The following is a 70,475-nucleotide window of genomic DNA, read 5'->3' on the forward strand; positions in this document are numbered from 1 at the left end:
AAGCATGAAGGGTCGGAATTAGGCGCTCATTTAGCGAGCGTTACTAATCCGAAGTTACAGCGCTAATTCCCTGATCCCGCCGCTCCCACACGCAGCGCGGGGATTAGAGGCGCGGCCGCCGCCCGCCCCGCCCTCACACCCCAAACGCGCCGCCCCGCGCCCTCGGGTCCGCGGGCTCAGGGCTAATCCACCGCGCTTGCCGGGCCCGAACGTGCGGCGCGCGGGGCGGGTCCAGCCGGCTGGGGTGTGCTGGCCTGTAGGCCAGGTCCGAGAGAGGCAGGGAGGGGACAGCCCCTGAGGGGCTGACGCGCCCTCCAGAAGCCAGGCGACGCGGCGCGGGCAAGCCCACCACCCGGATTTTTCCAACCCGGCTTTGCGCACCCACAGCAGCGGCCCCATGGAGGCAGCGGCGCCATTTTAATAGTCCTCATTTCCCCCTTGGCAAGTCTCTTTCTGTCGTGTGTGTTGGGGTGTCTCTTACCCCTATCCCGCCTAGACTTCAGCCCCCCTCCATCAGCCTGGATAGAGTGACCAATCAGCTCTGGCCCAGGGTGGGATGCGCGTCACCATGGCGACAGCCAGGGCGCCCTGGCAGTGCCGCCCATCACAGAGGGCGAGTCTTCACTCCTCCTGGACAGGGAGGTGATGACTGGCGGGGGCTGGAGGAAGGCAGAGGCACCTCGTCCCCTATCCGACCCCCTTCTCCCTAGGGTCAGTTCATCTTGGGTCAGACAGAGGGAAAACGGACGATGTTGGCAGGGCCTTGGTGGAGACCGGAGCTGTCTTGGGAGTGGCTCTTTCAGGAGTTTTCCCAACCCCCAGGGGGTGCTCCCCTCTGCCTTTCTCATCTGGGTCCATAGGACTGCTCTGGCCAACCTCTCACGCTCTTCTCTCTCATTAAGAGAGTGGTGTTCAGGGGCTCTCAGAGGTTCCTCCAAATTGCCTTACTCTTAAGTGCTGTGATTGGGGGCAAGTCACTTCCCCTCTCTGAGTCTGGGTTTTCTCATCCATCAGATGGACTGCTGTGCAGGCTCAAGGTAGACACTGAGGGCACAGTAGGTGTTCTATCGATGTTAGTGCCCCTTCTCCCCTTAAAAGGAAGGGCAAGATGTTTGGGGATGGAACTCAGAACTTGGGGATGTCCTTTCTGTCTGAGGCAGCCAAGTTTGGGTGTCTCGTGGCTTCATAGAGAAAGCTTTTTATCTCTCCTCCAGACAGCTGGGAATTGGACAGGAGGGGAGGGTTTTTCAAAATAGAGTCAGGGTGGGGGATGTGGCTGGAACAAAACCTTGGTCAGTGGCTCTGAGAATGGGCTGCTGCAGCTCCCATAGTGCTGGCTCCTTCCTTCCAGGCCAGTCCGGCTTAAGCACCACTTTAAGTGGTCCGGGCATTCACTGGCCAAGCCCCTCACCGCAATTGAGCTGCAGGGGTTTGAAAAGAGGGCCAGGGCCTCAATGACAGGACCTTGGGCCAGGCTAATTGGTTTTGGTTCAAGGGGATACTGGATTTGTGAAAAGCTCCAAACTGCCTTTCCCACGCCAGAGCCAGGCCACGGCTTTAAGGAGATGGGTTCGAGGAGCTTGGGGCCAGGCAAGAAAGCTGAGAGCCAGGTGCCTCCAGCTGATGATCCTGCTCTAATGGGCAAGAACTCCTCTGCTTGGAGGGTTGAAGGGTTGTAAGAAGGCATTTCATGGGTGCAGGCAGATCCTGCTAACCCTTTCTCACATACACAGCTATGCCACAAAAGGGACCCTCTTCTCTGAACCCTTGGTGTGCCTTAGTTGAGGAGCAGCCTCACTTTCCCCCACTGGAATCCTCCGTAAGAGAAACCAGCAATTGCTGAGTTTTAGTTCTTGTCCCCAGGGCTGAACCAAATCTAGCCAATAAACTCTGCAAGAATCCTGGACTCTATCCTGAGGCAGGCAGTGTCCACTTCTGTCTCTTGAAATGTCCCTAAACCTCCCTGGGTCTGAGCAGAGTAGAGATGGGAAACAGGGAACCTCAAGGTACTTTTTTACTTTTATTTTAAAATAAAGGGTCAACTATTTCTTTACAGTCAAAATTAAGCATTAATTGTATTATGGCAAGTCTATCATTATTGTAGATAATAATACTGTAAATGCTTTGGAACATAGGTCTTGATGTGTACCAAGATATCTATGTGTTTGGACCAAATGATTGCATATCTGTATATGTAATATACCCATCCTTATATATGTGTGATCTATATACTGAGTCATATACTTGTATAACAATCAGTTATGTTAAGGATGGCAGTCCGGTTGAGGAGGAGCTATAGAAAGATCACTCTTATTTAAAATGGTGCATTGATGGAGACCAGTTTTTCATGGTTCATTGTGTGTTGGAGGGAGCATTCCTAAGTAATCACCAGCTAAAGAAACTCCCTACCCCTTTCATTATCGTCCACATTTTGCACCATGCTTGCCCACTTGAGGCACATGATAAGTAGGAGAGGGAGACTTTGAAGAGATATAGAACTCTGTATATCACATTTCCCACTTTTATTTCAATTTTTAATTGCCCAGAGCCTAATTTCTTTGGGTCTCTGCTGATTTGCACATTCGAGATTCATGTGTAAATATGCATGTGGCATGTGTGCACGCCTGGGCTTCTTTACCACAAAGTGTGTTCTCTCAGTGTTTAAATACACACAATCCACACAGACACACCATTATGGGCTTGCGTATTTGCCTCTTCTCTCGAATTGGGTTCATTTTCCCTTCGATAATCCTCAAACCCATTAAGCTCCCCCCCCCGCCCCCACAAAAAATTGCCAACCCTACCACAGACCACTGGTCTCACCCCACTTCTCCAGCAGGCAGCTCTCCAGGCGGGAGCTGGAGTGAAGGTTCCTATTAGGCAGACTTCATTAATGTTACCAAATATACCCCAGCACATTTACTCATCTACTATGAAGTATTATCATAAATAATTAAAATTAAACTGCACTTGTCAAAATAAATGAACAAAGTACAGTTAGTGATGTCTTTGCCTTGATTTGCTTGCCTTGGGTTGGCTTATTCACTAATTTAAGAAAAGAAGGAAGAGCGAGGGAGAGGGGAGTTACGAAAGAACAGACTTGCGGGGGAAGGGGAGAAGGGGCGAGAAAGAGACGGGGAAACCCCTCAGTCACCTGCCCTTGGGTTTCCAGTCATTAGGGCACACTCTGCCCGGCTGGAATGCAGTCTCTACCGTCAGCTCATAACACATATCGAGGTGTGCAGGTGGAAGGAGGGATTTCTTTGTTTACCGAGGAATGGCCTGGGAATGGGCGAGAGGATTGCCTTTGGGGATTAAGGAGTGGGCTTTGTTTTTATGAAGGGTCTTACTTCTTTTCTGAAGTTTTCTGCAGCTAATTGATTCAGTTCAGACATGCCTCCTCCCTACCCGGCCAGCCGAGGCTGCGTGTTTGTGAGAAGAGCACAGGCCCCACATCCCCATCGGCTCCCGCCCCTTTCCCCACCATGACCCTTGCAAACAGTGTGAACCTTCACGTGAAGGAGATCACAGGCTATGGGAGAAACCCCGTCAGGGGCTGAGACTTCTGTATGTATGTGTGTGTGATACACTGCCACATACTTAGACACCGCCATGTCTATTATTAGAAGTATAATTCACATATAGGAACAGATCACAGGTGTACAGTGGTTCTGGGCATTCTGACAAATGCATTTACCCCATGATAACACTTCCCTCACCCCATAAACTTCCTGGCTGCCTCTTCCGATCAATCCCTGTCCACCTGCCTCCTGATAGCTCTGACCATGGATTCCTTTGACCCATCTAGAGTTGTATCTACATAGAATGTCTGCCAGGACTCTTTAGGAGATTTCATGTTTGCAGTGGCCTTGGGCAAGGGGTAAACACCCCCCCCCTCGGATGGACCCAGAAGCCAGATCTGTAATTCAATTTTTTTTTTTTTTTTTTGGTGGGGTGGCTGGTTTGAGGTGGTCTTCATGCAGGATAGCCCTGCTCCGACCAGAGGTCTGTTAAGGATGGGGGACTGGTGAAGCTCACACGCTGCAGCTTGCTTCCCATCCGAGGCATCCAGGAGTGGAGGGAGAGCTGTTATGGAAGGCGCTGGCTTTGTGCTAATTAGAACTTCCTCGCACACAGGCACTGGAGCCCCTCACTGGTCAGCCTCACCTCCCCCTATCAGCTGGCAACCTAGTTTTTGTTCCCCTCATGAATTAGGGGGTGCTGTGAGTGGAGCTGCTCTCTTGTCTCTGGCCAAATGCAGGTTCTTTGTGTGTTGTAGGAATGTGTGGGGTGGCCTTTTCTGAGCCTCCTCTGTCTTGTTAGGGTGGAGACGGACTGCACGTTGGAAAAGGGGTTGGCCGGTCCCCTGGGCTAGGCTGGTCCCACACTCCTGCAACTCGGGTTTGTTTTGAAAAGGACCTTTTGCTTCTGCCCTCTGGAGAGTGTGGCTTCAGACCCTTGGCCCCTCCGTTACCGTTACCCCCATTCTGAGTGTCTCCCAAGTCTGTACCCACCCATCTTAACCTTCAGCTGCCATCTTTGCAGTGTCAGGAAGCCTGGGGGTGGGGGCTGTCTCCCTGGCCCTCTTCTGAAAAAGCCCAAACTTTTTTTTTTTTTTTCGTTTTGCCTTTTCCTTCTTTCACCTCCAGCCCAATGGACATAATTTTCAAAATGGAGATTGTCTCTTATAGAGGTTTCATTAAAAAAAAAAAGGAAGGAAAGAAACATTAACGTCACAGTATCGTCATTTAAAGAAAAAGCATCTCTCAGCTTGGAGGCTGGGGGAGTTACAGCTTCCTGTCTGATTATCAGTTGGGATGAAATTTCTTGTGGGGAACCAGAGACAGGGGCATTTCCTTACCATGCTCCTCTTTTTAGCTCCTGAATCCCCTCAGGTCTCCACTGGGGTTGTGTGTAAAAATATCTGCTCTCCTTGCCCCTTCGTCTCATTTTCTCCTGCTTGAATTATCCTGATCAGAATACAGGTCACCCACTTCTTTGACTGTGTACACTGGGATTTTAAAAATCAGGAGTGGACTATTGGCCAGCATAAGGCTTTGCCAGGTTCCCTCAAGGTGGTGGACCCAGGCTAAAGAGGGTAGAAACAGGAAATACCTCTGGAGCGCCCAAAAGGGCTTGAGGAATTCCCACATCATGGCTCTTGGGGACGGCAGGAAGATTGGCTCTTCCTGGCTTTCCTTGGTGGCCTTTTCTGCCCCTAGGGGTGACAATCCTGAACCGAGACACTAGCGTGGACTTCAGAACAGTCCTGGACTGTGGTAATAATCCAGCAATCCAAATTCCAGAAGGGTGGCAGCTATGGGGTGGGAAGGATGCCCACACCTGGGAAGCAGGGTTTTAGGGCATGTATCCTTGACAAGTCACCTCCTCTCTCTGGGCTTCTGTATCACCATCTGTGAAATGGGGATAGTAGGACCTGCACCTCCAGGGGTCATGTGAGGAAGAAATACACAAAGTGCCTGGCATGCAGTAGGTGCTGAGTAAATGACAGCTCTTTCTGCAGGGTTGGACAGAGGGTACACATAAATGTCTGGATCTGAAATTTAAACCTCCACCTGCTGCAGACTCAGTGAAAGCACTAACAGAAGTCCAGAATCCCTTGGAAGAAATGACCAGTGCCTGCCATGCATAATGGGCCCCTGAATTGGGAGGCAAGACACAGAACTCCAAGGAGCAACCCCTTTTGGAAGGCTGGAATGAGTATAAAGTGTAAAGTTCCAAGCCTCTCTCACTGGGGAGGAGGACATATAAATGTCTATAGGTTTGAAGGGAGCAGGATAGGGGTTGACTTCCATGGCCAGAGGTTGATTGTCACCAGGAGGTCCCTGTCAGTTCGGGGGTTCAGGATTTCTAACAGCTGGTGCCTGGAGTCCCAGCTCCAGCAGGTTCTGAGTTTCAGCACTCATGAACATTGCTGTCTGGGGGGACACCGAGGTCATTCTGGGAACTCGATGGCAGGCTCAGAATGACACGCTGGGCCCTAGGTGCACCCAGGTGCCCCACCTCAGGGCTGTCCATATCCGGAGCCTCAGCTCCAAGTGAGCAGGGCTTTGGTCCGGAGGGCTGACTGCCAGTTGCGCCCTATCAGGTGGCTGGATGCCTGGCCCACTGGCCCATAACGAGCTCCGGGCTGGGCCCGCAATTCCCTCTTGTCACCCCACCATGCTTCTATCTTGCTTCCCGGGAGGGCAAGGCAGAGGCGTGCAGAGCGCCCCGCGACCTCCCTCCTTGACGTGGAGGATGCACGTGTCCCCACTGCCACCTTCCAGTCGACCGGGGCGCTCTCTGGGGGGGCCTGGGGGCACCTGATGTCTCCTCTCTGTTTTACAGCTACTTCCCTGCAAGAGCTTCGGCTCCTCAGCGCCCTTCTCGCGGGCACGAACTAACCGTGGGCACAGCTCTCTCGCAGGAGGGCGCGCCGGAGGCAAGGTGAGTGGCCAAAGCCGAGGTATGGGAAGAGGAGCTGACTGCCTGCATCCCTGCTCCGCCCTGAGTGCCTTCAAAAGCGGGCTGTCCAGACGGTAGCCCTGACATCGGGCGAGTCCAAAAGCAGGGCGGTGGAGCCGCTGTGTGTTAACTTGGGTCGCCGGCAAGGCGCCCCTCCTCCCCGAGCCCAGGTCACACACAACGCCCTCTGAAACGACGTAACAATAAATACACTTACTGGCTAGTCGCGCTTTGCGATACACTTCGGCAGAGCTGGCGCAGAGCATGGCGTGTAGCACACAGTAGGCGCCAAGCAAATAGTGGCTGGAGGGGTTCTGGCCTCCGACGCGGCTTCTCGGACACACCGGCTCCTGGCGTCGGCTCTCGGCGACAGCCTGAGGCGCGCAGTGGCCAACGCCTTCCCCGCTGACCGGGGATGCGCGGCTGCCTTCCGCCCGCCCTGCACCGGGCAGGCCCCGAAGGCCTGGGGCCTGTGCCCGCGCCCCATCTGCAGGCTGCAGGAAATGGAGCAACCGGCCCAGACTCGGGGGCCGAGTCTCCGCAAAGCACGAGTCCTTTTTACGTGCTCGTACCTCGTGTCCACCCGGGAGCCCGGGCCTACGGCCTTCGGAACCAGAGGCGCCCGCAGGCCCCAGAGCGCGGGGAGCACCAACGGGACGCGCGGGGCCCGCCGAGGGAGGCAGGGGGACGCGGCAACCCCGCGGCCGTGACCCCGTGGCCGAAGGGAGGCGGGGAGGCCACTTTGAGAGCGCGGGGTGAGGCGGCAGGATGACTGCGTGGCCACGAGGTGGGTGGCGGCGCCGCCGCCCCGCGGAGCTCCTACTCGCGCTGCCCCGCCGCGGCAGCACAGAAGCCGGAGGCGCGTCGAGCGCGTCCGGCCCCGCGGTACCTCGGCCAATGCTCGCCGAGGGCAGGCAGGCCCTCCGGGTAGTAATTACCCCGACGGGCCTTGCGAGACGGCCGCTGGCCGCCGTTCTCCTTCCCGCACCCCTCAGGCCCCTCCGTGCGGTTGCCCGCGCCCCACAGGCCGCTCCGTGCGCTACTGGCCGAAGCCGCAGAGCCTGGCGGTGCGCGTTGGGGCCGCGGCGGAAACTGAGGCGTTCGGCCCGATCCCGCCTCGCTTACGTGCATCAGGCAAGGGCGGAGACGGCCTTCGGGCTCGACCTGGCTTGAGCGGGCGGGACGGAACCACGATGGTACTTTGGAGCCCAGAACCGCGGGGCTTCACACCCTCGCCTTATTTCCGGGGAATGTCGGGCGCGTGGATACCGCCCGCTTTTGCTTGAAACCACGAGGCCCGAGTGGCGAGCAAGCCGAGACCACCTTGTCCAGACCTGGGTGTGGTCCCGAGTGCATTAATGGCTGGACCGAGTTGCAGAGAGCCCCGCCGACAGGGAGGGCGGTCCGGCGACGGCCTCGCGTGGGGCTGGTGTTGGGCGCTGAGGACGCACCATTCCGGGTTGCTTTGGGTCCGTTGCCGAGGAGGCAGGAGGAGGGCGGGAGTGACCCCGAGGAACAGCAACTTTGAGCTCTTACTCCTCCAGGGCTTGGCTCAAAGGTCAGAGCTGTGGTTTTTCTTCTGTGCACCCTACCCCCCACCCCAAACCTGGTTGAATAATTTGAGCTCAGTCGCTGTTGTTCTAACTGCCCCGATTGAGCCACCGCGTCTTTAAGGCAGGCTCCACGCATATGCATTTGTACAGACTGACTAAGAAACTCCAGTAATGTCCGTTGTGTTTTGAGTCCTGCTTTGTGCCAGGCCCGGTTCTAAGTACTTAACAGGCATTGGAGCTTGCTAAGTAGGGAGATGATTGCCTCTTCGTGATTTTGGCTGTAGCTTGGGTGTGGTAGAGCCAGGATGTGGATTCAGGGCTGTCTGCCCCAAAGCCTGAGTTCTTAACCACAGGCTGGAGCGCTTGCATACAACACAACACATACCTGGATTCATCACCATTGCTGTCTCTTCTGTCAAACCCGCACCCACCTGTCCTGAATCCAAGCTCCCATCCCCACATCGCAAAGGAGGGCTCTCCTGTCACCCCACCCCCAATCTCCTGGCCTAAAGCTCTGGCCTAAAATAAATGTTATGATTTAATGTTGTGGTTGTTCTGAGCCTCCTAGCAGCCAAGACAAAGAAGAAAACATGATGATTTCTAACCTTGTTCAAAATAGGAAACCCATCAGGATTTTTGGAGATAGACATTTTTCCCCCTCTGTTAAGATTTATTTATGGAAGATTTAAAGCTTGGCGATTATGTAGGTCAACCTCTTATGTCACAGATGAGGAGCCAGCCTAGAGAGGTTAAGTAATTTTCCCTAAGGTCATGAAGTTAGCTAGCAGAGCAAGGAATGGGAACCAGGGGTCCCGATTGATTTCCAGTCCAGATTCCGTCCTTTCATGAGGGGGGCTTTCGTGGGCTTCTCAACAATGGTTTTGTTGTGTTTAATGACACCTCCACCCCCCCAACCCCACCCCCGCTATAAGCTCCTCAGACCTGCATCCTTTCTTGTTCCTTCTCTTCCCTCAGATCCTAGTGCTGGGCTGGGCTTATCATTGTAGGTGTCTGTAAATATTTGATAAATGCGTGAGCAGTTCTCAGAGTGGCTCTCTGGTGCTGAGGAGGTGGGGTGGAGGGAGGTTCTGGTTTCAGTTCTCTGGGGGGACTTTGTTTTGTTTTGTTTTAATGTTGACTCCTGAGCCCATGATATCCCTAGACCTCTCTCTTTTGGCAAATGATATGAACTGGGTAGTGTATTTTCCCTTTTGGCAGTTGTCAGTTCCTGATTGTCCTGGTGGATCCATTCTTTTGTCCTTTTTGGATGGAGAACACCCTTTCTGTGCCTGCCCAGGTTTGGTTCCTCTGGCTTAAGTATGAATCAGAATGGCTCATCAGATGCCCCAGAATTTATACAGATTAGCAGATTTCCATGGCTCACAAAAGGTAGCCTTTGAACCCCTAGCATGATAACTGTCAGTGCTGAATACATTTAGTGAACCTGTCACTGGCCAGATTCTCTGCAAATTTGTCCTGGGAGGTTGTCACCCCTTTGTGGGGGAGGAGGGTCTGCTTCTTGGTGAGGAGCCCCTTCTTAGCCAAAAGGCTCCAACAGATCTGGCCAAATCCTGACCACCGTCTTTGGCCAGGCTCTGCCCAGGCATTGTAGGGTGGAGAGTTGAGGCCAGTTTATAGCTAAAGCCCCAGCTGTGGAAGAAAAACAGGGTTCAGTTCCCCAGATTAGTTACTGTCTACAAGGATTAAAGGCCCCAAATAGTGGCTGGCCTCTCCCCTCCTCCGTGCCAAGGGAAGACATGTAAATACAGCCGCACGCCAGCTTAGGCAGTAGATGTGTATAAATCGAATTTAGCAAATCAGATCATGGTTTAAACGCACTATTTAAAGCAGTCCTGCAGTGAAGCCTTTTACAAAGGGAATAATCATTTTGTGATGCTAATCATCAGCCTCCAATTTATCTCCTTTGTAAGTTCAGATGTTGGTGCACTGGGTGTTCTGAAATTGGGGCGCTCTTGTGTAGGGCCCGGGTGATGGCTGTCTGCCTTCTTTTTCTGACCTCTCATTTGAAATGGGTGCATGTCCTTGTTCTCACTGGGGGCCTCAGGATGCTTGTCACTTAGCCTGGTAGTTCTCATCCATCCCACTTGTCTTTTTATAATCGGATAGAGCCCACCATTCAGCTGCTCCTGGCTCCTTTTCTGAGCTTTTTGCCCTCCCTGGGGGTGCGGGGGGGGGGGGAGTTATAAGCCCTGCTGTTCTCAGGGTATTAGAACCAACTCCCTCTCTGATCTGAACATTCTTTTTGTCTCCCTGAAGCTTCTGGTGCCTCTGGTGCTGATCATAAAGAAGATCTTAGAGCTGGCTGGACACACACCAGCCTCTGCATTTAGTAGTTGAATTAAATGCGAGCACTTGCTGGCTGAATAGGCACGGTCCGAAATATTCTCCCCATTCACAGGGAAATAACTGAGGTCTGGATGTTAAAGTGACTTTTCCCACAAGTTAAAATAGAGACTCAAAGGAGAACCTGTCTCCTAATTGCTATAAAAGTGTTTTATACACTGAGCCATAGTGCCTTTCTGTGCAGAGAAAATATAATCAGGGACCATCTGGGCGGGAGAGAAAGAGAATGAAGAGAAAGCGATGGATCAGAGTGGAATAAAGGAAGTGGGCAGGAAGCCGGGGGCCGCGAGGAGCCTGACCTTGCTTAGCTCACAGGCCCTGATGTAGTGTCTTTGTCAATGCTGCCACTATTGGCTCGTTCCTCAGTAATTATGACTGTGTGTTGGCATGGCGACTCGGAGTAAGAAAACTAGAAGCACTGGGTAAAAGCACGACTTGTTCTTGCCTTCCAAAGCAGAGAGGATCTTTTGTGGGGAGTTCCTCCAGGGCGACGTGGTAGAAAAAATACCCAGACCCAGGGCTGGAGTGTGGGTCTTTACACCCCATAGGAGCCAGGTGGCCCGGCTCAGCACTGGCACACACAGGGGTCCTCTTTGGGCCTTGCCTCCCAGGCAGAGGTTTCCCAGAGCCCCCTCCTGTTCTTTCTGTTGGTCTTTGTTCTGAAGCTTGTGATCTTAAGTATATCTAGCCTCCCTGGGTGGTCTGTTTCAAGGAGTTAAGTTGCAGTCCCCTTGAACTTGATTTATCATAAAATGATCATTTCGTAGGCCAGGGGTATTTATCAGGAGGCTGAAAGGAAAGGCTGATGGACCCAGCTGTAGGGATGGAATCTGGGGCTTTCCTTTCTGCCCTTTCCTTAGAGACTTGGGCTGCATCTTCATCGGAAAATGCGGGAGGTTACTGGAGTCATGAGTTGTGCTTTCTGTTAGCCTCACCACTATTGATCTCCTGCAATGTGGTCTGTGGGACATGCTGAAACGATAAGATTGGGTTAAATAAAAGGTATTAAAATTAGCTTTATCTGTTTCTGCTTACTTTTTGATGTGGCTCCTGGAAAACTTTTAATGATACAGGTCACTCGTATTTTCATTGGGCTGGACTAGAGAATCAAGACCTCTTCCAACCTCCAGGGCTCAGTAACTAATCCTTACCTACCCCTGGAAGGCCTGTGGCCACAGAGCTCTGTGCATGGAAGAGCCAGGCTGGAGCCCGATGCAGAAGCTCAGGCCTTACGGGGCTTCTAGGGAGTACCTGGTACAGCCTCTTAAACAGGAGTTAGCCCTCAGTCCTTTGAGGCAGAAGGTCTGAATCCACAGGCAGCATCATGCTTTTCAGCTTTTTGGGTCCGGGGCCACAGATGTAGCGGATGATGGGAGGGCATTTTCCCAGGTGTGGAATACCACCACCACCACCCCCCGCCCCAATCCTGGTCCTCTCAGTGATTTCATTGTCCCCCAGATGTGTGGACACCACGAGCAGGGGAAGGCAGCCACGTATCCCAGGTTTGTGCCAAACACACTTTAAGCTGATTTTTTTTTTTTTTTGGCCTAAGGCCTCCTTGTGGCCCCTCCTCTGGCTACCCCTCCTCCCCTCCACCTCTGCTGCCTCTGTGAGCTGAAGCTTCTGGGATGCGCCTTGGCTCAGAGCCAGCATCTTCTTGGAGAAGCCTCCTGCCCTGGCTCCTTGCCAAGCCTCGGGTCTTCAGAAGGATTTTGCTGGGGAGGCACTAGGCTCACCCTGCTGTCCGAGGGCACGGGGACCTTCTTACCTTGGAGGACTCCTGGCTGTGGGTCCTCTCTTCCTCCCGGTCCCCTTTCCTGCTCAGAAACTTCAGTTTCCTACCCTGGAAACTCTGAGCTGGGTTAAGAGTCTCCGAGCCCTAGTAAGCCTTGAGTTTATGGAAAAAAAATAAAAAAAGTCTCCTCGCATGTCAGGGAGGTGAGGCGTGGGCAGCCAGGAGATCATACTGAGTCATGATAATGGTGACAGGAACCATTTATTGAGCACTGATGCTGTGCCAAGTTCTGTGCTAGCACTTTGCATCCTTTATCTCCTTGAAGGCCCATCTCTTGGGGAGGAAAAAGAGCGATATATGTAATTTAAGGACATTCCTTTTATAAGCCGGATGTCATTGGGGTGATCACATGGAGTACATCTCAGAAGCTACAGCTCTTAAGTAGGTGGCAGTCTGGGTCTCCTGTGAGTCCTCGTCTCCTAGGGAGTCAGCCTGGGCTTTGGGAAGCAGCCGGAGCTCATTTGGGTTGCTAGAGCAGGTTGTGTAACATCTCCTGCTTTGGGCTGGTAATATCCATGGATGACCCTGGTGGGAAGGTGTAGTTGGAACCCTGGGAGCCTTGGCGAGGTGGTCGGAGGAGTGAGAAGCATCCCACCCAGTCTGGGCTTCCTCGTAATTGTCTGTGTGGTCTGTAGCCTGGCTGTGCTTTGATCTGTAAAGTCAGGAATTGACTCAAGCCCACTGGTCTCCCCATGGTGCAAAGGTTGAACCTCTGGCTTTTCTGCAATGTTACAGCCCCCGAGGTAGTATTCTGTCTTCTGGAGATGGCAAAGGGATCCACACCCTTGTGTGGTCCTAAAGCAAGATCGTTAGACCATCTTCCCGTCTGCCCAGTTTAGGGGCACAGTCCAGGAGAAGTGGTGCATATGCCCCTGCAGGTGTGTCATTTGCTTAGGGAGTGCTCGGAGGTTGGGAATACAGAGGGAGGCCTCATTAGAGCCCCCCTTCTCCTTGAACCCTTCCTTTACGCCATCTTTTGTTGTTTCTAATCCACTCCTCTCTCTTGTGCTGTTGGATTGCAGGCTCAAGATCATGGCGGGGTGAGGCGGTGTGCGTGGCTCAGTGGGCGTCCGGGTCTGTGACCTAGTTCAGACCCCTCAGCCGCACTGTTCCACTTCTCTCGCTGAGCCAGTTTTCCCATCTGTAAAATTAGAGATAGTAATTAATACCTTGCGGCACTCAAGAAATGTCAGTTTGGGAGTTCCCATTGTGGCTCAGAGTTAATGAGCCCAACTAGAATCCATGAGGATGAGAGTTCGACGCCTGGCCTCGATCAGTGGGTTAAAGATCCAGCATTGCCCTGATCTGCAGTGTAGGTCATAGTCAAGGCTCAGATCCCGCATTGCTGTGGCTGTGGTGTAGACTGGCAGCTGTAGCTCCAATTTGATCCTAACCTGGGAATGTCTGTATACCATGGGTGCAGCCCTCAAAGAAAAACAAAAGTCAGTTTGCATCCCTATCTGCTGCCCTAGAGTATGTGCATGGGGCAAGGGTGGCACCAAGCACAGGTGATGCTCTCGCTGGTGGGCCCCACATCTGTAATGGGTTAAGGTGCAGGGAAAGTGGCAGCGAGCAAGGGACTGAGCTCAGCTCTCTCAGTCACTCGGTTCTGGTGTTTATTGACTATCAGTTCCAAGCTCTGAGGTGCAGAGAGAACCAACCCCAGGAGAACCAACCCTGACCCCTCAAGAGCAGAAACCAGCTGAAGGAAGCACACATTCAGGGTGTATGTAGCTTGACTGAGTCTGTGGGAGTTAAAAGAGGAGGAATTAGAGTCATTGGAGCAGGCTCATTGTACCCAAACAGGCCTTCTAGGCTGGGGAGGGGGAGGGTCCCCTTAACAGAGGTTCAGAGGTGGGGATGGAATGGCAGGCGGAATCCCACAGGACTGGGCCAGAGACCTGGGTACGAAGAGCAGGTCCGATGGTGGAGGCCAAGATCAGCAGGGCTGGAGGGCAGGTGAAGGAATGGCCTCATTGCTGTGAGAAGGATGGGTGTGGGGTGCTGCCAGGCCAGTCTGAGTCACGTAGACCCATCCACCCTGGGTGTCTCACCTCTGATGGCTCTTGGCCTGGATTTCCACCAGGGCTGTGCCATGGAGCCGAGAAATTGGAGGTCTTCTCATAGCAGGTGGTATTTTTCTCACTGCCTTCATTTATTCATTTGGCTTTTATTGACCCTGTACTATATGTTGGGCACTGGGCAAGGCCTTGGGGATACACAGAAAAGAACTACAGTCCCTTTAAAGCCCAACACTTTAGGCCCAGCACTTTCAAGCTTGTGTAATATGGAATTTCATCTACCCATTCGGGACAAGAAGGTCAGGCTGCGGGTAGTGGGTGTTGGATTAGCCGGCATTGGGGGTATGACCGTTCTTGCCCATTTGTGGCTTCCTGGCTTCCCTGTCCATACCCCAAAGAGCCTGGTAGAGCTGGGTCAGAGGCCATTTCATGCTTTTCCCTTGGTGACCTTAAGCTGCCCTTTACCCTGAGCTATAACTTTAATTTTCCAGATTCCTTTGGTTCTCTATAGAACTGTGACATCGCAATCATCTTTTCTTCATTCAAAAAACAACTTTGAGGAGTTCCTGCCACTGCGCAGCAGAAACAAATCTGACTAGGAACCACGAGGTTGCAGGTTCGATCCCTGGCCTAGCTTAGGATCCGGAGTTGGTGTGCTGTGGTGTAGGTCGCAGATGCAGCTCAGATCTCATGTTGCTACAGCTATGGCGTAGGCCAGCGGCTGTAGCTCTGATTGGATCCCTAGCCTGGGAACTTCCATATGCCACGGGTGTGGCCCTAAAAAGCAAAAAGCAAAACAAAACAAAACAAAAACCCCCAAACCAAAAAAAAACTACAACTTTGAGGAGTTCCCACTGTGGCTCAGTGGGTTACGAACCTGACTAGTATCCATGAAGATGAGGGTTCAATCCCTGGCCTTGCTCAGTGGGTTAAGGATCCAGTGTTGCCACGAGATGTGGTACAGGTTGCAGATGTGGCTTAGATCCAGCGTTGCTGTGACTGCGGTGTAGGCTGTCAGCTACAGCTCCAATTCGACCCCTAGCCCAGGAACTTCCAAATGCCATGCGTTCAGCCCTAAACACAAAACAAAAGAAACTTTGATCCTTGGAATCAACATAGCAGTAACGTATCAGGATTTGCATTTGAGACTGATAAGGAGCATCTTAAATGCGATCAAATGATAAGTTACGTCTGGATGAATTCACATACAGAAGGGTTCTCCTCCTTGGAAGAAATTCAACATTGTTTGGGGGCTCAAGGCTAGAATTCTATCCTGGTTCTGCTCAGACCGGATCCTGAGTGCAATGGCTGACAGGTGAGCCTGACTCTAAATTAGCAACAGTGGGCATCCAGCTGCCTTCTTTCAACACATCTGGCGTTTGGAAGAGTATTGGAAGAATATTCCATGTAGCTGCTAGTTTGGAGCCCACCCTGTAAGTACATCTACCAGCCACCAGCCCAAAAGCCCAGACTTAAGGCTCTCTTTCCCTCACTTGCCTCCCAGGAGCAGAAAGGCCAAGCAGATTTCATCTTGTTATTCCTGCTTTGGTGGTTTTCTTGTTGAGGTTAGTGTGTATGTATGTATTTAGAAAGATGAAAGTCTAGGAGTTACATGGCATTTGTGGTCAAAGTACTTGCCATAGATGTAGGAGCGACCATGCCACTTCCCAATGTGTGGATGGCGGTTTCAAATCTTTGATTGGAGTCCTTGGTCATTTGGAGACTCTCAGCAAAGTATCCTCCCCTCAGCTTTGGTACAGACCCGCCAACTTGCCGGTGGGCAAGATGAGTGTGTGTGAAACAGGCCTTCCTCTGTGGACAAGAAGCAGGTAGTAGAGTTCCCATTGTGTCTCTGTGGTAATGAACCTGACTAGTATCCGTGAGGATGTGGATTTGATCTCTGGCCTTGCTCATTGGGTTAAGGATCCGGCGTTGCCGTGAGTTGTGATGTAGGTTGAAGACGAGGCTTGGATCTGGCGTTGCTGTGGCTGTGGTGTAGGCTGACAGCTGCAGCTCCAACTGGACCCCTAGCCTGGGAACCACCATATGCCGTAGGTGCGGCCCTAAAATGACAAAACAAACCAACCCAACCAAAAAAAAAAAAAAAAAAAAAAAAAAAAAAAAAAAAAAAGACAAAGCAGGAAGTGGTTGCAAAGCAGTGCTGGACTCTGTTTCTGAAATCTCTATTCCCTTCCCTGAGAACCTCCAGAGAGGTTTGTGAGGGTGGTTTCTAAAGAAGATGCTGTGTTCTGTGTTCCCTGAGTGACAGGCCCACGGATACCCAGCTGCTGGTAAAAAGCAGCCCCCGCCCCTGGCCGAGTGGCCTCAAGCCCTGGTAGCTTCCTGTGCGTGGCTCTCTAAGAGGTAGTTTGGAGTGCCGTCTTTGTACAGAGATTACCCTTGGGTTTAAATGCGGTAGCCAGTTGACAGCACAGGCTTTTTGTCTCAGAGCCTCCCAGTTGCTGGTGCCTCCAGGACAGAGTACCTGCAGGGACCCCCACGCTAGCCCCTGATGCTCCTCCCTGGGGACAAGCCAGGAGCGGGGCTGTCACATTTCCCATTGTGTTCTCGTCTCATGTTCCTTCTGTCCTCTTCAGGACACGTTCCAGAGTCAGAAGACAGGGACAGGAGAAGCTACAGCCCTGGTGGAGGTGTCTGAAGATGGGTCCTGGCCCGATACAGGCTGTGGGCTATGTGTTTGTCTCTCTGTGTGTCTGTGTTCACAGGTCATTCCAGCGGCTGCTCTGACCTTTCTGCACAATGTAGTTTATGTGGCTGTAGACAAATGCTCCAAGGTAGACCTGGGTCTTGGATTACTGTTTTTTTCCTTCTTTGGGAAGAAAATAACCCAATTTGGAGAAGAAACCTAAAAAGGGAAAAATATTCTGGTATCCTGGTAGTTCTTGGAGCCAATTGCCTATTAGGTTGGCCCATAAGAAGTTTCTTTTTTATAGATCGAAACCAGTCAAACATTGGTGAGTTCATATGCTTCAACCTAAGACATTTCCTCTGCTCTGGGCCAGTAGCGAGGAAGCATTCCTTCGCCTTCCATCCCAGGAAGCACATTTTAAAGAATCTCTGAGATTTTTACAATTTGTGTTCCTCTTCATCCTGTATGCCCTTCTCAAAATTACTTTAACTGCAGGAGGAAATCACCCAGACCTGGGAATTCTACTGCATGCGAAAAAGATCCCGGCGAGTCTCCACTTTGCCCCAATGTTAAGACATGTCTCAAAATGCAGGACAATTAAGATGGCTTTTAGAAGTTCCTGCCATGGCGCAGCGGAAACAAATCTGGCTATTATCCATGAGGACGTGGATTCGATCCCTGGCCTCGCTCAGTGGGTTAAGGATTTGGCGTTGCCGTGAGCTGTGCTGTAGGTTGCAGACATGGCTCGGATCCTGCGTTGCTGTGGCTCTGGCGTAGGCCGGTGGCTACAGCTCTGATTCAACCCCTAGCCTGGGAACCTCCATATGCCGCAGGACGTGGTAAAAGGCAAAAAGACAAAAAAAAAAAAAAAAAAAAAAAAAAAAAAGACTTTTAAACACTTTTTTTTGGTATTAAACATAAGATTAAAATAAAATAAAATAAAATCCTTTCAGGACAGTTCCGACAGCCTTGACTCAGGGCTGAGACCAGTTCTGAACTTTTCTGGCTCAGGAGGTGTTTGCTTCCATGTGGCTGCCTGGAATGTGGTGTTTTACTCCCCTATCTGGGAGAGCGGGGAGGAGGCTGCGGGGAGCTGGCTTGCAGCCTCTCCATAACCTTTCAGCCACCCTGGTGCTGGGCAGCCAGCGGTGTGGGCTTTTGACTGAATGCACTCGCCAGCCAGCATTCATTACACCATTGTCAGTGTGTGTGTCTGGGGCTGCCTCTGGGTGTGTGTGTTTCTTTTTGTGTCTGCGTGTCAGTGTCAGGCTGTGCATGTCTGTTTACGTCGGCCTGTCTAGGCGGGCTCCCGTGCGACAAGGAGCTGGGGGGTGGGGTGGGCGGTGTTTATAGGAGGGAGGGTATTTCAAAGCCCTGGATCTCCCCCTCGGGAATTGCAGGGGATTTGTATATTGTATATATATACTTATATGTGTGTGATATATATATATATATATATATATATATAGGGTTTTTTTGTTTCATTTTGTTTGTTTAATGCTGCTCATTGTGTCGGGCTACGGGCGAGTGTCTAACCAGGTGTGGTGGGAGCAGCCTCAGGCCGCGTGAGCCCCATCTGCCATGAGCTTGCAGCCTGCCTTCCCACCTGCCTTCCCCGCCGTCCGTGGGGAGCCTGTCCCTTCGAAGCTCACGGTCCCCTCTCTAATTTATTAGCTGGGAAGGAGGAGAAAATGCCATGTTGCCTGAAGACAATGACCGAGACAGCAGGTCCCACCCTGCCCTGCTGCCAGCACCTCTCCCCCCAGCCCTGTCTCCTCCTCCCTGTCCAGGATCTGTCCCTGACACTGCTCAGTCTGTGGTAAGAGAGAAAAGAATCCCCCAAACCAAGCTCTAAGACACACGTCTGGCCATGGACATGCAGGGGTAGCTGTAGGCTGTAGAGGGTGGGAGAGGGCCCCAAGGCGAAGGTTTGAGCCAGACTTTGTATCTGCCAGCCCAGGAGCTAGAAGGCCCCTCATCCACTCTGGGGGCCTCACCTCTGAATCCCGGGACTTGTCCCGGGCCATGGGGGAGGGGAGAGGGCCCGAGGCAGCTGCAGGGGCTGTGTTGGTAAACACTTTCCTGGGTTCCTACTTTTGCCACCCCCCCACCACACACCCTTCTCCACTCCCGATTCCCCGTTACACACACACACCACCGCCCCAGCATCCCTTTTTCTGTGGCCTGCACAATGAGCTCATTGTCCTGGGTGTGATTTGAATAAGGGATCGGCAGGCCTGTTCCCAGCATTGTCCAAGGGGCTGGGAACAACCCCAGCGCAGGCAGGAGGACCAGACCAGACAGAGACAGATGCCTAAATTAGCAACAAAGCTTTGTGCACGGCTCCCGGACAAGGGCTTGCCTTGTTTGCGTGGACTCAGGGTGTGGAGCTGGCCGGCTGCTTGCATGTCTCCCCATGTTAATTAGTTTTGCATGCATGTCTGAGAAGGTGCCAGGGGAGATGTGTTTGCCTTTCCCTGGGAGGGGGACCTGTTTGTGGCTGTGGAGCTGAGCCTACCTGGGGAGCCAGGCTCTGAGCGCCCCCCCCTCCCCCTGGTGGGAATCTCTACTCCCCCATCCTGCTTTTCTGCCTCTCTGCCTTTTGTGGGGGGCCCTGGCTTTGCTCCCTATGACCTCCCTACTCCTACCTCACCACATCTGAAAGTTGGTTAGCTCTCACTACAGGGAACTCACTGGCTTCCACCCAGACCCAGGGCAGTGCCTGTCCATCTGGCAGTCTGTCTCTCGCGACACAGGGCCCCCCGGGACCAGGCAGCAGAAGCGGCCAGTCTGGGCTCTCCTCCGTCCCCAAGCCAGATGGCCAGTCTGCTTATCGCATTATGGCCTCCCCTGGCCCCAGACCCCTGCCGCCCATGGTTGGGCTAGGATCTTGTTGGGGATATGATGGAGAAACCCTCTTTTAGGCCCTTACCTAGCCCTGGCCCCAAGCAGGAAAGAGAGTCTGACAGACATGGCACGAGCATGTCCTTGTCACTGGCTTGCTGCCTGACCCGGAGGAGGCCAGCCCATCCTCCACCCTGAATCTCAACATTCTCACCGGCAAAATGAGTGAGTGGAACTTGAGGAATCCTCGTTTCCTTCTGGCTCGGAAAGTCCGTGATGCTCATGACCACTGCAAACCTGGGTTGATTTTATACCCATGGAAGGAACACAGTGATGGGAATGGGAGCAGTGAATTCTGGCCACTGGGGCAGGGAGGGTGATAAAGGGGGGTTAGAGGAAAGATTTTTGTCCCTGTTAACACTGGAGTGCGGGCCTCTGTTTTTGGAATGGGTAAAGGATCAGGAACTGGCAGAGCCTCTTTTCCCAGGTCCTCACGGAACCCCCGGCCCAGCAGCCCACACCTACCCTGCAGAGGTGGGAAGCAGGCCCAGCCCAGCCTGCAGAAGGGAGCTTGACAGGGACAGGAAGGGAGAGCCTGCCGGGAGAGCAGCTGCTGGCTGAGGCCCTGGAGTGTGTCAATCGTCCCCTGCAGGCCCTGGCTTAGGGGACAAGGCCTGGAAGGGGCTGGAGGCCTGCCGAACTGGGCCTCTGGACAGCTTTCTGGGCTGCGCCTTCAGATTTTCCAGCTCTGCACAATAATCCTGAAAGTTCAAAGAGGGGGCACAGAGCATGGCCCCTCTTGCTCAGGTACAGGAGTCTTAGGATCCAGTGACCAGCGGCTCTGGCTCCATGGCCTTTCCCGCTCTTCCCCGACTCAGCCCCGTGCGCCGTGCCCTCTCAATCAGAGCTTCTCAGTAATTGAAAGTCCAGGGAGCTCCCGCCGTGGCTGAGCAGTAATGAACCCGACTAGCGTCCATGAGGACATGGCTTTGACCCCTGGTCTCACTCAGTGGGTTAAGGATCTGGCGTTGCCGAGAGCTGTGGTGTAGGCCGCAGAGGTTGCTCGGATCCTGCGTTGCTGTGGCTGTGGCGTAACCCAGCGGCTACAGTGCCAATTCAACACCTAGCCTGGGAACCTCCATATGCAGCGGGCATGGCCCTAAAAAGACAAAAATAAATAAATAAATAATAAATAGGGCAACAGTCTAAGCCTGGGACACTCACAGTCTGAAAAGCCGTGTGCTCAAAGCTCCAGTTCCTTCCTGCTGGTCTTCATGGGCCCCTCCATCTCTTAGAGATCCGGTGACTCTGTAGACAGAGGGAACTTCTCCTACGTCCGTGTTTTTTTTTTTTTTTTTTTTTGTCTTTTGTCTTTTTGTTGTTGTTGTTGTTATTGTTGCTATTTCTTGGGCCACTCCCGCGGCAGATGGAGGTTCCCAGGCTAGGGGTTGAATCGGAGCTGTAGCCACCGGCCTACGCCAGAGCCACAGCAACGCAGGATCCGAGCCGTGTCTGCAACCTACACCACAGCTCACAGCAACGCCGGATCGTTAACCCACTGAGCAAAGGCAGGGACCGAACCTGCAACCTCATGGTTCCTAGTCGGATTCGTTAACCACTGCGCCACGATGGGAACTCCCCTACGTCCGTGTTTTAAATGATCTGGGATGACTGTGGCCCAGGATGGCTGGGGTCTCAGAAAGATCTTTGCATGCCCTTCTCTTGTCTCTTCTTTGCCAGCCTCCCTGGTCCCTGGTGCTCCCTCCTGCTGTGGCTTCTTGTGCGTGGGATGCCCCTTGTTCAGGTGTCAGCGGCTGGCTAGAGGGACACACAGGGACCCCCCGGGATCACCCTCAGGGGGGCACTCGGTCCTGCAGGGGAGGCCCCGGCTCCAGCCCTTCTCTACCCCCAGGGCACCCACTCCTTCCTCCCGGGCTGCCTCTCCCCACTCTGCCTCTCCTTCCCCACCCCTCCCCTGTCTCCTAGGCTGCTCCCTTGGGGTGTGAAGAGGAAGTCAGAGGCTAAAGAGGAAGAGCCTAGAGGTTAGAATTCAGGGCAGGAACAGAGAGTAGGGCCCCCACTGGTGGGGGGAAGCGGGGCAGGCAGAGCCTTGGGAGAGCTGCGCTGCTGCCTGCCCTGCCCCTCCCCGCTCCTCGCTCCTCCCCTCGGGGTTTTAGCTGCCTCAGCTGTAGCCCTGAGCTCCTTAATCTGGTGATCAGTGTGGTGCTGGGAGGGTGGGCTGGGAGAGGCTTTAGGAGGTGACAGGGGATCTTGGGAGTCGCACTCTGCTAACTGAGCATCACACAAAGCCAGGGAATCACATTCCAAGCGTGGCTCCCCATCCCGAGCCTGGGCCAGCATGGGTGGTACCCGGTGGAGGACTGGGGCACGAGCCCTGCATGCAGCCAGAGTGACCTTGTTCTTTGTTCCTCAGGAGGAAAGCTCCCAAGATGAAGGCTCTCCAGCCCTTTCTGCATGGCTGAGGTTTTGTTTGGTAGCGGTCCCCAACCCTTACCCCTGCCCCAGGTTCCCAGGCTCCCTATCCCACTTAGAAGCCATCTGTAAATTGCAGGCATTCCTTGCCCTGGTTAGCCAGGAAAATGCTGGTCAGGGGGTGGAGAATTTGTTCCCTAAGTAAACAGGTGTGCTGGGCGGTATGCCTCCTCTGCGTACACTGAGCCTGAGAGGACCCTGAGGAAGTTAAAAAATGCGGTAAAGATGTAGAGCTCACACCCAGGTGCTTCAGAGCCTTCCAGCCCCCAGGATGGGGACGGCCCAGGCCTGCGACCTTGGCTGGAGAGGGGAGACAGGCAGAAGCCCAGATCAGACTTCCACTTCTGGCCTCACTATGCAGCAGAACCGTCATGTCTTGGAGCCTCTAAGCCCTCATCTGTAAAATGGGAATACTAATCTCTACCCACCTATAGATTTGCTAAACACTAAATGGGGTTGATTTTCCTCTTCCCTTTCTCTTAGGTCTGGGGCAGGTAGGAAGGAGTTGAGCTTTCCAAGGTTTGTTGGTGATTTGGGGAATGAGGACAGCAGTGAGAGGCAGAATATTTAACCACGGGCACTGGCCAGTCAAATGGCAGCTGGCCCGAATCCTCAGCCCAGAGAGGAGGGCACAGCTGGGCTGAAAGAAGTTCATTTGTCTCTGTGTCTTTCTGTTCCGTCATGTGTCTGTGCATCAGCAAGCAGCGCAGACTCCCCTTGAGGGCAGTTCCTGATGAGGTCACAGGATGCAGGATCCTGGATCTCCTTTGCATTTTGAACAGGTCAGGTCTGCCTGGCATGGGGCACCCTGCCTCACCTGGCAGAGGACCCAGCAGCAGCAAAGGGCCGGGAGCTAAGCCTTTCCCAGCTCCGCCCTGGCTACAGCTCTGCCATCAGGCCCTGGGGAGACCAGCTTCACCTGGGAGCTCGCGCCCTCTTTGTGTCCCCCACAGCCGCTCCTCCTTCCTGACCCTTTTTCTCAAAAAGCCCTGCGGGTCAGAATTAGGGGGTCTGTCCATGTTCTGCGCTTCCTCCTCCTGCCTCTGTTTCATCATCAGCCAGGGGAGATTGGCAGCATGGTGCTGGCGGTGATATGGAGCCACATTCTGTCAGCTAGGAAGTGTCTGGCCTCACAGTGGCATCTGCCCCAGCCCCAGGGGCAGACTTCCTGAAGTCACTCCTTGACACCTGCTGTGCTTTGCCAATAGTAGTTTCTTTTACCTGGCCCATCTCTATGCTCGATTGGGTGAAATCCTTGCCTTTGAGGGCTCAGGATGGCCTAGTAGAGTGACAAGTTGCCTAAGCAGACACCCAGCTGGAAGTCAAGAGATTTGAACTTCTTTCTGGTCTTAAGTAAACCTCCGTCGTTTCTGGACCTGGAAAAGGAGCACTGGCTAGGAGGGCGTTCTAAGGTCCCTTTTAGCTGTGACATTTTATCACCTGGAAGTTCTTCCTGTTTTTTTTTCCCCTCTGCTCCCCACCAGTAACCGTCCCCCCCACCCAGCCCCCTGGCTCACGGGAAAACCAACCACCTCGATCTCCTTCAAGCTGCCCTGGGATGCACGGAGGCATCTTCACTCTGAGGCTATAGAAATGAAAACCCAGCTCACTGCTGGCTGGTGACCGAAGGCTGGGGAGTGACTTACTCTAGGGTAAGAATTCCACCGGAGAGCATGAGTCTTAGCTGAGTTTGTTCCCAGCGCCTGATCTGGAGCTGATCTCTTCTGTTTCCATTTGCTTGGGCTAGCCTGTGTCCTGAGGCTCTGCCTGCCACCAGGTGGGCCTCACGTTGACTTTGCATTGTATTCCTTGGGACTTGCCTGGTCCTACTTCCCTTGGCCAGGGTCTTCCCACTCAGAAGCTCCAAGCCCCGCAAAGAAATCCAGAGGGGAAAGGCTGCTTCGCAGCGCCTGGCTGGCTCTTCTCTCCAGGACCCCCCAGCCAGATCACTCTGCCACTGGTACAGCTGACACAAGTGCAGGCCACGGAATCAGGTGGTCATGGGCTCAGGTAGAGCTAGGACCTCAGAACGCCATCCTAGCCAATGCTCCTTTTCCAGGTCCGGAAAGAGAGGGGGTTTACTTAAGACCGAAAGTTCAAGTCTCTGACTTTCAGCTTGCTGGGTAACCAGTATGACCTGGAGCTGGCCCTTAACCTTCCTCAGAGCCTGTTTCCCAATTTCTAAAATGAGGATCGCCGCACGGTTCTCCTAAATCTGCAGCATGGCATAGCCATGATACAGGTAAAGTTCCTTGAAAAACATGCTTTTGTTCTACCTCGTCTTCTCATCCCAGTGGAATCTCCAAAGGCCGTAGATATAAACCGGGGTCTTGCCTGACCTCTTGCCTTTGCGTTGCAGCCTGCTCTGCTGAGGATGTTCCGAGACAACCTCGAGTGAGCACCTCCCCCACAGCCCCAGGGAGCAGAAATACCTACTTTCGGCCCTAATAATACCTGAATGAGATTTGTAGGACACCTTGCTCCCCAGAGTGCAAAGCTCCTGCTCACGTATTATTTCTCTTCTCTTTAGATTGTCCTGTGAAGTGGAATGGGACAGCCTCTGTTCAGCTCCTCTGAAAATGGAGACAGAGAGGGGACCTGTGCATCTTGCCAAGGTCAAGGGATTGGAATAGAGAGCCATGCCCCTCTAGGACACTCGAGATCGCCCGAAGGGGAGGAGCCCAGCAGAGAGGGAGAACGCCGTAGTCACTGTCCTGAGGCCAGGATGAAGGAGGAGGACCAGGCAGAGGGCATGGTGCCGGCTCCGCTCCCATCGCTGCCCCTCCGAGACGTGGCCGGGGACCTGGGGAAACAGGCCCCAACCCCTCCTGTAGGGGCCTTTGCCTGTGATCCTGCTGGTCGCCGCTTCTGCCTTTGTCATAGCATGTACCTGTCCTGGCTCAAGGCGCTCTGACCAGTCCTCCAGCAAATAGAAGCTCTGCGCCATCACACGTTCCACCCTGGAGGACGAAGGGCTGCACACTAGGAGGTGGCCCAGGCGCGGGGCTCCAGGCTTCTGGGGGTTAATGACTCCCTCTCCCCAGCTGTCCTCCCCTTGGTGCTCCTCTTCCTCCCTCCTCTTGTTCACAGCAGGCAGGGCCTGGACCTAGGAGCCAGGCCGCTGTGCTGTTGCCAGGGGAGCCGGGAGCAGGATCTGAGCTATGCAGGGAAAAGGCCCAGCCTGTCAAAGTGTCTGAGATGAACCGCCGCCGTCCCCATGCAGCTGGGCTCAGACGTGTCTCGGCTCTTGTTCTGTGCCTGAGAATGGCGACACCCAGTGAGGTTCAAGGGCAAACTCACTATTCATTAGTCAGAGGTTCTTGACGTCCCTGTCTCTCCCAGGGATGGGTTCCTCCCCCCCCCCCCGCCCTTTTCTCTCCCTCCTGTGACACATTCCTGGGTGCCTTTGGTGAGGACTACACACCCTCCTCCTCCTGCCCAACTCGTCTCCAGAGGCCCCTGAATAAACTCCCCCCAAGGAGACCAGGCAGGGCAGAGACAATGGCCACAGGAAAGCATTCAGGCGGGACTCCAGCCATGCTGGCCTGCCCTCCATTCCCAGCGCCTCTGTGGGCCCCACCTCCCTCTGACTAAGGTACCCCTGAGCAACCAGCCCACACAAGACGAAGCCACTGGACACTGATCTCTGGACAACAGGCCAGTCCAGTGCCATTCGCAGTGGACCCCTTGGATGCCCCCATGGCTCATATGTCACATAGCTGTCTACCTTGGTGCCTTTCCCTACCATCATGTGTCTATTGTGTGACACTCTCTCTGTGAGTTGGAGCATGTACATTGTATAATATTTTCTGAAATGTGGCAGTATCAAAATATAAAGGGCACATATACTTGGTTGCAAACAAATTGCACTACTAGGAATTTACTATATGGTTAAGATGTAAGAGTTCCCAAAGAAATATGTACAAGAATGTTCATCAGAGTGTTTCTTTTTAAGAATGTAAAGAAGTGGGACTGAGCCTATGGTCAATTCATACTGTGAAATACTATGCAGCTACAAAAATTGATGTGGTAGGTCTCTATGTATTAGCTGCTGTGGGAGGCTGGCCAGTATCTATTCTTGGGTGGCTAGAATAAATCACACAACAGGTAATAGAGTATGATCTTCTTTGTGTGGATTTAAAATGTGTGGAGTTCCTGTCATGGCTCAGTGGTAACAAACCTGACTAGTATCCTTGAGAACGTGGGTTCGATCCCTGGCCTCGCTCAATGGGTAAAGGATCCAGCATTGCCGTGAGCTGTGATGTAGGTTGCAGACACGGCTCAGATCTGGTGTTGCTGTGGCTATGGTGTAGGTCCGTAGCTACAGCTCCGATTGGACCGCCTAGCCTGGGAACTTCCATATACTACAGGTGCTTTTTTTGCCTAAAAAGACAAAAAAAAAAAAAAAAAAAAAAAAAAAAAAGGTAAATATGCTTGTATATGAAGAGATTCTGGAGGAATTAGAAGTCAACCTCTGGGGCAGGGAGAGAGATGAAGGCACCCTCCCATTGTCTTTTGATGGAGCACCTTCCTGGAGAAATTTAACGAGGCTGTTTAATATAGTCGGCTTAACTTCCATTGACCAACTTGGAGTAGATGCTCCAAGAGAAGGGTGTTGATGTTGCCAGAAAAACATCCCAGACACTCTGCCATTGGCCATTTTCAAGCCTAACAATCACATGTCATCATCATGGATGTTGTTGTTAAAAGCCTACCGAGTTCCAGGCTTAGTACCTTTGGGTCTGATTTAATTGGGTATCATTATTCTGGTTTCCTCACGCTGAAGAGTGGTTGATTGTCTCATCTGAGCTCCTGAGCAGGGAGTGGGTTGCGGGGGGTTGGGGGGTTCCCAGTTTCACTGAGAGTTACCCCTTCACCTTCAGGAACTTCCTGTTTGGGGGAGGGTCCTTGGAATCCCTAGCCATGCCTCCCCTCCCACTCCCCCAACACACATACCTGGTCATATTGGGTAGGGGCATTGCCCCCATCCACTACTACCCAATAGAAATCTCAAGGAGCTGGGGGACACCAGATTTGGGCCAGGAGGAGGAGTGGAAGTGCTGTGAAAGGCCGTGTTTGCATAAGCAGCGTGAGTCCTGAGAGATATACCATCACAAGGAACATGGAGCATTTTGCCTTTCCTGCTTGCTTCACCCCAGAAAGAGTAGATGGTCCAGCAAGTGCCTCTGAGGCCCTAGGAGTGGGAGGCATGGGTCCAGCTACACATGGGCAGGCCAGGACCTGGCCACAGTCACTTGTGGGCTCTCTATTAGGCCCTCAGTGGCCTGGGTGGGGTAAAGGGGGAAAGGGACCATGAATCTGGGTCAAGCAGCCATCCCAAGGTGTCTAGGCAGCACTCATAGTCTCCCCAAATCAGCTGTGGGGCCTGCAAGAGAGTGCAGGAAATGATAAAAAATGGACCACATGCAGAGGGCTGAAGTGACTCCTTATAACTTTATGGGTTGTTGGTACAATTGGTACACCCATCTTACACATGAGACACTGAGATCCAGAAAAGTTAAGTTATACAGGTCACACAGCTAGTCAGTGCCAGAGCTTAGATTTAAAACCAAGTCTCTTTGGAGTTCCTGTTGTGGCGCAGTGGTTAACAAATCCAACTAGGAAACATGAGGTTGCAGGTTCAATCCCTGGCCTTGCTCAGTGGGTTAAGGATCCGGCATTCCCATGAGCTGTGGTGTAGGTTGCAGATGTGGCTCGGATCCTGCGTTGCTGTGGCTGTGGTGTAGGCCGGCGACTACAGCTCCAATCAGACCCCTAGCCTGGGAACCTCCATATGCCGCGGGAAGCGGCCCTAGAAAAGGCAAAAAGAAAAAACAAACAAACAAACAAACAAACCAAAAAAAACCCTGCAAAAAACACAAGTCTCCTGGACTCTCAAGTCTGACACTCCAAACCCCAAAGAGTCCTGTTTGACTTGGCCACTTAAGGGAAGTCCTCAAAGCGGCCACCCCTATCTGCCAACCCCCATACATAGAGACATTAACTCCTCTTCTGCAAGGTCACCTCCTCCAATGGTCCCTTAGCCTGGGGTCCTCCTGCCATTTTACCTAAGGCCATCTCTCTCCAGCAGCGTGACTGGCCCCAGGTGTGGGCAATGGAGTCTTGGGAGGAGGATTATAGAGCCTTTGTCTTGTGAGTATAGCCTATTGTCCAGAGTTGTCTAGGGCAGTAGGGTTGTCCAGATGGACTTCCTGGGGGTGGCGGCCTGGAGGCAAAGATGGAGCCCAGCTGGTCAAGACAAGCCCGAGTGAGCCTTGGAGAGTGGGAAAGGCCCAGGGTCTCCACCTGGTGGGAAATGGGAAATGGGAGTGAGTGGGGGCGGGGGCGGGGGGGCGGGGGCTAAATGCTCCAGGCTCTCAGTGCCCTGGTTGCGGGTCACCTACACTTCTGCAGACTTTCCCCTGATCCGAAGGGGCCTGACAGAAAGAGGCAGGCACTGCTGGGCCTGCCCCTGTGCTTCTCAGAGGCTGGCCTGACGGGGGCCTCAGGGAAGGCTGAAGCTGCAGCAGCAGAGTGGGAGGGCAGAGCTCTCCCTCAGGCATCTGGAATCATGAGGACTCTCATGCCTATGAGGACTCATGCCTATGCCAAGGCAGGAGGGTCTCCCTGGATGGTTCTGAGGGAGGACGAGGGCAAGTTCTGAGAGAGAACCTCTTCTTATCCTGTGAACCCCACCTCCCTCTTCCCAGTCCCACAACAAATAAAGTTTCTTGTGAAGTCTTCTAAGTCTCTTGTCAGTTTTGGGGGTAGGGGTGGGGGACATGGGTAAGGAAAGTAAGACATAGCCACTAGCAAAGACAATTCGTGGTGTGTCAGGTGTGGCGGGTCCCTAGTAGGAACAGGAAGAGTGGATGGAGCCAGAAGCCTCCCAAAGCTTTGGAAAGTCTATCCCCCTGACCCGGACTAGGGTCCTTTGAGTAAAAGGCGCCTCTAGGCTTGAGGGTGGCAATCTTAGGGGTACCCCTCAGGATGGGGGCTCTGGAGGGTCCAGATTTTAAGAGAGCTCCCAAGCTCCTCCCAAGCCTCCATCAGTGTCTTCTCATTTAATCCTCACCATGACCCCCATAAAACTCAATCCCACTTTACAGACTAGGAAACGGAGGCTTCAGAGAAGCTAAGAAATATGCAAAGCCACGCAGCAGGGAAGGAGTGGAGTCAGGCTCCAGATCACATTTCTGTGACCAAAATGGGATGCAGGGGTCGGAAAATCTGAAAGCCCCTGACGAGGTTCTCCATATACATGCAAAATTACAGCTTTTTTTCCACAAGGCTCTTGCGACCCCAGATAATAATCAACACTTTCTTATGCCAAGCACTGTTCTAAGCGCTCGTTCATGTCCAAATCTTGTTTTAATCCTCAGACATCTCTATGCATAACTGGATACTATCTTAATTCCTATTTAAGGGATCAGAAGAATGAAGCAGAGTTAGCTAGTGGGTGTGGGTGTGGGTGCAGCCAGGATGCCTGCACAGTCACACCTGTCCGGATGCCAGGCACTCACCCGCTGCCCACTGCCTTCCTAAGGGCCTGGCGCCCCACCAGACTCGCCCTTCCCCACAACCCCAGTGAAACTTCTCCCCGCACCGCAGCGGCTGGAGCCGCGATCGGCTAGAGCCGCGATCGGCTACTGCCGGAGCCGCTCGGCGGGGGTCTGCACCGCTTGCCTGCAGGCGGCGCTGCCCGGGGCGCCCGGCTCCCCGCGGGGGCCGCGCTCCGCCGGGCAGCAGGCCCGGGCCCCAGGGCCCGGGGAGGAGCCAGGACCCCGGGCGGGAGAAAAGAGACTGAGGGGCGTGCGGCACAAAGAGCTTTTTATTTAAATTTGTTTAGAGTTTGGCGAATTTGCATGAAAAATGTGTGAGAAAAGCCAGCTCCGGTGACCTCATCCGCACCTGCCATTAACGTTCAATTAGCGGTTGAATAGAGGCGCCGACGCGACGTGCAGAGAATCCGGCGGGCCCCGCGGAGCCACGGCTGCGGGCCGGGCCCAGGGTGGGGTGGGAGTGGGGGGGCGGGGGCCGACTCCTGCGAGCCGGAGACGCTCGCCTCGTCCGCACCCCAACTCTCTGAGGGGACGTAGGAACCACAGAGCCCTCGAGTCCAAGGCGGCATGGGGCGCAGCAGGGCCCGGGGCACCTGGGGATGCCAGGCTCCCTCCTGGCGCCGAGGAGGGCAGGCTTGCCCCCTCCCCAGGATAGGAGGTGGATGGATGAGCCCCCGTCCTAGCTCAGATGGGTTCCCTCGCCACCTTCCGGACAAAGTGTCAAGTACAAGTTCAAGTTCAGGGCCAGGCCCGGGGGGGGGGGGGGGGGCGCCAAGCCTTCTCCCGCCGCCTTTGTTCTTGGAGAGAATCACTCCTAAGTCTCCTCCGGGCGGGGCCCGGCCAACGCCCCCGCCCCGCCCCGTGGTGCCCAACTGGGGCCGCCTCCTCCCGCCCTCGCGGCGCCTGTCCCCTGGTCCCGGCGCCCCCGCTCAGGGCCACCGAAGGGTCTGGGTACTCGGGGAGGGGGGAGGCGCGATCCGGGTCCGTGGGAGCCTCCCCAGCCCCGCAGTCCCAGCAGCAAACCGAGCGTTGTCGGACGGATGCTCGCGCGGAGGTAAGAACTCTTGGCGGGGTTCGCCCGCACCCCTGGTGCCCCGCCCCCCGCCCCGGACTCAGAGACCCAGAGAACCGGGCAGAGGGCGGTGTGCTGCAAGCGGTTGGGAGGCTGAGCAGCCCCGCAGGCCTCCGGGGGTGGGGGACCTGACGCTCTGGGCTCAGAGGGCTATCAGGTCTGGGGCGGAGGGGCACAGAGGGCAAGGGCGCCCTGTGTCTGCCCGGTGAGGTCGCTGGCCTTTCCCAAAGGCATTTAGTTCATCCTTTGGTCTCCAGCTCTGGCTCTTCCTCCCCTCCTCTCATTCTTTCGGCGGGGCCCCCAGTTCGAATCTAGCTTCCCAGGCCCTGAGGCTCCTTCTGGAGAGCTGGAGGTGTGTGTGTGTGTGTGTGCGCGCGCGCGCGCGCAGGTGTGTGGCTCAGCTCTAAGGAGGATCAGCTGTGGATTTCCTCCCCCATCCCATCTCCAGCACTTAAATTAAGGTCCTGGGCCAAGTGGTGGTAGCTGGGGTAGGGTGGAGTGGGCTGTGGTTTAGTGGCAGTGCAGCAACCGCAGGGTATTTTCGTTATTGTGTACAGGACCTCTTGCGTTCTGTTGTGCCTGGTTCCTGGATTCTGTGTGGGGACAGGCGTTAGTTTGTACCTCACCCCACCAGCACACTGCCAGATTGAAAGGGCATAGAAGGCTTCTTCTGAGTGGCCCAAACCCTGTCCTGCCTTTCACTCTCAGATGCTCATTCTGAGGTCATTTATGTCCTCGGGCTTTACACAGAGCCCTAACTTCCATAGTATTTGGTATCAAAATCCACAGCAAATGAGAAGGAGCAAATTAAAAGGAGGAGGTGAAACCGCCCCGATCCCCTTGTGTGTTTCTTTCCCTCTTCTTTCTGTGTAGTCCCCAGATTTCTAACTTCTGGAATTTTAGTCAAGATGAAGTTTCAGCCTCTAAGAGTACACTCTTTCCCATATCCAGTTGGCTAAACTTTAGCAAGTGTCTCCTCCTCCAGGAGATCTGCCCAGATTCTTACACCCCGCCCCTCCTATGCAGCTCTCCCTCTCTTAACACCTTCAAGCTGCACTGCCAAGTGCTTAGAACTCCATAGATGGAATAGTTTCTGGATGGATTCATTTTAAAAATCAAACACATGTAACTTTAGAAAGCATTGAGGATCGATGTGTTTTGTTCGTTTTGAATAAACATTGTTTCAAACCTAGATAACACCTCCCAGGGGCTCGGCCCTCTCTTTTCTGTGACAAATAAGGTCTCACTCTCAAGAACGAGCAGGAAAAGGCAGAGTCCATGTGAAGAAAGGAAAAAAAAAAAAAATCCATGCAATTGCTTTAAAACTTAAAAAAGTAGAAATGCCAGAAGGGAGACCTCAGCCTCTGTCAAGCTTCCCTCTCCATCCGACTGGGTCCTCCGAGGGCCTGGAGGGGCTGGGATTTCACTCACTGTCCAATCTCAGCGGGGCCATCAGGAAGTTGACTAAAAATGGAGACGGTGACCTACCTAGGGCTTGTCTTTAGTCTCCGGATGATTCATCACTGACAAGCTGATGTCACAGGAGCTTGGGACGATGTTTACATCTTTTTAAAAAGGGAAACCGCAACATTTTTTCCCTGCAAACCATCTGCAAAGCCTGCTCTAGACCCTCCTCCTCCTCCTCAGAACTTCCGGTCTGAATCTAATCTGAGTCTCCCTGGGTTATTGTGACATCTTGGATAAACTGCTATTTGTCAAAAAAAATAGCCAAGATTCTTCAACTCAGGGATGGGTGGGATGAGGAACTTTAAGGCAGCAATTTGCAAAGAGCAGTGTAAATATTACCCTATGGTAGACTGAGAAAGCGACCATTTATAGTTTATATATATCAACTCATTTAGTCCTCCCAACTAGAGATGGGGTCTTGTTCTTGGCCCCCTTTTACAGAAGAGGAAACCAAGGTGCCAAGGGATTAAGTAAATTGTCTTCAGCATCACAGCTAGAAAGCAATCTAGGTGGCTTTGAACTTAGGCAGGCTATTTTAGGCTCAGTATGCTCGACTAGCAACATCTGAGCTTTGTTTCTAAGCTAGTTACTGAAAATGCCTCCAAATCACATTTCACATGGATTCTTTTTCTTATCACACAACAACAGAAATGAGGCAGCGAGCCTGGGTCTACAGCTCAGTCATTGTAATCTTATGTTCAACCCCTAGCTCTCTCCTTTACACACTGTACGACTTTTGCCAATTCTCCATTTCCTCATCTGTAAAATGGGCTTGTAAATCAATCCCCAGGGCTTGTTGTAAGGATAAAATTAGATGTTGTGCTTGGCCCGGTGCCTACGGCATTGTACACTTATCCAAGGGTGAAAGCCATTATTATTTTAACAGCGATCACCTTCCATGGCAATGTTACCACCACTTTGTGTTTTCAAAAAGCAACACGCCCCCCACTCTGCCCCTCAGAAAACACTGATGCCAGTTGGTATCCACACACTTTAACCAAGCATTGGAGGCCGTTCCTGGACATAAATGGAGCAGCTCCATTCTGCTCCATATCTGTAGGCAGATGACTCAGACCCCCAGACATTCCCGTGGATCCCCAGTGTCTTTGAAGGTGATGAATTAAATACAGACCCTTAAAATCTTGTCCTTCCTGGAGCCTAACCCCTTACAGGTGTGTGTGTGTGTGTGGAGAGGGTGTTGAGAGAATTAAACTGAGAAGACTACTAAAGCAAAAAATCTGAGATGTATGGTTCTTGTTGTCTTTCTTTCTTACCTTTGAAATCTGACCATTGCCCCTCGATGAGTAAAATAAATTAAGACTAGATCCAGCTATAAAAGCTGATCTGGTCAGTGGGACACTTCTCCCTCCTTTCATTGAGTTAAGAGTTATTTAGCTAGTGTTTGCTCTGCATCTGGCAGTGTTTTTAGGCAGTGGGGATACAGCAGAGAATGAAACAGAACGTCCCCTGCCCTCGGGGAGCTGACATGTGTGTGTGTGTGTGTGTGTATAGGGAGAAGAAATGTTGATAGCTTTGTACTTGACTCTGAGGAGGATCCCTCCTGGTGGGGAGAGATCCCCTGGCCAACCCCCTCACTTTCTCATCCCTTAAAACCAAGGGCACGTTTTCACACAGAGGTTTCTGCCTATGGGTGGAATTAAAGAGAGAGAAAGGGAGAACAAGATTGATTCAACTTGGTAGCATATCAGAAAATAAGTAAAGGCAGAGATTCCTTGGGCAAAGTATTCATCAAGCAAGCAATGCCCAGGTGCCCTGCCCTCTTCCATCCCATTCTTGGCAGTGGTGCAGGACAGAAATGATGACAGTCCGTGGAGGAAACCAGAGGACTGTAGAGCAGTGGGGCTGCATCAAGGGGTTTGGGCAGATCCTATTAACAGCTTGCCCATGGCAATGAGCTGCTAAGTGCATTTCCTATATGAAGATTAGCTCAGTTACCCTTCACCAGGAGCCTGTGAGATAGGTATTACTAATCTCTGTTTCAGAGATGAGGTAGGTGAAGCCCAGAGAGACCATGTAAAGTGGCCCAGGGCCACATAGCTAGTAAATGGCAGATCTGGGTTAGACTTGAACCCAGGCAAGTTGGCTCCGCTAACTACTACCAAACTGCGTATCAAAGGACCACATATCAGAAAAATGCGTTTCCTTGGGGTGAAAGCAAGTGTCTTCATACACCTGCAGAAGCTTCTTGTGCTGCCCCCCCCTTCTTGGAACCTCAGGTGAGAGATATGAGGAGTCTTCTTTTAGAACCGTCCCCCTTGGATGGGGAGGGAGTTCCCCCAAAGTCATGGTCAAAGTGCAACATCAGAACTGTAATATCTTGGCACAGCTCAGCTCCCGCACTACCTTGCTAGAGCTGCATGTCAGGGTCTTAGGGTGAGACGCTGCTTCTTTTATCTGGAGACCCTTTAAGGTGAGAGAAACTTCAGTCCTTTCATCCATCCCAAGCCCAGAGAGGGTGAGAGATGATCAGCAAGGGATGGGCTTCCTAGGGTTCCCCTCAAGACAAGCTCCACTTAGACTGCTGCTTTGTCCTATTCCATGGAGAGCTTTGCTGCTGTGAGGAAGAAGCTGGGGTGGGGGGCATGGGAGGGGGAGTCAGAAACAGCCAACACACACCAAGGCCAGCAGGTCAAGGAGTCTGTCTTCTAGCCTGAAGCCTTCTGGCCAGAACCTGACATTCAGTAGCATTTGCTTTATATCAGTCACTGAGCTGGTGATGAGGATGCCAGATTAATGAGATATTCCTAGCTTTTCCAGGAGGTAGAGATCCTATCACCAACCAACCAAAACACAAGTTATTTATGATATACTAGCTGAAGAACAAAAACGCACTGGAGATTCTTTCTGCAACTTACTCCCAAACCAGATAAAGCACTCTATGGGTGAATGGGTTCTTGAGGCTTGTGGGTCTGAGGTCAGACGTAGGGGGCATCCTACCCAGAAATGCGCCCAGGGCTCAGCCTAGCAGCCCTCCCCGCCTAACTCACTAGGGTGCCTGAGGGGAGGCTCTCCATCAGTGGGACTTGGCCAGAGACGACAAAGCACGAAATGCCCTTGCCCAAATGGCTTCCTCAGAAAGACAATACTTGTAGCCTGGGGGAAGCCCGCCTGAGGAGTCCGGGGAGCCAAAGATGATTACCTCTGGACTTACCCACTTCGCCAGGAAGAGTATTCATGATATGTTCATGATATATTCTATATCTGTAATGCGAAGAAAGGCAATGTGGGCGTTGCTATTGCTGGCCCGCCTCCTCCTGAACACACCTGCATCTTTTCAGTGTGTCTTAAAGGTCTTGAGGATGGAAAATATAACAACTGCTCCACGATGCGTCATCTTTAGTCTCCACCACCGCCCCCACCCGTTCCAATCTTTCACTCCTGCCTAAATTTGGGGCCCCATGTTGAGGCCGAGGCCAGCAGCCGACGCCGGCAGCCGTTTTGCGGTGGGGACCGAGGAGATCGCGCAGTCCTGGGTCCGTCCCAGGCCCACCACACGGTTCGCCAACAGCGCGCTACGGTCGCGGCTCCGTGCCTTGCCCGAGGCACAGGGAGAGGCGAGGCCCTGTCACCGCAGCTGCTCAACCGCCCCGCACCTTTTACTCCAGGCTTTGGCGCCGTGAGGCTGTTTGCACGGCCTTGGAAACGCTGCATCTGGCGGCAAGGGGCCGCATCTGGCATCTCGGACTCTCTGGGGCTCGCCCGCTGTCCCGAAATCCCCCAGTGTCTCCCTGGAGCTGGGGATGAAGGCTCTAACCCATGGGAACGCTTCGCCCTCGAACCCTAACTCAGGTCCCAGCGGAAGGGGGAGCCTTGCTTCTTTAGCGATCCCTTTTAACTGCGATCGAACGTGTCTGGCTCTCAGTCCCGCTTGGCTGGGGGCTGGCTGGTGGCAACGAGTTTAGGGTCATGGGCACTGAGCTGGCCTCTGCCCGTCTTCCTGCTGTGCCTCTTGGTTACCATTTTTGGTTTGTGCTCACATCCCAGATGTCTGATTTCCCCAGGAATCGAGATTATTCTTTCTGCAGTGTATTCTAACCCCAAAGTTCCAAGAAAAATCTGTAATGGATGTTAATATCTGTAATCTCTTGGTCAGCCTGCATTGAATGGAAGAGCAGTCGGCTCTTCTCGGTGGAAAAATGAAAACACTGCCTTGTGATGGGTCACCTCAGGTCCCTGCCCTTTATCTATGGCCAAAAGAATTTTCTCCCCACGGGGAATCCAACTTGTTTGAAACAGATTTTCCTCTCCGAACCGGAGAGGAATTATCTGTTTTCGAAATACATACATACATATATATATATATATATATATTTTAATGGCAACCAGACAAGCCCGAGGTATCAGGTCGAGAGTACCTATACCGCCGACCCCTGGACGTGGCGCATACGAAGCACCCTAGCTGCTGGGGGGTGGGGCTAGGTGGGGTGGGTGGGCACGAGGCCAGGGGGATGAGAGTCATAGGTTGCCCCGCGGGAAACACTCCACCGCTCAATGTCCAGACACGCAGAGGACCAAGCTCTAGGTCCCCCAAGGCCTGCGTGCCAGCTGCGCTCTCTCCCCGCACACCGGGGCCACCGATCGTGGGCCAAAGCTGGAGGTTCTTAGGGATTCCGGAGCCACTCTAAGGGCGAGATCGGGTCTGTCCCACGACCTTGGCGCCAGGAAGCTGTGGAAAGAGACAGACCCCAATTTTCTCCCCTTGGAGTTGAAACAAAACCTGAAAGCCCGAGGTTACCCGCACGGCCAGAGGTGGCGCCTCGGCGGCGGGGGCGGCTAGAGCCGCGTGCCCGCGCTGTTCCCAGGCCCGGGTTCTGCTGCTTTCCTAGTTGTTGCGTTACTTAGTTGGGTAGCTAAGAGCCAGCTTACAGGCGGCATTTACGCAAATGCCCAGCCTGGTCTCACGCTGAGTCCCCGCGTCCTCCGGGCCATGAGTTGCCCGGCTGGACTCTGGGAGGAGGGACGAAGCGGAATTCTTTGTAATTAGAGGGGAGGTTTTCCGGGACGCCCCTCGGTGAAGTGGCCTTGGCTTCGGTGGAGGAACAAAGGGCTAAGGTGCCTGCGCGCCGCGCGCCCTCAGGGCCCCGCGCGGCCCGCACTCACGCCCCTCCCCACGCCGCTGTGGCCGCGGGCTTTGTGCGCTCGGGCTGCGCGCAGCGCTGCACCTGCCCGGCTTTAAGTACCTTGGCGAGGCGGCGCGGGCGGCCGTTCTAATCGCCATCTCCCAAGTACCTGCTCATGAATAAACACCAGCCCCATTTATCACGTACTTAGCGCTCATTGTGAAGGGGAAATTGGCCCTTTTCTGAAAGTGTCTATCCTCAACCCATCTGCAGAGTCGTGGCTGCAGAACTTCCCCCACCCTTTAGTCACACACACGCAACCTGAGGCTCCTCCAGGCTAAGATAAACTCGCTTTTCTTCTGGTAAGTGCGTGATTGAGCCGCGACAATAGATGGAGAAGAGAAGGCCGCTAGGTCAATAGCCCACGTCTCTCCCATTGATAGGAAAAGTCAGCGCCGGAATGCACGGTCTTCAGAAAGCCTAGTCCCATGTTCTGGCTACAGGGGCCTGTGGACACACTTGCACAAACCCCATGAATACCCTAAACATTAGGCAAAACATTGGAAGTGGTAGCCCAAAGCGTCCATGATGCCTTTCAGCCTCGGCTGTGGGGGGCCTCCCGCTGCATCCTTCTTCCCAGCCTTCCCTATCTGACGCTTCCCTGTCTCTCTGACAGGGCCCCAACCCAGCCAGGTCTGATGGTTACGGTGTGGACATGCTGGATTACAGCAGCGGTAAGCATCTGCACAACTGCATTTGCACACCTCCTGGCCAGTACAATGGAGAGTGGCTCTTTTTCTGTCCCGGCTGGGCCGAATGGTGGCTTCCAGAAGAGGCAGCTAAGGTTTCTGCCTGCACAGAGGGAGAAAAAAGGTGACCAGCTAGGCCCGCACAACTGTGGCAGTCCCACAAAGGATATGAAAGCAGAACAAACAGGCATACATTTGGAGATGCCCACAGAGTCTCACCAGTGAATTGGTAAATGCGTTTGCATCCTGGGGGCTCGCCTGTTAGCCACTCATCCATTCCTTCCAACAAACGTGTCTGGGCATTCCCAGGGCTCTCTTCCCTGGGTGGAATCCACCAGGAAACACAGTCGATTTTCTGGACCTGCATACAGCCACCGGCAGCTCTGAAAATGAAAGTGTTAGCTAAGCGTGCAGATTTCGCCAATCGAATGTTTGAAAATGGCTTTGTCTTCATTCGGCTCTCTCGGTTTTATTCTGCATTTTACAAATAGAAGCCTGGAGCCACAAGCCCGGCTCTGTTGCTCAGCCCTTGCATGGCTCCTGGCGGGGGTTCAGGAACCCAGGATATTTAGCAAATCGCTGCATGTTGGGTTTCCTTTACACTGAACGAGGACAGCCTCTGAAAATGCAATCTCCAGCTTCTTGCCAATGGCTGGGTAGAACACTTGGGGTTGTGCTGTTGTGCTGGCGGGTATGCCTGGCTCAGTTTGGGGGAGGTCTGTGGTGGGTACTGGGTTCTTCTTGAAAGGCGACTGGGAACCCCAGGTCTGAGCATGAGAACCAGACTGCGGTGGCGGCGTGGGCTGCAATAATTCTGGGTTGCGCTTCTTCACTGAACCGCCAATGGCCAGTGGCCCTAGCTTCTTCCAGTCCCCAACACTGTGCCCCACCATTGTGCTGGCCCCGGGCCCTCAGAGATCCCTCCCTGAGCTCTGGCAGCAACATTACACCGAGAAAACAAGCTGGAATCTGCTGGAGTTCACTCAAATACAGCTACTAATTTTTGGAATATTCTACGGGGAAAAAAACTGAGACTCCACTTCTCTGTATGATTAAAGAAAGTAAATGATGGAGTGAGCCATTTGTGCAAGGGCAGACAAGGGACCAATGAGAGTGACTTCAGGAAAAGTGTTTTAAACTAGGAATGACTGGAAGTTCCCTTGTCTCTAGTTTCTGGCTACACACTGGACTCTGGTGGCCCCCTTTTTTTGGGGGGGGGATCCAGGCCCTTCTGTATCGTGGCTTGTGGGCCACCTCCTTCCCTCTTAGGTTCATTTTGTGGCTGCAGAGTCTGGCCACCTGATAAAGGAGGGCAGTGGTCTGAGGGCCACCAGGCACCTCTGGGAGGGCTGGGTCGAGGGGTTCCCTCTAGCCCATTGGGGCATCCAACAAACCCCTTCTCCATCGAGAGGCTATCTCATGTCATGAGGCTGAGTGTTGCCTCTTGAAGTTTGATTTTATTTGGAGAAAATTCTGGAATTCAAATTAGTTTCTTCTGTATGTTTGCATTGATTAAACTAAACGGCTTTCTATATGGTGTGGGTGTGTGCATTTCCGCAGAAATCTGTGGACTTCCGGGTGGCCGGCCATGGCCAAGTGCTTGGAGAAGGCACCCAGGCATCCTTCGCAAATATTACTGAAGTGCAGCTGAAGCATGGTTGGGGCAGTAGGGGCTTCAATCCTCTTCTGTCGACACCCCCATTTTCAGCCTTCTCATCCGTGTCCTGGGTTCAATAGCTGCCATCCCTCTGGGTTCCGACCCAGCTTCCCCAAAAGACCAGGGAGGAGTGGAATTGAACCAGATCAGGGCCCAGAAGGTCCTGGGCTGGTTTGCTTATCCGTAGGCGCAGCCAGGCCTGGGGAGCTGTTTAGGAAACGCTGGGGTTTCCCCCCCCCGGGGGGGGGGGAGGCCCTCTGTGCCAGATTTTTGCCACAGAGGAGGCTGGGAGCCAGGTCCTCTCCACACTGCGAGGCTTGTCCTCAAACAGCCTACCCTTCCCAACTCTCCCCCTCACACCACACCATTTCATTTTGGCACTTCCAGACACGTGGCCCCATAGGAGTTTCTCTGTCCCTAAGACCGGAGTGCATGGGACCACCTGCCCTCGAGCTGGGAACGGCTGGAGACGGCTTGTCGGATTCCTAAATAAGACTCAGAAAGAGAGTTCAGGCAAGCCAGACTTGGGGAGGGAGCTGCCCCAGGCGTAGGGCGGAGAAGGAAGCGCCTGGGGCAAGGAAGCCTGTTATTCGACCTCACGACTAGGGTTGAGGCACCCTTGCTTTCTCTTTCCACTTCGTGGGTGGGTACCGGTGGCCCCTGAAAATTTCAAGCTGCAGATGCCGCCGCGGACCCCTTGGAGGGCCTGGCGAGGGATCTATGGTCCAGTTTTCTGAAACACTTCGGTTCGTTGAAACGATCCAGACTCTTACCTTAAACCCGCTCCTCTTTGGTCTTCTAGCCGCCTGCTCTGGCCCCATGATGCCCAGCACCACGTGGCACGTCCGGATGCCCCAGCCTGGAGAGTCACGGTCGCACTCCCTTCCCCCACAGCAGCAAGGGGTCATGCCCCCGTTGTCCGCAACTGGCCCTGGCGCCGCCCTCCGGGGAGGGGGAGAGACGGCCTCAGCTCCCCCAGGGGTGGGGTCTAGGGCAGGCTTCCGAGGGTTCAGAGGTTCTCGCCTTCTCTGCGTGGAGTGGATGGAAGGCAGTTCCTTCCGTTTCAGGGGCTTCTTCCTGGCGCTCTTTGCCAAGGCCCTCCCTCGCCCACAGCTCAGGTGGAAATACTGAGGCGGATGAGTTCAGGTTGGCCAAGCCGCCAGCCACGGACCCTGGGTGTGCTCGCCCATCCTGGCCCCGCCCCCTGCGCTCCCTGGTACCCACTGGCTCACTCCTGGGCGCTGTACAATGAGAGGGGTGTTCCTAGCGGTCGCGAGAGAAAAGGGGTTACGAGGCCTTCCAGTTCCCACGCTCCCTCTGTGGAGTTTGCTTTTGCAGATTCCGTTCCAGTCTGGTCTCCGGTTCCCTGGCTTATCCTACGGCTGAGCGGAGTACCCGGGTAAATAGGTATCACTCTGCAGACTTCGGGTCAGGTCTGAGGGTCACGTGCATTTGTTCTGCCTCCTCCAGGCACACATTTCCAGACAGACCGGCAGAGGGCGGCCTGGGCCGGGGACGAGCGTGTTTGGAGGCCTCTCCTGAGTTCTGGGCGCCACACTGTGGGGCTCGGTGGTTCAGATCTACACCTGACTCCCCCGTGTCCCATACAGGCAAAGTCGCACAGACAGAGCCACGGAGAGGGGCGGCTGAAGGTGGATGGGCGGGGCGGCAGCGCCACCTGCAGCGGGACCTGTGCGGATGCAGGCCACTGGACGCCCAGGCCGACCCTCCAATCTGTAACCCTGGGAGCTGAGAAAATCATTATTACTTGACCTGTGTAGTGTGTATGTGCGCGCACCTAAGTGTGCAGAGGCAGGGAAGGCATGCACGCGCAGATGGGAGGGCAGGCGGGGGAAATGGGGGATGGGGAAGCTCCAAACACTTGACCCTTCTAATTTCTAGGCTGGGGTTTTCTAGAACATTTAGTCCAAGCACCTCCTTTTAATAGTAGGAAACTGAGGTCCACATAGGAAAGAGACTTATCCAAGGTCCTGCAGCAATTAGATAGATACGGTGACACAGGTGGCACAGTCCCTCGGCTGTGTTCTGAGCTTCAGTTTCTTCCACAATAAGCATTGAAATGCTACTAAATCTGTAGTTTGGGGGGGCAGGCACATCTGTAGGGATATGTTCTTGTCTGGGAAGCAGCATGTAGCCGCCCGAGGATGAGTCTGTGTCCAGGCAAGGGCGCCTGTATGAGTGTGGCAGGGCCTGTGGGTATTCACCCATGAAGGGGTCCATGGGCCTGCCTGCTGTGTGGAGTTGTGCCTGTTGTGCATGTTGAAGGGATGTGTGTGGAGGAGGGAAGGGGTATTTGTGTATGTGCTTGGGGTGTGTGTGTGTGTGTGTGTGTGTGTGTGTGTGTGTGAAAAGGGGTAATTGTGAAGAACTGCATCCTCAGGCATCCTCAGGAGGGGCAGGTGTGAGTGAGTGTGTGTGTACTCATGCCTCATGCGTCAGCACTCTGCTGCCCCCCCCCCCCCCCCCGCCCTCCCCATGCTCTGGAATCCACCGCCAGGCCCAGGGCCTGTCCCACAGGAAAAGGGAGGGAGATGTGAGAAGGTGGGAGCTCAGGATCCAGGGTGTGGCCCTGTCCCAACGGCCAGCAGGTTCTAAGGGCGACGCAATTAGGCAACACTTCTGGGCTTGGGGGGGGGGCGGGTGGGAGGGAGGAGGAGGAGGATTATGGCAAATTCATTTCTATTTTCCAGCCCACTAAGCCTGCAGTGTGTCCTTGGGTGTTAGCATGAGAATGGGCCAGGGCCCTGTGAACCCCTCCCGACCTACTGAACCCTCCCCCCCACCCCAAGTGAATAGCAGGACTGGAAGCCTCCCCGACTTCTTCCACCAGCTCCTGCAAAGCCACGACTCCTAATCAGGGTAATTTAATATATTTTAAGCCCCCGGCAGCTTTATTTTCCCTCCTTTTCGAGTTTGTTTTAGGCATTCACAGCTCTCACCCGTCATTAGACAGCCTTATTTGACGGATGGAAGGAGCTGCTATGAGACCACAGCCCTTTGTGTCCCCCACATAAGCTGGGCTTCCCTGTAATTAGAATGGTATTCCCAGCCATTGAGGCCTTTCATGAGACGGAACAAAAAACGCCCTGAGATGAATATCCCCCCACTGTCAGCCTCCTGGCCAGGAAAGGGGCTGCGAGTTAAAGGGGCTCTTGGGGGAAGGCAGCCTGTGCCCACAAGGATGGCTGAGGTCCTGCCAAGGTGAGGAATTTAGAAGCCATGGGGAGTGGGCATCAGACAAAGGCTTGGCAATCTTGCCTGTAAACACCAGTCACCCATACACATTTCCCTACATGCTTGGCCAGCCTGGGGACCTGCCTGGGCTCAGCCTCTGGAGTCAGAGCACCCACATATGTCCATGGGAGTGGGGAATATGGCACATGCTTAGGTGTGCAGGGAAGACACACACGCGTAGTCATCTAGACCCTGATTCGGATACGTCCTCACCTCTAAACACACAAACACACCTAGTCATTCACATGCAGTCTTAGGATTACATTGCAAACACAAACACACACATGCAAACATACATATCTAACATGCTCAGCTACAAGGTCACAATGTTGCAGAACCAGGTTAGATGTGCTTGTAAATAGATACACATAGTGCACACACGGTCACCCTGTCACCCAGGCGTGGAACAAGTTTGTCTTTGCCTTTGCCTTTGTGTGTATACACACACAGACCACTCAGACTGGGTTCGTGAAAAAGCATACACTCGGACACCCTCGGTTATACAAACCTATACATCCATTTCTTCTGTGACTATAGGACATTCACGAGTTCGTGCACAGTGGCTATGCCATGCCCCCCCACCCCCGCCCCAGGATCTAGGCTTGTTTCTGGTTGCATTCTTGGATCCATGCCACCCGTGTTCTAATATGGAGACTGTCTTGCACACACATGCAGGGACAAGGGCATATCTGATAACACACTGACCTGTGAAAACTCAGGAAAATACTTTGGAAGCGAAATGCCATTACAGTGTTTTAGAGTACACAGGCCAGCCTCTCGCAGACATGCAGGGGAGTTTCAAGAGTAAGCCCCCAGGCAACTACACACTGCGTGTGAATTCAACCTCCACATGGGCTGGAGTCTCCTCTGGGGCTCAGATAGGTCTCCACATGCCCTTTGGGAAGAGAAATCTCCCTTTTCTAGATTTCCCTTTCACACCAAGCTCCAAGACAGAAGGCTCTCTGGTACAATCTGTAGCTTTTCCCAGGCTAGGGGTTGAATTGGAGCTGCCGGCGTACGCCAGAGCCACAGCAACACAGGATCCAAGCCATGTCTGCGACCTACACCACAGCTCATGGCAACGCCAGATCCTTAACCCACTGAGCAAGGCCAGGAATCGAACCTGTGTCCTCATGGATACTAGTTGAAACTGTTACCACTGAGCCATGACATGGGAACTCCTTGACTCGCCTTTAAAATGTGGGGAAACCATCTTATTCTGATGCCGTGAGGAAGCACACTCAGGAAGTGACCAGGAAAACCCTTACATCTCTCTCTCTAGATAAAACATTCGCCTGTTTCTAGGAGAAATTCCCCAGGAAAATTAGAGAACAGGAGATGTTTTGAGGTCAATTCCAATGTCTTTCTTTTGTTTAGGTCCCAGTGTTCCATGGTACAATACAGTGGTTGTGGCCTGGGCATTGGGAACAACCCAGGTTCAAAGCCATTTACCAGCTATTGTGACCTTGGGCATGTCTCTCGGGGCCCAAGTGTCTTGAATTATAAAGTAGAGATAATAGTTGTTGTGAGGTTTTAATAAGCTAATACATGCAGAAGGGTCCAACAATGTCTTGCACGCTGTAAGTGCTCAATTTAATGTTAGACAAGGTGATTGATATTGGAGTGTTCGGTATGCATTTGTTGGGTAGACGATTGCATGTTTCCTTTTGTTTGCATTTAGGATAGAGTTATAGGAACATAAGATCTCCCCGGAAGCTTCTCGCGTGCAACTTTGACAGGAGGCAGGGTTGAGGTCGAGGTGGGCAGCCTGTGGTAGGAGGGTCCTCTATATAGCTTTAAAAAAAAAAAAAACGCTTTCCAGCTTTTGCAGCTAATTCCGGCTCAGTCCTTACCGCGGGCGCCAGCAGGGGGAGCCCGAGGAGCCGGCTCCCACAAACCGAGGTGGAGGAAGTTATCCTTGACAGAGCACCTACAGTGTGCAGTGCACTGGCTAGTGCCACATCCGAAAGAGAGCCGGGAAGTTAGAAGTGCGGGTGGAGCAGTGAGGTACCCTGCCTGGAACGAATGCTGACATGGAGGCCGTACCTCTCGGGGGCGAGGGGCCCAGATTTGGGTCTCTCAAGGCGCTGAGTTAGGGAAACCCAGTTCGCCATGACTTGCGCCAACGGAGGGCTTCAGTGGGCTCTGCTTCTTTGCTGCACCTTCAGCACTCGGCTCAGAGTAGACACCCAAAACTTCCTGCTTAGAACACAGGGAAATTCTGTGGCCTGGCGGCATGGGCTCAAGGGTCTCCTTCACAGCAGTTTGAAAGTGAAAACCTTACCCTCCCCCAGCCCTTCACCACACCCCTCCCACCCCCGCCCCACTCAGACTAGGTAAGAGGTAAAACAGAGCCCCTTTGGCATAAGGTAGGGTTGCCATGTGGGATCTGGCCCTGACCCTGACATTCTTGATTCGGCTTCCTGCTGCTGTTTTCTCCGCCACTACCCTGCGGTGGCGGGTCTGCAGCTGAGAGAAGAGCTAATTCGGGAGCCCTTGGTATGTATATATGTATATATGTAATAGTTGTTTTCATAGATATTTTAAACTATCAGAGCTGCCGACAATCCATCATTGCAGCTAATTAAAAACCAGTTTGAGTCTCGGCCTGAAAATGCAGGAATCTGAAAAATGTTGAGAAACAGAATGACCTAAGATGGTTTTCTCCTGGCCCCACCGCAGAATTCCCCACTCCCCAGTGCCCCTGCCTGGAGGGTGAGGATGAGGTCGGGTAGCAGGATCTGGGAGGAGGGCATCCACCTGGAAGGCGTCAGCTGCTCAGCTCCCTGGCCCTGCTGACTTCTTGCCCACACCTTTTGCCCCAGCAGACTTGTCTGGAGCCTGGCTCCTGCCCTTCCAGGAGCTCCCAGAGAACTTGGGCTGGAGTCATGAAGCCCAACACACTCCATTTATGTGGCCATGCTGGGGTCAGTTAACCCCTCAGAAATACTTGAAGCCAAAACATGAGCCCCTTGGGCATTTGGGGGCTCCTTTGCAGAGACCATAAACCCCCAACTCAGGACTGACTGCTAGACGCATTGCTGAATTTTATCTTATTTAATCCTCACGTTCACCCGAGCACTCTTATTCTCCTGATTTAAAGATGAAGGAGCTAAGGTCTTGATATGTGGGGAGATGGACACTCTTCCTCCTGGGGCTGCCACTGCTCCCAGGGAACATTTAGAAGGTCCTGCAATGAGCCCAGGAGCAAGGAGAGTCACTTAAGGTAAATTTGGCTGAGGGCAGATGTCCCTTTTTGCATGGATTCTGGATCTGGGACTCTAAGCAGGGCAGGTCACCTTCAGGGCCTCACTTTTCCCGTCCGTACATTGGGCTGTGAACATGTCTGCCCAGGCCTCAGTGGAGTCACAGAGGTCTAAAGAGATACCAGGAAATGCACTGGTTAAGGGCAGGGAAGGGAGTCTCTTAATTCTGAGAATTCCCTCAGGCGCTTCCCTTCCCGGAGGGCACCCACATTTTAATGAGTTATTGGGACTGTAATAAGAGGCTTCCTTTTTTTTTTTTTTGTCTTTTTAGGGCCATACCTGCAGCATATGGAGGTTCCCAGGCTAGGGAACTGCAGCTACCAGCCACAGCAACACCTGATCTGAGCCACATCTGTGACCTACACTGCAGCTCATGGCAGCACCAGATCCTTAACCCACTGAGCGAGGCCAGGGATCAAACGCACATTCTCATGGCTACTAGTTGGGTTTGTTACTGCTGAGCTGAGCCATGATGGGAACTCCATAAGAGGCTTATTTTATCTCACTGACTCCTGATAGCAGCCCCCTGGGAGGAAGTACTTTGGCCTCATTGCACAGTTGGAGAAACTGAGGCTGAGAGCATGAAAATGAAAACGGACTTGCCCAAAGTCACCTAGTGAGTGAGGAAAAAGCAAAGGGGCTGGGGTTTGAATGAAGTCTGGGTCTGGCTGCCTTTTCACCCCAGGCATAGCCCCACTTCTACATCCACCTCATTGTCCCTTGGGGGCAGGGGGGTTCTGAGGTTGGAGCACCGGAGCCGAAGGAGTCCTTTTGGAGCCTGGCAGGACTGAGCACCAAGTGCTCTCCCAGCATGAGAAGGCACCCAGAGGACTCCTGGGCCTCCTCTCTGGAGGGAAGGGAAGAAGAGAGGGACAGGATGGTGGCAGAGACTTGTGGACGTGGGCAGTTCGGAGAGGGATGGAGAGCCAGACCGACGCAGGGTTTAGCAATGTGGGGCCATTTCAGATGCTGAGTTGGCTTCTGCTGTGGTTTGCTGGTATCCCTAAGGTCAGAATCTGACTCTCCACTCCCGATTCCCTGAGGATGGTGGAGAGAAGCCTTCTTTTGAGGACACTTGAAATGCAGAGGTTATCAGAAAGAGAAAGCCTGTGGATCCTCCTGGCTTCTCTGACCAGGCAAGACTGCGTCTTCAGGAGCCCGAGTCAGCACAGCAAGTCCCTTCAGTTTGCCAAGTCCCTTCAGTTTGGAGTGGTCCTCCCCAACTCCAAGAGAAGGAATCCTGCTGATCTCCACATAAGAAAATCAAACCTTGGAGTTCCCTTCGTGGCACAGTGGTTAACGAATCTGACTAGGAACCATGAGGTTGCGGGTTCGATCCCTGGCCTTGCTCAGTGGGTTAAGGATCCAGCATTGCCATGAGCTGTAGTGTGTGGCTGCAGACATGGCTTGGATCCCACATTGCTGTGGCTCTGGCATAGGCCGGTGGCTACAGCTCTGATTCGGCCCCTAGCCTGGGAACTCCATATGCCGCGGGAATGGCCCAAGACATGGCAAAAAGACAAAAAAAAAAAAAAAAAAAAGAAAATCAAACTTGGGGAGTTCCCATTGTGGCTCAGTGGTAATGAACCTCACTGGTATCCATGAGGACACAGGTTCCATCCCTGGCCTTGCTCAGTGGGTTAAGAATCCAGCGTTGCTGTGAGCTGTGGTGTAGGTCACAGACGTGACTCAGATCTGACGTTGCTGTGGCTGTGGCTGTGGCTGTGGTGAGGCCGGCAGCTGCAGCTCCAATTCAACCCCAAGTTCAACCCTGAAAACCCAAAAACAAAACAAAACAAAACAAAACAAAAACTCCCAAAACAAACAAAAAACCCCCAAAGAACAAACCTGTTCGAATGTGTCAAGAGAAGCTAGATTTGGTTATTTTGGTTAGGCCCAGCAAGGAGAAGGGCAGGAACAGATGTAGTCCAGAGCTCTTATCACCCATCATGGAGAAACTCTGCTGTTGGAAGGAGAAAACCTCCACTAGGTCTGGAACTATTCATACTGATTGTCCAGCTCTGGTACAGGAGACCTAAGGCTTCACAGCAAACGCCTCAGATTAGGTTTCGAACAGCCTCTTCCCCCAACCCACTGAAGACTTGGCTTCAATTTAAATTCTCCAAAGTCGGGGAAATAAACTCCGGAGTCAGTACGGAAATTCTTAAGAGAATTCTTAAGAGAAATTCTTGTTCTTGGCCAGCTTCTCCCACCGGTGTTCCCACAGCTGCCTTGTGAGGTGGAGGGACAGCATTATTAACTCCATTTTAGAGTGTAGCAAACAGGTTTCTCAAGGAAGGGTATTTGCCTAGGCCTAGTCCAGGTCTACTTCCCCTAGCCGCCCCCACCCCTCCTCAGGTCCCCGAACCTGGAAGCTCCCCGTTCTGAGAAGGAGCAGGTGCTGTCCACCTAGTGGTGCTGAAATACGGACTACCTCTGCTGGGCTCACCAGCAGAGGGCGCTGGTTCAGCCACACCCTTAGGTAAACAGACTTCAGAAGTGAAGCAGATTGAGGACAGGAGGTGGGATCTCAGCCTCTGTGATCTCGCTCGAGCTGCACTGTGTCCCCTCTTCATGGACCACACTTCCTGGCATGACGCCTCCAGAACCTCCCCTTATCCCATGAATCATCCATATACAGGCTAAACCTAGTAAGGGTGTGTGTGAGCACCAGTGGGGGATCAGGAGTTCCCACTCTGCCTCCGTGTGACCATTAACTACCTGTCTCCTGGTCTGTTTTCTCATCTGCCAATGGAAGTGGAACAACAAACTGGAACTCATAATCTTTTCCCATCTCAAAGACTCAAATGTAGCCCCAGCTTGCCTCCTGATGGCACATATAAGGCTGCTGCATCTCCTGCTCACGTCTTTCTTTAGCCCTGGACAGCAGAACGCCGCCTCTTTCCCCAGCCCTAGTCTAAGGGCACACCCTTTCCTGTCTGTCCTGATCACTCCTTCCTCTCCAACCCTGGGAAAGGTCTAGGGAGGCAGTAATAGTCTAACTAAATGGAGAGAATTAAAAAAAAATGGCATTCTGGAGTTCCCATCATGTTGCAGTGGAAATGAATCTGACTGGGAACCATGAGGTTGTGGGTTCAATCCCTGGCCTTGCTCAGTTGGTTAAAGATCCAGTGTTGCTGTGAGCTGTGGTGTAGATCACAGATGTGGCTCAGATATGGCGTTGTTGTGGCCGTGGTGTAGGCTGGCAGCTGTAGCTCCGATTAGACACCTAGCCTGGAAACCTCCATTTGCTGAGGGTGCGGCCCTAAAAGGACAAAAATACAAAAAAAAAAAAAAAAAAAAAAAAAAAAAAAAGGCATTCTAAGCATAGGCATAGAGTAATGGAAGCATGGATGATTTAGAGGAGGCCAGTGACTCAGCGTGGCTAGAATGAAGGGGGAAGTGGGAAGCCATGGACACAGATCCTGCAGGCTGCTCCAACACGGCTCAACATTTGGAGCTCTTGCCGAAGGCAGTGGGGCATTGAAGGATTTTGACATGTTCAAAAGTTTCAGTTTAGGAGTTCCGGTCGTGGCGCAGTGGTTAACGAATCCGACTAGGAACCATGAGGTTGCGGGTTCGATCCCTGGCCTTGCTCATTGGGTTAACAATCCGGCGTTGCCGTGATCTGTGGTGTAGGTCGCAGACGCGGCTCGGATCCTGCATTGCTGTGGCTCTGGTGTAGGCTGGTGGCTACGGCTCCGATTAGACCCCTAGCCTGGGAATCTCCATATGCCTCGGAAGCGGCCCTAGAAAAGGCAAAAAGACAAAAAAAAAAAAAAAAAAAAAGTTTCAGTTTAGAAATATCACTCTACGGAGTTCCCATCATGGTGCAATGGAAAAAATCTGACTAGGAACCATGAGGTTGCGGGTTTTATCCCTGGCCTTGCTCAGTGGGTTAAGGATCCTGCATTGCTATGAGCTGTGGTGTAGGCTGGCAGCTGTAGCTCTGATTTGACTCCTAGCCTGGGAACCTCCATATGCCATGGGTGTGGCCCTACCAAAAAAAAAAAAAAAAAAAAGAAGAAGAAATATTACTCTGGGCTGACCTGGAGAAGAATTTGAAGGTTTGTGGCAAAGCCTGGATTGTGTCTCTTTCCCCATGCATGTCCCAACGAAAGACTGCACTTCCAGCCTCTTTTGGAGCTGGATGTGGACCTGTGACTAAGTTTTGTCTCACTGGATGGGAGCAGAAGCATCTTGTGCATCTTCTGGGGAGGGTCCTTTGTGGAAGGGAAAGTGCTGTCTTGCTTCCTTCTGGCTGGAATGTGCCTTGATGACTTTCATCTGACCTCTTGACCAGACCTAGTTAGGCTGATGGAAGCATGTTAAGTGGGCAAGGCCAGGGCAGGACAGAGGCCACCCCCTTTGGTCCACAGCTATTCTCGTCTATTCCAGTGTATCCTCCCACAGCTGCCTAAGCCTCCTTGCCACCTAGCCTAAAACTGGTGGCAACTGGGCCATCTCCACTGCTTTCTTGTCCCCATCTTCCCGACGGTTAGCCCCATCCTGGAGGAGGTCTTTCTCAGGGACTGCTCTGCAATTGGACAGCTGAGACCCTTTAATCCACTTAGTGAAAATAATAACAGCTAATATTCACTGAACATTGACTATGGGCAGGCGCTGTGCTCAGGGCTTTGCATGGATGATCATGCTTATTATCTCTTAACCTTCATGCCATCTTTCTTCTGAAACTACACCAGGATGGAGACAAAAGGAAGGTTCTGATGGTGTCAGGAGTCCTTTTTTTCCTTTCTTTCTTTCTTTTTTTTTTTTTTTTTTTTTTTTTTTTTACTTTTTAGGGTCGCACCTAAGGCACATGGAAGTTTTTAGGCTAGAAGTCGAATCAGAGTTGTAGCCTCTGGCCTACACCACAGCCACAGAAACGAGGGATCCAAGCCACGTCTGCGACCTACACCACCAGCTCATGGCAACGCCAGATCCTTAACCCACTGAGCCACTGAGCGAGGCCAGGGATTGAACCCTAGTCCTCATGGATACTAGTAGGGTTCGTTACCGCTGAGCCACGACGGAAACTCCAGGAGTCATTATTGAGCAGAACTTATGAGGCCTCACCCCTGATCCACTTTCATTACCTTTCTGTTCTAGATGAGGTACCAGGCTCAGACATGTGACCCATGTGGCCCAAGTTCACACAGCTGGAAAGCAGCAGATAGGAAACTCCAGGTATTTATTGTGCTCAAGAGAAGCGGGTGGCTTTGTGAACTTCATCTCCAGTGGAGGGATTTACCAGGGTGGCTCTGGAGCCAGAGTGCCTATGTTCAAAGCCCAGCTCTACCACTGACTGGCTTAGTCTCTCTGCCTCGGTTTCCTCATCTGAGAAAGGTTATAGTATACTATTACTAACCCTCAAAGGATTATTGTGAAAATTAAAAGAGATGATGGACAGAAAGTGCTTAGCACAGTAGCTATGATTATTTCCATTTTCATTATTGTTATATTAGTATCATCATGGGATCAGGAGATAGGAAAGAAAGCCAGGGCTGAGAATCTTCTGCCCCACCACCTGGGCCGGAGGCCAAAGGACAGAGGAGGGGCCGCGTGACTGCCTGAGCTGGCGGGCAATTTACTGGAGGAGTTCATTTGGTGACTCTGACTCGGAGTTAATTAAAGATGGCCGCTAGGGGTCATTGCCATGGCGACAATTAGGCCAGGAAGGAGCCTCATTAAGGGTGCAGGTTTTAACAACAAGGCCTGTTGTTTTTAACCTGTGATCTCCTCATGAAAGAGGAATTCTTCAGGCTCTTTCCCTCTCTCCCTTACTGTCTTTCAGGTCCATTTCCAGAGCGTCTCTGAGGAAGAACAAGACAGAGAATTCCTGGTTCAGTCCCTGGAGAAAGTCAACAGGGCAGCGAGTTTCTCTCCCTGGTGCTGCTCTGGAAGGAGGACTCAGTGGTAGAGGTTTAAGGGTGGAGGAGAGGGTGATGGTGATGAGGGCAGATCCGGAGGTGAGGAAAGAGGATTTTATTACAAATGGAACTGGAAGCCATTCCTGGAATGTAGACATTTTGCCCCTGCCACCCAATCTGCTTCCTAGACTGAGTCGGGGAATGGTGTGGATAGAAATGGCAGTGGGGGACCAGCAAGCCTGTCTTCAGAGCAGAAGGAAGGAAACAAGGAAGGAATGAGGGAGGGAGGAAGGAAGGAGGTTCAAGGCCTTCAATTCTGAGCACTTAAAAACGTGTGTATTTTTTTCTTATTTCCATAGTAATATATACCTATTGAGAAAAACTAGAAATTTCAGAAAAGCACACGCACAAAATATGCCCTGCAGTCCTGCCCCCAGACTTAACGACTATTAATGTTTTGGGTGCGATAAGAAGCTATACTGAGGCTACAGGGAGCTGAACTGTAGGAAGGGAGAGAGGAATGTCTATTTTTTTGTTTATACCTTTTTCTACTGTTTGAATTTTTCTCAGGAGAATGTCAAATAAAACCGAGTTAAAATAGCACATAATGCAACACTTTTCTATATATTGAGATTGTGTGCATTGATCTCTACGAAAATAGGGGTCATGGAGTTCCCGTCGTGGCGCAGTGGAAACGAATCTGACTAGGAACCATGAGGTTGTGAGTTCAATCCCTGGCCTCGCTCAGTGGGTTAAGGATCCGGTGTTGCCGTGAGCTGTGGTGAAGGTCGCAGACACAGCTTGGATCTGGTGTTGGCTGTGGCTGTGGCGGAGGATGGTGGCAGCAGCTCTGATTAGACCCCTAGCCTGGGAACCTCTATATGCTGTGGGTGTGGCCCTAAAAAGACAAAAGACTAAATAAATAAATAAATAAATAAATAGAGACTTGATAATCCAGAGTATTACCCATCATCTTTAATGGTTTTGAAGTATTCCAGAACATGAATGGCCATGTTCTTAGGGTTGAACATATAAGTTGTTGCCATTTTCCACAATGGATTATAATGATAGTCCTTGAGAAGCCCACAGTCTGCTGGGAGAAACAGACATGGGAAAAAGTCTGTGTAATAATACCACACTGCATAACTGCTGGGATAGTGGAGTGTCCAGGAATGGCAGAGCTCAGCTTGCAGAAGTCAGGGAGGAACCAGGCTGCAAGTGAGAGGAGGGAGGTTGGCAGGGCTTTAGGCAAAGGTACTGAGCTATGAAGCACTTGGCCAGCTGCTGGAAGTGGGAGTCTTTAGGTATGAACAAGAGATGGACCTGCCCCATCAGGGACTCCTAGGCAAGTCTTGGGTATGCTTCCATGCCCAGCATTTGGCATAGTGGTCAGTACATGGTCAGTGTTTATGGATGAATGAATAAGTGGGATAAAGAGAGAGGAGCTGGAGCAGTGGGCAGAGGCCATGGCTTTGATGGCCAGGCTGAGGGTTTGAAATTTGCCTGGTCAGAGAGGGTCTCCCTGAAAGCCCTCACATGGGAATAGGAACAGTCACATCTGCTCTCGTGGAAAGGTTCCTTTTGGTGCCCAGGGAGAATGAGGGTGGCTTCATAGACTGCAAATAGATGGTAGTACTGTTCCCCCATATTCAGTGTCCTTCCTTCACTGACGCTCCCTGCAGGAGGATTATACGTCCCAACTGTGGTGAACACACGCATGGCCATGTGACTTGTTCTGGCCAATGAAATATGAATGGAAGAGTTAGGTGACATTTTTCAGGAACAGCGTTAAGGGATGGTGAGTTTGGGAACTGCTGTGTTCCCATTTCTCCCCCTTGGCCATTGTGGACATACTGGCCAATGTGGAGTTCCCTTCAGCCTGCCTCTGCAAATGACTATAATGAGGAGAAGCCCCTAGATGACCTGTAAAAGGCAGGTAAACATGAGTTGAGAAATCAGTGACATTGCTTTAAGCCATTAAGATTTGGGGAGCTCTTTGTTACTGTAGTAAAACATTGCCATGCTGATTGACACACAAGGGAGCTGGAGGAGGTTAATCCCTAAGTCCCTTCCAGATGAGCATAACAGGCTGAGAGTCTGCCGTGCTGGCTTTTCTATGGCCTGGACCTGTGAGTCTACTCTTGGTTTACCTAAGGATACTCAACCTCAAGTTCCTATAAAAATCTAGACCCACGCCTTTCTGCTAGACCCACTTTGAACCCCATGAGTCCTTCTCAGGTGGAGAGAAACCTATGGCAGAAGTTTACAGCAGTTCCCTGTTAAGATTGGGCTCCTGGGAGTTTTATAGGGTCCAAAACCCTAACATCCATGTTGGGATAAGAGTAAGAGGAGGAGGCTAGTGAGCAAAGATACACTCTCTTTCTGAAGAGGAAATGGAGGCTGTCATGTTACTTTAGCCCAAATCCCTCGTGTTATTAGACCCAGAAGCTGCCTCACCCACAGGGTTGTGTCTCACAGGGCTGGAGGTCTACCGAAGGATGTCCTTAGACACAGCAGCATCAGGCTCAGCAAGCTCCCCAAGGATCCAGGTCCTCCACTTCCGTCCTTCATGCTGGCTTTATCCTCAGGAATATTCCCTCTTCATGATTACAGGGTGGCTGCCTGGAGCCATCAGGGATGTGGAATTGCCTGCTTCTTCATGCCAAAGAGAGAAGATGAAGGAAAAGGCTCCAGCCAATCAATGAACATGCACTCCTTACCATGGCAAATGGCACTGACTGGCTCAGACCAGCCATTCCCAACCCCATCAGCCCACCCCTCAAATTACTATCCTCATAAAATCTGTAAAAAATAGAACCCACTTACACATGTAATTGCAAAAACATTAACGCAATGTATAAAGGAAACATCAAAGGAAATGTACAGTAAAATACATTTATTTCAAGATATATGCTCAGTATTTGTCAAGTTTTTTGTTTTGGGTTTTTTTGTTTGTTTGTTTGTTTTGCTTTTTGGGGCTGCACCCACAGCATATGAAAGTTCCCAGGCAAGGGGTTGAATTGGAGCTGCAGCTGCCAGCCTACACCGCAGCCACAGCAACTCAGGATCCCAGCCTCATCTTTGACCTACACCACAGCTCAGGGCAATGCCAGATCCTTAACCCACTGAGCAGGGCCAGGGATCCTAGTCAGGTTCGTTAAATGCTGAGCCACAACGGGAACTCCAATTTGTCAAGTATTTCTGATTCTAGAGTATTCTAGAGGACATAATGAAACAATCAGATGCCTTCACCTCCACAGACAATTTTCACAGGAGTTCCTGCTGTGGCTCAGCAATAAGGAACCCGACTAGTGTCCATGAGGACACAGGTTCAATCCCTGACCTCACTCAGTGGGTTAAGGATCAAGTGTTACTGTGAGCTGCAGTGCAGGTCACAGACACAGCTCAGATTTGGCATTTCTGTGGCTGTGGCATAGGCTGTAGCTGCAGCTCTGATTCGACCCCTAGCCTGGGAATTTCCATATGCGTTGAGTGTGGCCCTAAAAAGACAAAAAAGAAAAAAAAAATTCCACAAATATGGCAGTGATGCAGCAAAGGAAACCATAAAAAAAAGAAAAAGACAACCTATGGAATGGGAGAAAATAGTTTCAAATGATGCAGCTGACAAGGGCTTACTCTCTAAAATATACAATCGACTTATACAACTCAACAGCAAAAAAACCCAAAAACCCAATTGAAAAATGGGCAAAAGAGCTGAATAGACATTTCTCCAAAGAAGATATACAGATGGCCAAAAAGCATATGAAAAAATGCTCAACATCCCTCATTATTAGAGAAATGCAAATCAGAACTACTGTGTGGTACCACCTCACACCAGTTAGAATGGCCATCATTAATAAGTCCACAAACAACCAATGCTGGAGAGGGTGTGGAGAAAAGGGAATGCTCCTGCACTGTTGGTGGGAATGTAAATTGGTAAACCCACTAGGCAGAGCAGTATGGAGGTACCTCAGAAAACTAAATATAGAACTACCATATGACCCAGCAATCCCATCCTGGGGCATATATCCAGGCAAAACTTCCCTTGAAAAAGATAAATGCACCCATATGTTCATTGCAGCACTATTCACAATAGCCAAGACATGGAAATGTCCATTGACAGATGAATAGATTAAGAATATGTGGTATATATACATGATGGACTACTACTCAGCCATGAAAAAGGACAAAATAATGCCATTTATAGCAATATGGATGGAATTAGAGACTCTTTATACTGAGTGAAGTTAGTCAGAAAGAGAAAGACAAATACCATGTGATATCACTTATGTCTGGAATCTAACATACCGCACAAATAAACCTTTCCACAGAAAAGAAACTCATGGACTTGAACAGACTTGTGGTTGTCAAGGGATGGGGGAGGGAGTGGGATGGACTGGAAGTCTGGGGTTAATAGATGCAAACTATTGCCTTTGGAATGGATAAGCAATGAGATTCTGTTGTATAGCACTGGGAAATATTCTAGTCACTTGTGCTGGAACATGATGGAGGATAATGTTAGAAAAAGAATGTGTATATGTATGTGTGACTGGGTCAATTTGCTGTACAATAGAAAATTGACAGAACACTGTAAACCAACTATAATGGAAAAATTAGAAATCATTAAAAAATATGGCAGTGATGGATACAAATAGATACAGATGGATTATTTTGTGACTAAACCACTACTATGCGATTATGTTGAAATGGTAACTCTTGGGAAGATTTTAAATGACATATAGCTTAAGTTTCCTCCATGTACACAGTGGTGGTTATGCTGTGGTGTATATGTGATTGACATATTAGAGCTGTGCCCAAAACATGTCCATTAACACATAAAGTGAGATTAGATTCCAGGCTCAGATTTTTCACCTATGTCTCTGTCCAGTGGAACGTTTGAAAGTCATGTGGGATTCGGGTCAAAATTTTGTCCTGTGGAAATTTCAGGAATTCTAGCCCCCGCCCCTGCTTACTAAATAGTGGCAATGCTCTCATCATCATAACAGCCAAAAGGTCCCAGAGAAATATAAATGTGCCTGGGAAACTGCTGCCACTCTGGAAAACCTCTCATTGGTCCAATCAGGAATCCTTTGTTGGGCCTGGAGTGGGTGGCTGCCTGAGCAAAACTAGGGTTCTATTGGCAAGAAAGTGGAGGGAGCAGAGGTAGGGGAGGTGACCATCCGTATCCACACCAGACCTTGAGCTCAGTTGTTCCTCACAGGGTTCATGGTCTATGCCTGGAATCACTTCCTGGGACTGAAAAGTTTCAGAAGGAGTTCCTATCATGGTGAAGCGGAAACAAATCCGACTAGGAACCATGAGGTTGCGGGTTCGATCCCTGGCCTCGATCAGTGGGTTGAGGATCTGGCATTGCCGTGAGCTGTGGTGTAGATTGCAGACACGGCTTGAATCTGGCATTGCTGTGGCTGTGGTGTAGGCCAGCGGCTACAGCTGCAATTAGACTCCTAGCCTGGGAACCTTCATATGCTGCGGGTGCAGCCCTAAAAAGACAAAAGGCCAAAAAGAAAAAGAAAAGTCTCAGAAGATGCACAGAGAAGCTCTCAGGAGAATGTTTAAATACCATAGATATTTAATCTATATTTAACTATAGCTAGTTAAATCTATAGCTCTGTGAGTATGGTCTGAGTGTGTCTGTGTTTCTGATTGGCACAGAAAATAGTCGTATTGGAAAGAGGAGATAGAGTTCCTGTCTCAAGTTCCTTCTTTACAAAGTGGGAGAGGAGTTCCTGTGGTGGCTCAGTGGTTAACAAACCCGACTAGTATCTATGAGGATGTAGGTTCTACCCCTGGCCTTGCTCAGTGTGTTAAGGATCTGACATTGCCATGAGCTGTGGTGTAGGTTGCAGACATAGCTCAGATCTGATGTTGCTGAGGCTGTGGCCAGCAGCTGTGGCTCCGATTTAACTCCTAGCCTGTGAACTTCCACATGCCATGGGTTTGGCCCTAAAAAGCAAAAAAAAAAAAAAAGATGGTGGAGGAGTAAGACATGGCACTCACCTTCTCCCACAAACATGTCAAGAGTGGTGGAAGTGAAAGGGAGCCTTGAAACCCCCTCCTTGGATAGAAGGGGAAGCTGAGCCCAGAGAGAGGCAGAGACTGCTCCAATGCCACACAGCCAGTTATCTGCAGCACTGAGACTCACCTCACCTCCTCTGCCTCCCAGCCCTCAGTGGCCTCCACTTAGCCCCATGGATGTCCTGCAGCCACACTCCCAAAGGCAGGAGGTGACCTTCCCCAGACAGAACTGTCAGTCATTATTTGATCCAGAAGGATGAGTCGTGGGAGGTGAGGTCTTGGTTTGGGCCTTTGGATATTTGCCCAGCCCAGGAAAGCTCAAGGAACCACCTGTGTCACAGGCTGGTGAGCTGGCCTTCCTGTCACACGGTTCCCTCATCTGGACAGGCCTCCTTCATGTCAACTCAGAAAAACCACCACTTCATCCAGTCTTACAATCTTGAGGTACACAAGGAAATGGATTTTTGGCTTTGATTACATAAAAATCACAAAACTTACCTGAAGCCAAAAATAGCTTATATGAAGTTAAAAATAAAGTGTTAATTGGGGAGAAAATGTCAATGATGTAGATAAAAAGAGGAGTGATATCTATAGTATTTAAAGATTTCCTACAGGTTAATTTTTAAAAAGCTGAGTAACCCACAGGACGCAAGGTCCATTGAGATAGTAGCAGGAAAGGGGCTTTGTGGGGTAGCAGGAGCGGGACAAATCTGGGTGTCTTGGAAGTAGTCGGGGTGTGTTCTGGCTCAGTGGGCACAGGGCCAGGCTACCCTGCCTCTGTCTCCTCTTTCTTTTTATTTGCTTTTTAGGGCCGCACCTGCAGCACATGGAGGTTCCCAGGCCATGGGTCAAATCTGAGCTGTAGCTGCCGGCCTAACACAGGCACAGCAACACAGGATCTGAGACACATCTGCAACCTATACCACTGCTCACAGCAACACCAGATCCTTAACCCACTGAGCAAGGCCAGGGATGGAACCTGAGTCCTCATGGATGCTAGTCGAGTTCCTTAACCACTGAGCCACCACAGGAACTCCTACATATTTTTAATTTTTACAGCCCCTTCTTCCTCCTCCTCCTTCTCCTCCTCCCCCTCCTCCTCTTCTCTTTTAATGACAGCACAGTACTTTGCTAAGTGCACTTCCAAAATTGGACCTTTGTGGAGCTCCCTGGTGTCCCCATCACAAAGCGCAAACTCCTTAGGCTGGGACTAAAGGCGCTCTGCGACCAGCCCCTCTTCTGACCTCTCCCGCACGTCCTCGCTCACCTCCAGGCCTGTGCACATCTCTGCCTCCACTCGGAGCGCCTTTCTCCTGCTCCTGGCTCCTCCTGCTATTCCTCAGGGCTCAGTTTCCCTCGCTCTGCACGCTACGCTGACAGGGTCCCTTCTATCTATGTGCTTGTACAGCGCCCATCACTGGCTACTGTCACTCTCCGCTTCCCTGTGAGTCTCCCCGAGGCTGTGCGATGCCCCCGGACAAGAGGCTGTGCCTTACTCTTCTGGCCTCCCCAGCACTCAAGGTCCCGACGCAGAGAGGGCGCTCCCTCCGCAAACGTCAACCAGTGGACTTGGAAGGCCCAGTAAGTGGGGATCGCCTTGCTACAGCGGCACCTCGTGGTAGATCTAGGAAGTGCAGCAGAAAAGGGACCTGGAGCCTTAGGAGGGTTCCCCTGGCTCTAGACATCCCATCCCCTGCGGTCCTCACCTTGCCCAACACCACCCAAACTGGACAGATCCAGGTGGGCAGTGAGCCACCTCTCCATCACCAAACTGCTCTCCGTTAAGGAGATCTAACCACCCTGTGATCACTGGCTTTGGGCACTTAGCTGTGTGTTTGTGTGTAGTTAGCATACATCTGAGCAAATACTTAACTCTCCTATAAGACAAAAATTATTGGCAATAATAACCATGAAATGAATAACAATTAATAAATGGCAGGCAGCCAAATTTTTAAAAATTGAATGTTGTGTATAAACTAAGACCATCTCAAAAACAAATAAAATTGAGGAGTTCCTTGTGTGTTTCGGTGGGTAACGAATCTGACTAGTATCCATGAGGATGCAAGTTCTATCCCTGGCCTTGCTTATTGGGTTAAGGATCCGGCATTGGTGTTAGTTGTGGTGTAGGCTGCAGAGGAGGCTCAGATCCCGTGTTGCTGTGGCTGTGGTATAGGACTACAGCTGCAGCTTGGATTCAATCCGTAGCCTGGTACCCTCCATATGCCAAGGGTGTGGCCCTAAAAAGACAAAAACAAAATAAAATAGAATAGAATTAAAAAATGCAATAACCGGAGTTCCCGTCGTGGCACAGTGGTTAACGAATCCGACTAGGAACCATGAGGTTGCGGGTTCAGTCCCTGCCCTTGCTCAGTGGGTTAACGATCCAGCGTTGCCGTGAGCTGTGGTGTAGGTTGCAGACGCGGCTCGGATCCCGCGTTGCTGTGGCTCTGGCATAGGCCAGTGGCTACAGCTCCGATTCGACCCCTAGCCTGGGAACCTCCATATGCCTCAGGAGCGGCCCAAAGAAATAGCAAAAAGACAAAAAAAAAAAAAATGCAATAACCATTAAATAACCATTATAGTACACAAAAGGAAAAAGGGATACACATTTTTAAGTTACATTATGTTAATATATACCTACATATTGTTGTATCTCAGTAATGCACACAATTACATTAGGACTAAATAAGAATGAAAGTCTAAAAAGAAGAAACTTTAATTCTAAACAAACTGTTCAAATTCAGTAAAATATTTCCTGTATCATCTAAAATTTGCACTTTCCTAACAAAACTATTTTGGCCTCACAACTCACACTCTGATTCACTATTTTAAATTTTAAATACAAATAAAACTAAGCCATTCAAGTTTAGTTTCTACAACTTCCCATCACAGAGCTAAGGCTTGGAGACAAACTGCACCTGAAAACAGTCAGTTAATTCCAAACACGGGAACTGAATAAGGAGCCAGCTGTTTGGAGCTAGGCGCAGTTGGGATTAATATCTGCATGGAACACGGGGTTAATGAAAGGAAAAATAATAAAAATGTGCTTACTTGAAATCTATGTGTTTATTATTAAAGCCAACAGGTTAAGATATAAAAGGTCAAATGTGGACTTCCTGTCGTGGCTTAGCAGAAATGAATCTGACTAGTATCCATGAGGATGCAGGTTTGATTTCTGGCCTGAGGGACACCGGTTCCATGAGGGACACGGGTTCGATCCCTCCTGGAGTGGAGTGGAAATTATTGTTTAATGGGTGCAAGGGTTCTGATTGGGATGATGAAAAAGTTCTGGAAATAGTGGTAATGGTTATTCAACATTGTGAATGTATCTTTATTTTTGCTTTTTAGGGCTGTACCCGCAGCATATGGAGGTTCCCAGGCTAGGGGTCCAATCGTAGCTACAGCTGCTGGCCTACGCCAGAGCCACAGCAACGCCAGATCCGAGCCACATCTGCGACCTACACCACAGTTCACGGCAATACTGGATCCTTAATCCACTGAGCAGGGCCAGCGATTGTACCCGAAACCTCATGGTTCCTAGTTGGATTCGTTTCCGCTGTTCCACAGTGGGAACTCCTGTGAATGTACTTAACACTGTTTAACATATTCTTAAAAGTGGTTAAAATAGAAAAATGGTTAAAATAGTAAACTGTTATGTGTATTTTACCACAATAAAAATAATCTGGAAAAAAAAATCCAGTAGGGGAGTTTCCTTTGTGACTCAGTGGTAAATGAACCCAATTAGGATCCATGAGGACGCAGGTTCAATCCCTGGCCTCACTCAGTGGGTTAAGGATCTGGTGTTGCCATGAGCTGTGGTGTAGGTTGCAGGCGTGGCTCAGATCTGGCGTTGCTGTGGCTGTGGTGTAGGCCAATGGCTACAGCTCTGATTCAACCCCTAGCCTGCAAACTTCCATATGCTGAGGGTGAGGCCCAAAAGACCAAAAAAAAAAAAAAAAACCACCAAAAAACAAAAAACAAAAACAAAAACCTCAGCTGGTTAGAATTAACAAATAACTCGGGGAAGGGGAAGGAATAGCTTGTCTCTGATATGGTCAAAGAACTGCCAGTACAATGTGATAAAAAAAGTAGACTAGAAGGTGTTTTTTAAATAGATTTTATTTATTTATTTATTTATTTATTATTTTTATTTGTCTTTTTAGGGCCACACTTGTGGCACATGGAAGTTCCCAGGCCAGGGGTCAAATAAAAGCTACAGCTGCTGGTCTACACCACAGCCATGGCAATGTGGGATCTGAGCTGCATCTGTGATATACATCACAGCTCATGGCAACGCTGGATCCTTAACCCGCTGATGGGGGGCCAGGGATTGAACCCGTGTCCTCAGGACTACTAGTCATTACTGCTGATACGATACTAGTTGTACCGTGTTCATTACTGCTGAGCCATGACGGGAACTCCTGAAGGTGTGTTTTATTGTTTTCAAGTTCTCTGCATAGAAGGTACTTGCCTTCCCCTAGGCTGGATCCCTCGGAACATTGGTGTGTTTGTCTTTGTTGGTTCAAGGTGTGTCTGTCCCTCTTTTGTGTCTGAGTCTGTGAGGTGTTTGTTTTTGGATTTCCAGTGTGTGTGTGTGTGTGTGTTTGTGTGTGTGTGTGTATTTCTTGCTATGTCTCTTTGTGTATATGTGTGTATTTGTCTACAGTGTGATGATCTACACAACCGTGCCTTTGAGGAGGATCCAACCACTGTTATCTGCTCTGTGCTTGATTGTAGGTGCTTGTCTTTGTGGCTCCATTGTTCTATTGGTGGAGGGGTTTTAGTGTTTCTGTGCTTATGTTTGTGTGTGTGTGTGTGTGTGTGTGTGTGTGTGTGTGTGTGTGCAGTATGGTGCCTCTCTCCCTCTCTGCTCTTTCTCTCTGGCCTGGGGGTCTGGATAAGGGCTGGGCTCATAAGGAGGGCTGTTGCTGCCCCAGTATTCCAGCTTAGGGTTCCCTCTGAGCTGGATTGATGGAGGAGGGCACCCCACAGCCCTGCTTTCCCAAAGCTGCACTGAAAAGTCTCTGACATTTTGTCCAAGACTGTCTTCTGAATGACTCAGAGTCCTTCCAGAGTCCCAGCTAGCCCTGGACTTGCAGGACCCCAAGTATGCAGGACCCACATCCAACAACCCCAGCAGTGCAACGCCCTTCTGAGGTCACCCTGGTCCACCCCTTATGTGGAGGTAGGGATGTGAGTCTGTGAACTGAAGTTTGGCACTGGTCATCGGCCTTTTACATGGATTAAATTATGAGACAGGGCAGCTGCCGGCCTGCAGCAGCCCCTGAGCAGCACCCCCCTGCCCCCCCGCCTCAAGAGCTCAGGGTGAAAAGCAAGAGTGAGGCTCTCTGTGCTCTGGGAAAACTGGAAGAACAGGTTCTCTTATAGTCAAGATATTTTAGGAAAAGATTTTCTGTGCCCAATTCTTGCATCTCTTCATATCTAGACAAACACCAAAAATCCATGATGTCTGCTCCTTGTGACTAGTAGTGACCTAAACTTTAGTCATATGTGTCCTTGGCTGCACGCACCTCCCCCTTGCCTTTATCATATCCCGATATCCCCCCTTTCCCCTTTGGGGCTGTATTGCAGAGCTCTCTGAAATACCACTGCCCAAGCTGTAGTTAAGGATGACACAAAGAATGTCACTGTCATCTGTGAGAGCAATCACCTCCAAGAGTGAGAGCAGGTGAGTCCTGCAGGCTGTGAAAACTCGGGGTCCTGGCCCGGATAGCGGAGGTGCAGATCAAAGGAATGATTTCAGTGAGCCCAGGCCTCTTTTGTTCCTGCTTCCTGCCCTTGGTTACAAAAATTCTTATATATCCTACCTCAGGGCTACCTGAGACACCATCTCCCTGGCTTAAGTCCTAATTTTGCCCCAAATAAAACTTAACTCGGAGTTCCCGTCGTGGCTCAGGGGTTAATGAACCCGACTAGCATCTATGAGGTTGCAGGTTCGATCCCTGGCCTTGCTCAGTGGGTTAAGGATCTGGCGCTGCTGTGAGCTGTGGTGTAGACAAGCGGCTACAGCTCCGATTTGGCCCCTAGCCTGGGAACCTCCATATGCCATTGGTGTGGCCCTAAAAAGACAACAACAACAAAAACTTAACTCTCAACTTTCAGGTTGTGAATTTTTTTTTTTAAGTCGGCAAGTCCTTGGAGCAAATGGCCCAGGAGCCCCACGGCACCCCAACCCTGGGTCTGGAGAGCCGAGCCATGCCCTCCCTGGGTCCTTCAGTCACCTCCCTGGGTCTGAGTCCCACTACCTGCAGGGTGGGCACAGAACTCCAGTCGGTATCTCTCCCTCCCTATAAACATGGCCCTAAGCTGGCTTCAGTGCCAGCCCCTTTCAAGGCCAACAGGATGAGCCTTGTGAAAGTCTTCAGAGCAGTTGATGAACAGATGGGGGTGGATGGGGCCTGGAGGCAGTGAGCCAGGAAGGCTGGGAATCCTGAAGCTGGGAACCCCAGAAGCTTCAGAGTCAGGAGGGAGCAGGCCCCACTCACAAAGTGTGGGGGGGGCACCCACTTCCCTGTTCAGCTCTGAGGTTCCCCAGTAGGGGCCAGCAGGAAGCCCCAGCTTCCTGAACAAAGGTCAGCCCCTGTGGCCGCTGATGCTCTTTTGGGAGCCTTGGCTTCGGCTGGCAGGAAAGAAAAGCTCCTTCTCCCCGGGTGGTGGCAGGCTTGGCACCGGGCTGCCTGGAAACAGAGTCCAGTGTCTGGCTCCACTGGGCATTCAGGAGCTCAGGGCTTGGCAGATTCTGCCAGCTGCCAGAAAAAGAGGGCTTTGTCCAATCCTCACAGGAGCCAATGGGCCTTCCCTCCCCTGCTCTTGGGGATCCAGGAGCGCCCAAGACCGGGCTTTGAGGGAGGAGTGGCAGGAGTGGGCTTGGGGGATGGGCTGGGGCTCCTTCCGGTTCTCATTCAAGTGCTCAGGGTTGGGGTAGGGGGAGAACCACGCCCTGAGCTATAGGATGGCCTGACTTGGAGATGAGGGTATGCGCAGACCCAAGCCACCAGGGCACAGGGACACTCAGATGTTCCTGGGGTGCCAGTTCCCATCTGTGTGGTCTGGCACAGTGCTGAAAAGCTCCCTGAGGAGTCCTGAACTAGTAAGAAGTCACCAGAATCCTTCATGAACCCAGAGCTCTGTGAAGGGCACCCCTACATGCACTCATGAGTTTAGGAAACCCACTTCTGATAGGTTACTTTTTTTTTTTTTATGGCTACACCCACAGTATATGGAGGTTCCCAGGCTAGGGGTCAAATCAGAGCTACAGCTGCCGGCCTGCACCACAGCCACAGCAACACAGGATCCTTAATCCTCTGATCAAGGCCAGGGATCCAATCCACATTCTCCTGGATACTAGTCAAGTTCGTAATCACCGAGCCACAACAGGAACGTCCTACTTCCTGATGCTGAAGCCTCAACAGAACACTTGCACGGGGGGAGTTCCTGTTGTGGCTCAGCGGAAACGAATCCAACTAGGAACCATGAGGTTGCGGGTTTGATCCCCGGTGTTGCCATCAACTGTGGTGTAGGTTGCAGACGTGGCTTGGATCCTGCGTTGCTGTGGCTGTGGCATAGGCTGGTGGCTACAGCTCCGATTCGACCCCTAGCCCGGGAATTTCCATATGCCACAGGTGCAGCCCTAAAAAGACAGGAAAAAAAAAAAAAAACAAAAAAAAACAACAAAACCCTTGCCTGGATCCTGAGGCCACTGTGGAAGCAGCTTTACTGGGAACTCTGCCTTGGCCCCAGGTGGGGGGAGGGGGATAGAGGAAGCTCATCAGCTTCTTCAGGAGAACACGTCAAATACTTCTGTCCTTTCATCCATTAAAAAGCCAGTGGGGGAGCTCCTGTCATGGTGCATCGGAAATGAATCCAACTAGGAACCATGAGGTTGCAAGTTCGATCCCTGGCCTCGCTCAGTGGGTTAAGGATCCAGCATTGCCGTGAGCTGTTGTGTAGGTTGCAGATGCAGCTCAGATCCCACGTTGCTGTGGCTCTCGCGTAGGCTGGCGGCTACAGCTCTGATTAGACCCCTAGCCTGGGAACCTCCATATGCTGCAGGTACAGCCCTAAAAAGCCAAAAAAAAACAAAAAAAAAACAAAAAAAACAAAGCAAAAACCCGGTGGGAATATATACATCTGCATGACTGGGTCACTTTGCTATACAACAGCCAGAAAATTGAAAGAACATTGTAAAGCAATCATAATAAAACATTTTAAAAAATAAAAATCAAAAGCAGGTGGCTGGAGAGTTCCCATTATGCCTCAGCAAGTTAAGAACCTGAAATAGGCATTCCCATAGTGGTCCAGCGGAAACGAATCCTATTAGAAACCATGAGGTTTTGGATTCGATCTCTGGCCTCGTTCAGTGGGTTAAGGATCCAATGTTGCCATAAGTTGCTGTAGTGGAGGCTGGCAGCTGCAGCTTCAATTTGACCCCTAGCCTGGGAACTTCCATATGCCACAGGTGTAGCCCTTAAAAGAAAAAAAAAAAAAAAAAAGAAAAGAAAAGAAAAGCAGGTGGCTAAAGGCAATGTGGGCTGGACCCTGGAACAAAGGACATTAGTGGAAAAACTGATGAAATACAACTAAGTCTGGAGTTTAGTTCATAGTATTGTAGGAATGTTAACTTCCTAGTTTTGACAAAGGTATCACGGTTGTAAAAGATGTTAATGTTTGGTGCATCTGGGTGAAGGGTGTGCGGGAACCTGCAATTTGCCTGTTAAGTCTAAAGTTATGGTGGGGGCACAACAGGCCCCCCACAAAGTTATTCCAGATTTTAAAAACGTACTTTTTTTTTTTTCCATCTGTTTTGGGCAGCTGGGCGGCACCTGCGGCATATGGAGGTTCCCAGGCCCAGGCCAGGGGTTGAATTGGAGCTACAGCTGCTGGCCTACACCCCAGCCACAGCCATGCAGGATCAGAGTCTGGTCTGTGACCTATGCCACAGCTCAGGGCAATGCTGGATCCTTAACCCACTGAGTGAGGCCAGGGATCAAACCTGAATCCTCATGGCTGGGTACTAGTCAGACTCATTTCCTCTCTGCCACAAAGGGAACTCCCTAAAAAGTTACTTTTTAAGAGGCTGGGTGGATACTCTAGGAGAAGACGTTATTGCCCGCTACTTTCACCCCAACAAACCACATCTATTACTAAGATCACTGGAAAGCTTAGTTTGATCATTGGACTTTTGAATAATTTAGAACTAATGATCATTCCGCATTTAAACAGGGCCTGCAGAGCCTGTCCTATGTGCCAGGGCCTGATACCCATCATCTCATATAATGCGCACCCCATCCTACAAGCGTTATTTCTGTACAAGCTTTATTTAGAGATGGAGAAACCGTGATTCAATGGGTTATGAAGTCTGTTGAGATCACAAAGCCAGAGCTGCAAGCCCAGGCCTGCTGACTCCTGTGTTTGGAAACTTCCAGAGTCCCAGGTCCCCAGGATGAGATTCCATCTGACAGGTCATTGGCAAAGGACAGGGACCTTATGGATGTGATTGGCCCGTGGGAAGATGGCTCAGAAGAGGAGCTGTTTCTAAACCTGGAGCTGCCCCCTCTTTGCAAACCAGTGACCCCTCAAGTGGTCCATCCCTCACCAGAGGCCTGAAGGCTTTCCTTTGTTCCTTCCTTCCTTCCTTCCTTCCTTCCTTTCTTTCTTTCTTTTTCATTTCTTCCTTTCTAAGGGCTGCACCTGCGGCATATGGAAGTTCCCAGGCTAGGGGTCGAATCGAAGCTACAGCTGCTGGCCTTTGATGCAGCCACAGCTATGCAGGATCTGAGCCAGATCTGCAACATACACCACAGCTCAGGGCAACGCTGGATCCCTAACCTACTGAGAAAGGCCTGGGATCAAACCTGCATCCTCTTGGATATTAGGGTCGTTCTCAATAAGCCACACCTGAACTCTACCTGAAGGCTTTTCTGAAGCCCACTCTCATCAGTTACCGGTTCCTGTTGCAGTCCTGGAAAGTAAGAATGCAGTATTTTAGCTCCCCCACCTGCCCCTGGTGGGGATTCTTCTGGTGCTTTCCAGGCCCCCTGGCCAGTGGGGGAGTGTTCCCTCAGCTTTCATTAACTCCCAGCACAGCTGCCCAGGCTATGGGGCGGCTGGGGCCCAGCTGGCCCCTGTGGTGGGGCGGGGGTCGGCGGGGAGGATGCCTGGGTGGGCGGCAAGTGAGAGTTGGCTTCCTGGGGCCTCCCGGGTGCTGAGCAGCGTGGCCACTTCCGAAGGCCCCTTTGTTTGCCCCTTTATCCAGAAGAGTGGCTGCAATTGTATAGGGTACAAAGCCCCTGCAGGCCCTGACTTCCCACCCCTGCCTGTGGCCCAGCAGGGAGAGGGTTTCCCAGGCTCCGTGAGTCAGCCAGAGACCCAGACCTTCTACTTTGGGTCCAAGACCTGTGCATTCATCGAGGCTGCATCAGCTCCCCTGCACCCCACCCCCCCCAAACCAGGCCATTCACACTGGCCAACAGGCTGCCTGCTCCTCCAGGGCTCATATCTAGACACACACAACAAGCAGTTCATGTGCTAAATGCCAAGGGAGAGTCTAGGAAGATTCTTCTTGCTTCATTCACCTGCTGCAAAGCATTTTTTTTTTTTTTTTTTTTCTTTTTAGGACCACATTCAAGCCATATGGAAGTTCCCAGGTTAGGGGTTGAATCAGAGCTACAGCTGCTGGCCTACACCACAGCCACAGCAACGCTGGATCCAAGATGTGTCTGCAGCCTACACTGCAGCTCACAGCAATGCCAGATCCTCCCCCTGGGCAAGGCCAGGGATCGAACCTCTATCCTCAAGGATACTAGTTGGATTTGTTATAGCTGAGCCACAGCAGGAACTCCTATAAAGCATTTTAGTAGGGTTTGCTGACACTAAAGCAGCCAGGGGTAGCCTAGGTGTGGGCCTCCCCAAGAGGCAGCTGGAAAGTGGGGTAGGGTAGGGAGGCGGGCTAGAGGGGCTGTCTGTGGGGGTCCCTGTACCCGCCATGGGCACATGCATGGCTGCCCCGTGCCAAAGGAGGAATGGAGTGAGGAAGGGAAGAGGGAGAAGGCAGGAGAGATTGACTTCCACCTCCCCTCCTCCTTAGCCCTTTAGGCCTTGGTATCCTGAGCCCGGGACCCGCATTATGGTGTGTTAGTGCTCCCAGTAGTACCCTCTTCTTACAGACAACTACTCCTGAGAGGAGAAAGCAATTTTCTCAAGGACTCACAGCTCAAAAGTGAAATTTGAGGCCATGGGTTGCTGATCCTTTTCTTTTTCTTTTTTTGCTTTTTAGGGCCGTGCCATGGCATATGGAAGTTCCCAGGCTAGGGGTCCAATCAGAGCTGTAGCCACCGGCTTACATCACAGCCACAGCAGTGCAGGACACAAGCCATGTCTGCAACCTACACCACAGCTCACAGCAACACCAGATCCTTAACCCACTGGGCGAGGCCAGGGATCGAACCCACATCCTCACTGTCACTAGTCGGATTCGTTTCTGCTGTGCCACAAGGGGAACTCCGTAAGAGCATGCTTTTTTTTTTTGTCTTTTTGCCATTTCTTTGGGCGGCTTCCGAGGCATATGGAGGTTCCCAGGCTAGGGGTTGAATCGGAGCTGTAGCCACCGGCTTACGCCAGAGCCACAGCAACGCAGGATCCAAGCCGAGTCTGCGACCTACACCACAGCTCACGGCAATGCCGTATCGTTAACTCACTGAGCAAGGGCAGGGACCGAACCCACAACCTCATGGTTCCTAGTCAGATTCGTTAACCACTGCGCCACGACGGGAACTCCCCCGTAAGAGCATGCTTTTTAACCACAATTCAGGAAAGGGAGCAGGAGTGCCCACCAGGGGGCAGACTGCACGGCCATGGCCAGAGAGCTTGCTCCCAGGCTGGCTGTTCTGACCCCAGTGATCCCCTGGGAGCGGCCATCTTTGCCTAGTGAGAAGGTTCTGGTCTTGGAACTCCAGGAAAGAGCCAGAAAAGTTCTCTCCCCTCGTCTGATCTCTTGCCTCTCTGTCCTGCCCCTCGCCTCCAAAGAAGGGCAATGGAGGCTGCCCTGGGCACACGTGCACACCGGGCACACTCGAGGCGGAAATAATGGCTCACCTGCTGGCTCTCAGCCAAATGCTGTCCTCTGGATCAGGGGTGGCAGTGACTCCAAGTACAGTGGTCTATTCCTGGAATCCACGGGGGCCAGACTCTGGACATCAGCCCTCTAGGAAGAGCTAAACCTGCCCCTATCTACCATGAGCCACAAGGCCTTC

The 70,475-nt window shown here is 51.7% G+C and overlaps 1 protein-coding gene and 1 long non-coding RNA gene across 2 annotated transcripts; both read left to right on the forward strand.

Moving 5' to 3' along the window:
* LOC106510139 lies at nt 219–26,299 on the forward strand. The gene is made up of 2 exons (XR_002345803.1): nt 219–6,450; nt 24,719–26,299. It is a non-coding gene; the product is annotated as an uncharacterized LOC106510139 (long non-coding RNA).
* On the forward strand, nt 30,439–52,942 carry LOC106510141. The gene is made up of 4 exons (XM_021100050.1): nt 30,439–30,804; nt 38,047–38,104; nt 51,407–51,484; nt 52,092–52,942. Exons 1-3 carry the CDS (start codon nt 30,439–30,441, stop codon nt 51,430–51,432), a joined length of 450 nt encoding a protein of 149 aa, XP_020955709.1. The 3' UTR covers nt 51,433–51,484; nt 52,092–52,942.

The sequence above is a fragment of the Sus scrofa genome, chromosome 7 (genome assembly GCF_000003025.6).
Source record: "Sus scrofa isolate TJ Tabasco breed Duroc chromosome 7, Sscrofa11.1, whole genome shotgun sequence".
In the NCBI taxonomy this organism is placed as follows: Eukaryota; Metazoa; Chordata; class Mammalia; order Artiodactyla; family Suidae; genus Sus; species Sus scrofa.

Bases quoted from the DNA above. Each gene is read 5' to 3' on its own strand.
- LOC106510141 (XM_021100050.1), top strand. From the start codon at position 30,439: ATGGGTTCCCTCGCCACCTTCCGGACAAAGTGTCAAGTACAAGTTCAA. The intron at 30,805-38,046 runs GTAAGAACTCTT...TCTCTCTGACAG, and splicing joins GGACGGATGCTCGCGCGGAG to GGCCCCAACCCAGCCAGGTC. The intron at 38,105-51,406 runs GTAAGCATCTGC...TTTCTGTTCTAG, and splicing joins CATGCTGGATTACAGCAGCG to ATGAGGTACCAGGCTCAGAC.